Genomic DNA, 72,089 nt, shown 5'->3' on the forward strand with positions numbered 1-72,089 from the left:
AGACACTTTGCATAACGACGTTTCATACCTCTATTACCACAATCCCTTTTATTCTCTTAATTTTTTCTATTGTCTTATAATTTCCAAAGGTAATTTTAAAATAAAAGAAAATTTCACTTCAATGTTGCCCTAAAACTGCCGTTTTCAAATGTTTTTTCTCTCTCGCAATATTCATTGTTTATTTGTCGATTGCAACATCGACTGCAACTCAAACATCTGTGACAGAAAATCAAAAAGCTTTAATTCTTCTCTGCGACATTCAGTATTCAGGATTGCACTGCTAGACTTGCGAAAAATGAAAAGTGAAGCGTTTTCATGAGAATTCAAATTGGATTTTTATTCTGTAACAAAAATATGAAATGGCATTGCGAGGTGAGAAAAAAATAACTGCCGCTTTTTAGGCAAATAATATAACATAATAATATAATATAATATAAGTAATATGTAGAATTTTGTTTCACGGATTTATAAGCACTGAGAAGCCGTATTGGTTATCGAGATATAAGGCTTCAAAAAGGAGGGATTTTTCAGTTTTCCGCGCGTTTTTGCCGAATATCTTCCTCCTTTAATAATGATAACAGTGAACACACATGATTGCACTGATTACAGTGTACGCACATGGATACAGCGAATACACATGATTACAGTGAACACACATGATTAAAGTGAATACATATGATTACAGTGAATACACATGATAACAGTGAACACAGTGATTACATATGATTACGGTGAATACAGTGAACACACATGATTACAGTGAACACATGATTACAGTGAACACACATGATAACAGTGAACACACATGATAACAGGGAACACACATGATAACAGAGAACACACATGATAACAGTGAACACACATGATTACAGTAAACACACATGATTACAGTAAACACACATGATTGCAGTGAACACACATGATCACAGTGAATACACATGATTACAGTGAATACACATGATTACAGTGAATACAGTGATTGTAATGAACACACATGATTACATTGAATACAGTGAGTGCAGTGATTACAGTGAACACACATGAATACAGTGAACACACATGATGACATTGAAACACACATGATAAAAGGGAATACACATGATCACAATGAACACACATGATAACAGTAAACACACATGATGGCATGGAACACACCTGATTACAGTGAACACACATGATAACAGTGAATACACTGATTACAGTGAACACACATGATTACAGTGAACACACATGATTACATTGATTACAGTGAATACACATGATAAGAGTGAATACACATGATTGCAGTGAACACACATGATTACATTGAACACATTGATTACAATGATTACAGTGAATACAGTGAACACACATGAATACAGTAAACACATGATTACCGTGAACACACATGATTACAGTGAACACACATGATAACAGTGAACACACATGAAAACAGTGAACCCCATGATGACATTGAACACACATGATCACAGCAAACACACATGATAACAGTGAACACACATGAACACAGTGAATACACATGATAACGGTGATTACAATGTTTACAGTGAATACACATGATAACAGTGAACACACATACTTGCATTGATTACAGTGAACATAATAACAATAATGTATGCGATAGGGAATGACAGACATGTAAACAATAGTTCATTATTGTACGTGCCATGATAGGTCTTTAATCACAAAACTGGAACGGTGTATGGTGCTGCGTTCGCCATTCTAACTCCAGAAACTGTGCGGCATATAAAAGGCTACCGTAAGGTAGGTAAGGTGCGTTTTGAACCTGCAGCAGCGTTGGCAGCGGCCAACCTCAAGCTTTTCTTTGCCTACAGGCCAATGATGCAGAACTCAAAGTCTTTCGACCTCCTCTTCTTAAATGCTGGTGAGGATCCTTTATCAATAGGCAGGGTGGTGGACGCTACAGCAAAGGGAAGGAGAATAACTTGTAATTATGAAGAAAGAATTACATTGAAACTCATCATTGCACACAATTATCTTTTTTTCTCCTTCCAGTGGCATGGATGTGGAGCACAAAGGTGTCAAATAGGTCAGGTTATGAAGAGGCCTTGCAGAATTGCCAATTGGTGTCAGAGATTCTTTTCAATAAAGAAGTGCAAAGCTTATATGGGACTTTCAGTGTTGATGGGTATGGTGTAATAGAACTTTCTCCAAAAAGAGGGAAAACATTCATTGGCCAGAAATTAAGGAGGCTCTGGGTAGTTTTTGTCTGGCACACCTAGCCGCACTGAAACGGCTACAACTTCGTCTTGAATAACTCGATATGCAAGCACTTTTCACACAATGTCAGGATGTATAGGTACGGATATAGACTCTGTCCTTATTGAAGGGTTTTAAGGCAGTCAAATAAAAATAAGTACAATCACAACTATTTTACGGCTGCTTGTTGATTATTGACGCTTGACGTCCGTGTTATTCCTTGTCGTGTGCTGTTAGTTGTGAAAGTACTTATTGTTATTTGACTACCTTAAAACACTTTAATGCCTATGAAATTAAAGGAGAATATTTGTAAAATATACATCTTCAGCAAACTTTATTTTTTAAAGAATTGTTCGACGACTTTTTGAATGCCGCTTTCATTGACATTTTCTATCGCTTTTGACAACAAATGGGGTCATTTAGCTTCATATCAAAAAATCCATAACGTTAGAAAGAAAATCACAATTAGATTTATACTCAATAAGGACAGTGAACCAAACTAAATTGGTCTACTGTGGGATGTATTTATATACTTTGTGGGTAAGGGTTTCTTAACTAGTTTGATTAGTCCCAAATGAATTATTTTTGGCTATTATTTTGTCTCTACCCTATGTTGGGTACCCTTTAATACTTATACAACATTCCCAGGTCTTTACCATCTTAGGGAAATTTGTACAATGCAATCAGATCATTCAAAAAATATAAACTCACATTTATAAATATTCCCAAATATTTCATTTACATTAATCTGAAATGAAGCACATTCTCAGCATTATCATTTTTTACATTCATTTTGTTTAAGCTTCAACCTCTTAGCATCAAAAGACAATAGACGTACACTTTTCACGAAAGCTGACTCTGTCTTGATTACTGAAATTAGTTTACCATTAACTCTTTTTTCTGAATACCAAACATTGAAGTTATATGTTAGGCCTTCCTTTTGCATTTCTATTACTTCAGGCTTTTCCTTCACTACCATATGCCCTCAGCTGACCAAAATGAAGCAACAGCATGCCAACAAGTTTGGCAACATTCTTATGGGTCTTTAGCCATGACTTCAACCCAGAGGAGGGTGATCAAATGGTACGTGACCTAATTGACCAATCACAATCATGATCACAGGCAACAAAAAATATCACAAGAATTTCATATTCGTCGTAAAGAATCATTACTTTCCCCTCATATTACTTATCATAACCTCTTTTTTTTTAACTGTCGCATGGATTTAATGGCAGTGGTTCCTGTACACCAAGTCTCGTTTCCAGATAAGACATATTTCAATGTAAATTCATAACATTACGATGGCCATCGCTTTCACTTGTCATCTGGTTTTACGATGGATAACATATCTATATTTATAGATATTCTGAAGCTTTATTTCCTAATGATTAAAAATATCGTGGTGAATCCCGGTGAAACTCTTACCCTTTCCGAGTTATTCTGAATGTTGTGCATGGTACTATGTCACCTATCAAGCATATCTTGTCAAGATGGCGGGAATTACCCGCGTCACACTAGTATCATTTCACATGAAAACACGGCACCACTAAATCTTTTAAGATAAGACATGAAATCGTAATTAATTTTGTTATCATTTTATTTTATTGATTTTTTAATGATTTAATTGGGAAATTTATTGGCATAATACTGAGAATTGTCAAAATCTGAGACTTGTCATCGACCATCACAAGTCAGCCGTCGTTCAAATGCGTTACTTTGTTTTTTTGTTTTTTACAAAACTTTCCAGCTTGAGTCAGTGGAAATATAAGGGGAAAAAACTGCCCATGTTCGCGGAATATAACTAAAAAAGAAACTAAACTATTACATTTACAATGCAAAGTTTATCAGTTTATCATAACCTTTAAAAGAGGTGCGAAATCCAAAAACATTCGCCTTTACACTTCGAATTGACCCCAAACAACAAGAATGCTTTATGATTATACCAAACAAAAAAGTTGCAATGATAATAACCTCAGTTTGACAAGAAAAATAATAAAAATGAATGTTGGTAATGAAATGAATGGTTTTAAGAGATATTTTTGAAGACAATAATCGGTTCAAGGTTTGTCATCTTAGTCGCCGGGTATGTGATTTCATCGGTTGTACTCGATGTTCTAATACTCAATCAACCGTGTTTGAATAATATTATCAAATCAAATATCCACTACATGTACTTATCACTATTATGCAGCAAGTAACGGCCCTTATGGTCAAAAGCCACCTTTCCTCATTTGGTTCTCGGATTTTTTGGCAGTCAGGAAACAAAACAATCCTTTGTTCGCGAGGGTTGCCAGTGAAGCTAACATGGCACCCGACTAGTTTTATAGACATAAATGGCAAAGACGTCACCGTACAAGTATGTAGAAATTGAAAGTTTACACAGAGTAGATATAGGAAATCACCAACAGCAAGAAAGTCCATACCAAACCGGTCAGACAGATAAAGCATTCATAATACTTTCTTGCCAGGAGATGTTCACACAACGACGGTCAAACGCAAATGAAGCATAATGAACCTTTTAACCCACAATGCACCACACGACTTGATCACCCTCCTCTGACTTCAACCGCACGACAGGCTTCATATACTGTATTGATAGTAAATTTATCATAATTGTTTTCCTTAACATAAAATAAAATATTTAATATTCAACATTGATGAATTCATTGCCTTTATTTACTTGTTCATTATTGTTCTGGAAAATAAATGTAGTTGGGTTTTCATGCACCTACAGTATTGATGTTAATCTATATTACTGTACTTTTAGAATCTTTGACTTTGACTTTCTAAATGGTTTCGTGACTGTGGTCTTATCCTGAATTTGGACAAATGCGAACTCTTGGTCTTGCCTTAAGGAAATGTTGACAAAGTCGAACTGAACATTGACGGTATTCATGTTAAAGCAACTGATGAAATTGAACTCTTAGGGGCTATAATTGATAATAAGTTGCAATTTAAGAGTCATATCTCTAGAATTATTAAGAAAGTTGGAAAACAGCCTGACGTGCTTAGCAGAGTTAAGAATATTCTCTCATTTACATCTAAAATGCAGATATATAGATCCTTCATTATGTTCTTAAGGATTTTGTTCGTTGATTTTCACTTCTTTACAATCTGACCTTCTGAACTGTCGATTACTTTAACTTTACTATACAACTGCTCTAAACACACACAACACACCCTGTGAACTGAAGTTCCAACTTGTATACTTTTTGTGCTAGAATGTTTTTTGTTGCTATTTTTAGTAAGATACATCATACCTATGTTTTTACAATTTTCTAGAACTTTCAGGAATATGAATTTATGCATGACGTTAGTCATGAAAGTTATCTATGTCTAGAACTTTCTAGAATTTTCTCTTGGTATAACATTATTCTAGAATCTTCTAATGAACAATTATGTCACACTTTCTGTTTGGAATAATTGTATATATGTATTCAATGATTTTTCCAGTAATTACAATACCTTAATTGATGGGATACTCATTATCATGTAGACGCATACAATATACGATTATTATTTTCAAGGCCCTCACTAATAGTTTACCTTCATATATCAAGTCATTGTTAAATTTGTGGGAAAATAAGAAAAATCTTAGGGGTGTAAATAAGGTTGTTCTAGCTAGAGTCAAAACAACTTGGAATGCTTTAAGATCAACACCTTATGTTGCTGCTAAGGCATGGAATTCTTTGCCAGACAATATTAGATCGCTGACCAAATTTGGACTATTTAAAAAGGCAGTCAGGAGCTTATCTTCTTTTGATATATAATCTCTACTTTCAGTTTCTATTGTTACAATTACGTGATAAATTAGTTATATTTACCATATTGTAGAATCTATATCTCTATTATATAATATATATATATATATATATATAATATTTTAATGAGGTTGCTGACTAGGGTTCTATAATTTTAAAACATTTAAAAAAACAACCTCAGACTGGCGTTCAAGGGAAATTCGCTGTAAATCTATCTCATATTTATATAGAGGGCGGGTTCGGGCTGGTTTTTTTGTTATTTGAAGAAATGCAAGAAAAGTATCTATTCGCAAATTTTCATGTTTTAAAGGAGTGAACGCTTGCTTTACGCGTGCTTACTGTTATTGTCAGCACATGCTAAGTTACTAACTTGCTTGCAAGGTCTACTTGGATATAAGTCAGGCATTTCACAAAGATTGGCATGCTGGTTCACTTTGTAAGCTAGAGGCACTTGGTGTTAAAGGTATGTTGTTACAGTGGATTGAGAGCTACCTGTATAGAAGGGAACAACGTGTTGTAATAGAGGGCCAATGTTATGCTTGGAGAGTTATTGGGGCAGGTGTTCCACAAGGATCTGTTTTAGGCCCACTTCTTTCTTTAGTTTATTAAATGATATTGTATCTGGTCTTAACTCTCTTCCTTATATATATGCAGATAATACTACTCTCTTTGAAATTGTAGATAAGCCCTACTAATCAGCTGACAGACTTAACCGTGATCTTTACAGCATAAGTGATTGGTCTCATAAATGAAAAGTTACATTAAATTCTTCTAAATCACGGTGTATCACTTTGTCTTTGAAACGTGAAAATGACCCTCATCCCGACTTTTGGATGGAAAAAGGGTTGACGATGTCAAATCCCATGAGCATTTTGGGGTAACTTTGACTAGTAACTTTGACTTGGAAAGAGCACGTTGTAAAGAAAAGTGACAAAGCATGCAAATGACTTAATTTACTGAAATCTTTAAAGTATAAACTAAATAGATCAACTCTCACTTGTTTATATAAAAGTTTAATTAGACCTCTTTTGGAACATGCTGACATTATTTGGGGTAATTGCTCTAAAGCTGAAGTGGAATTGTTAGAACATATTGAGTATGAATCTGCCAAAGTGGACACTGGTGCAATTAAAGGAACTAGTTCTAAACTTTTAAGTGAGGAATTAGCGTGGGATGAGTTAAGCTTAGACGTAAAGTTCATAAACTTGTACATTTTTATAAAATTGTCTCAAATGCGACCCCTCTCTATATTTCCGAGCTACTTCCTTCCACAGTTTATCAGCAATCAAAACGTGCTCTTAGATCAAATTCTTTTTACTTTTGAAACAGTATTTGAACAGTATTTTTTTCCGTCGGGTGTTAAATTATGGAATTCTTTGGATCTTTAAACTAGGCATATAGGATCTTTGCAAACTTTTAAAAACGAGGTTTGTGACAAATTCGTTTTCCCAAAATATAACAAAGTATTCGATTATTCCTTTTCCAGAACAGCGTCTATTCTACACACCTCCTTTAAAAGTAGTATAGGGAATGGGGGTTCCAGCGCAATCTCAACACGGGGTAAGACCCGCGTCAAAAATCCACCTACGGAAACAACCCACTCCAAGTGTGGTTGGGGGCAACAGCGCAAATATGTTAGTCTATATATGGAGTGCGAAGATTGTAAGAGAACTTTTAAGAAAGAAGCGGATTTGAAAAAGCATTTGAAAATGAAGACGAAGTGTATGAGCAGTTATGATTGTGGATGTGGTAAGAAGTTTGAGACTAAGGTTAAATTGTTTTGGCATTGTCAGGACTGTGAGTACGACTACGACGACTTAAAAAGTGCTTGGTATTAGGTATAAAATATTTCCTATTATATAGATGGAATCCCAAAGCAACTTCAGCACGGTGTCAATACCCGGTAACGGTGAGATTGACGTTAGACAGTTTTGGCGTCAGTCAGAAAGGAAGGTTAAAAGGACTCTCCGAAAAGGTATAGAAGAATTAGGAGCCCTGAAAGCGAGCATAATGGTAGAAGTAAGTTTGTCAAAAGACGAGGTAATGACGACAGCAATGTTGCGATCAAAGTCGTTAGTGATATTAGAATCCACGAATCTGGATAGGTCACTCAGTGAAGCCTTAGAAGCAATAATGGAGTCGCTGTCTAACTACACGAAAGAAGGATCGGGTTGGACAGTAGAGGAGGTTGAAGGAATAGAGATAAGTATAGCCAGGTACGTACCCATACGAGGGGGGAGTTACGTACCGCTACCAACGTGGGTAGAAAGGAAGAAGGCTATTGTAAACGTGAAGAATGAAGACAATCGATGCTTTATGTGGGCAATCAGGTCTGCACTGTATCCAGCAGAGAAGGATCCCTGTAGGACAAGTAAGTATCCCACAGATGATTTAGAGTGGGATGGTGTGGAATTTCCCATGCAGTTGATAGACATCCCCATATTTGAGGAAATAAACGATCTAGCAATTAACGTTTACGGAGTCAGAGAGCAGACGATAGTACCGTTAGTTCTGTCAAAAAGTAAAGGAGAGCGCCTACATTTATTCTACCACGGCGGACACTACTCATGGGTTAAACACATTAGCAGACTATTCTACAGACATACTAAGCACAAAGGCAAAAAGTACTTCTGTGACTGCTGCTTGCTGTCATTTACATCCTTAAATACCCTAAAGAAACACGATGAGATCTGCCGCGGAGTCGAAGAAGTGGCGCAACGGATCCAGATGCCCACCAACAAAGAGCTTTCATACGCAGACCATCAAAAGCAGATGCAAGTGCCTTACGTGATATATGCAGACTTCGAAGCGTTGATAACTAAGGAAGAGCAGAAACGTGGCGCCACGAATAAGGTAGGATTACACGAGATCTGCTCCTTTGGTTACATAGTAGTCAGATCAGACGGTAAAGCAAACCCTCCTGTGATTTACCGAGGTAAGAACGCAGCTAATGAGTTTCTAGAAGCATTGCGAGAAGAGGAGGGAGAGATTAGAGAACAATTAAGACGTCCAAAGAAGATGGAATTTACCAAAGAGAACCAGGAGGCTTTTAACAAGGCAAAAAAATGCCACATTTGCCAACATACGCTTCTTCAGTTTGGAAGACGAGCCAAGAAAGCGTGGGATGAAGATGGAAAGTATCTAGGAGAAGCTCATTTTAAATGCGGGAAGTATGCTAAGAAAGGTGAGAAGCCGGGAAAGCCCTCCACGCACTGCATTCACTGCCACAAAGCATTTGTTGAGGATTTCTATGTGGATAAGGTTAGGGATCACTGCCACATCACGGGTAAATACAGAGGAGCGGCTCATTGGAAATGCAATATAAACTTCAAAGTAAATCCAGACATGGAGATTCCGGTGTTCTTTCACAACCTCCGCGGTTACGACTCCCATTTGCTACTACAAGGAACAGACGGCTCCGACGTCAAATGCATACCCAACAACAAAGAGCGCTACATGTCCGTAACTGTGGGTAAGCTAAAGTTCTTAGATTCGCAGCAGTTTATGGCGGACTCCTTAGCAAACCTCGTAAAGTATAACACCAACTTTCCCATTTCCAGTCAATACGGCGCGGAAAGGAAAGGAGTCTACCCATACGAATACATGGACTCCTGGGATCGATTCAAAGAACCCCTACCACCCAAAGATCGCTTCTACAGCACCCTAAACGAGTCTGGTATAAAGGATGAGGAGTACCAGCATGCGTTAGACGTGTGGGAAAAGTACTCCTGTGAGAACATGGGTGACTACCACGACATCTACCTAAGGTCTGACGTAGTGCTGCTCGCAGATGTTTTCCAAAGCTTCAGAAAGATGGCTATGGAATATTACGGATTGGATCCCGCTAATTTCTACACGGCTCCTGGGCTCAGCTGGAGTGCTTTGTTAAAGAAGACAAATGCGCAGTTGGATCTCCTAATGGAGTACGACATGTATCGGTTTATGGAAGACGGTATTCGTGGCGGCGTATGCGGACCCAGCCGACGTTACGCCCGCGCAAACAACCCCTTAGTAGAGCACGACCCAGAGAAACCAACCACATACATTTACTACCTGGATGCGAATAACCTTTATGGTTGGGCAATGTCACAGTACCTACCTGTGAGAGACTTCGAATGGGATCCAGTGAAGCCGATAGACTTCTACATGCAGGTAGGAAAGGAGGAAGACAAGGGTTACGTCTTAGAAGTGGATCTGGAGTACCCAGAGCACCTGCACGACGAACACAATGAGTTCCCCTTAGCACCAGAAGCGATAGAGATACCATTTAAGCAGCTAAGTCCGCTGCAAAAGCAAATGTGCCCTGGTTACAAACCGTACAGGAAACTAACTATGAACCTGATGGATAAGAAGAAGTATGTGGTACATTACCGCAACCTGCAGTTCTACGTGCGACACGGAATGCGCGTAGAGAAGATCCACAGAGTCCTAAAATTCACGCAGGAACCCTGGATGCGCCCCTACATTGACTTTAACACGCAAAAGCGTACCGCAGCGAAAAATGACTTCGAGAAAAACCTCTTCAAACTGATGAACAACAGCGTGTTCGGAAAGACAATGGAGAACATCCGCAAGCGCGTAAGCGTAAAAATAGTCAGCACCAAAGAGGAAGCAGAAGCATACGTGTCACAGCCAGGCTTCGTTAGATACGTAGAAATGCTGAACTTCTACGTGATTCACATGAAAAGGGCAAACCTCTTACTAAACAAGCCCGTTTACACAGGCTTTACGGTGCTGGATCTATCGAAGCTGCTTATGTACGAGTTCTACTACGATAAGCTTAAGCCAAAGTACGGAGACCGCTGTCGCCTCCTGTACACAGACACCGACTCCCTAATTCTAGAAGTGCAAACGGAAGACGTTTACAAAGACTGCCTCCCCGACATAGACGAGTACGACACCAGCGGTTACCCGAAGGAGCACTTCCTTTACTCTGCGAAGAATAAGAAGGTAATTGGGAAGATGAAAGACGAAATGTTAGGAAAACCCATCGTGGAATACGTGGGTCTGAAACCAAAGATGTACAGCGTGCTAAAGTTAGACGGCGTAGAAAAGAAAGCTAAAGGCGTAAAAAAGTATGTGGTTAAGAAGGACATTACGCACGAGTCCTACCTCAACGTATTACGAACACGCAAGGAACAGCGGCATAAGATGAACAGCCTGCGCAGCTATGGTCATCAGATACATAACGTCACGCAGGAGAAGGTGTCACTGTCTGCATTTGACGGTAAGAGGTGGATGTGTGATGACGGAGTGCATACGATAGCATTCGGACATCACACGATAAGCAGTTCTTCTTTGACGAACCCACGCGTGGGACCATCATGAAGATAATACAAGATGGGCTGGCCCTTCTTAGCTATCGCACTTCGGATCTGATAAGTTTCCAAAGACCAATTAGGATCCGTAGCTCTTTTGGATCCTCCTTCTAATTCACCCGACTCATAGAGATATCGAACCGTGACATCGCCTAATCTTTTTTCCTGGGGGGAAGACTGCCCTCGAACTTCTGATGAAGGACTTGTGTTCCACGTGTTTCTTTTTTATGGCATCCCTGGGTTTCATTCCCGTAGCCCTGGCCGCCTCGTTGTTCGAAGCTGCGACGACCTGGGGGAGCCTCTGAGTCCATTCCCTGTTGCGTTTGGAGGGATCTTCCAGCTCTTTCCAATACTGGTACCCAAAGAGACGCTCGGCCAAGGTCTTATTGAATCTTTCGACGATGCTCTGACCCCTGTGGTACTCTGCTTTAGCTCTTCTAATCTTAGTGTCGTGGTCTTTCAGGGTCTTGGTAACCACGCCCATAAACTCCGTCCCCGCATCCACTTGCAGCAGCTTAGGCCATTTCAAGACGCGCTTATAAACCCTACCTAGGGCTTCTGCGACTTCCCCAGAATCCTTGCTGGTTATAGGTTCGGCGTCCTTATATCTGCTTGCGATATTAACTACGGTCAAAGCGTACCTATAGGTCTTCTTTCTCACCTTATCGTGCGGCAAGAAAAGCAAATCCGCCTGATGAACTTCATTGGGGGTATTTACGGTGAAGCTGGGCCTGGGAATGTACTTAGGCACGGGAAGATAAACCTGCCAGAGGGTTTGTTTTTTCAACCAGTTCTTAGCCGTTTCGTCTGATACCCTGGCCGCGGTCGCGAGTTTCTTGATAGCTGACGCTCCTCTCCAATAGCCTTCCGGCCCATAGTAAATCCTTTTAAGTTTGTCCTCTACGCGGCCCATTATATGAATTCCAAAACAAGATTGATCTTACGTCCGTTAAAATCCACCGTCTTTCCGTCCACTTTAATGGTGATGTTTATGCTTTCTACCAAATTAGACAAGTCATAGCTCAAAGAAATGGGAGTGTATTCTACTGGGTCAAATGGATTACCTTGGGGCAGAAACTTGGACATAAGAGAAGACTTTTCTCCATTGTTGTAACTATGAACCAAGTCGCAATAGACTTCGTAAGAGGATGCGACTTTCCATTTCACATCATATGTATTGCCGCTATTTATTGTGGTACTAGTAAGGCCCAGGAGTTCTACCAATGAACTGTCCTTTAAATTAGCGCTCCCATTATTTTTCTTAAATGTCATTTCATGGGGTAATCCTGTGGTAAGAGTATATCCATGCTTTGCTAGCTCCTTAGCCAGTGTTATGGGGGTGTAATGGGAATCTGGTATTTTTGGTTTGGTGCCGGAAGTTCCGATGACAAAGCCATTAATTAAATTATACCAAGAATTGTACAAAGAGCAACTAACCAACCGAACCTTACAGGCTTTGATGGGAGGATTCAAATACGTGGTAAAGTCATTCTTGTCGCTTTCCAAAAAGACGATCATTATATTAGATACGCCAAAGCCACGCCTCCGGCCAGCCCTGCGACTCCTACAAAGACCAATTCATTGTCTTTTTGTTTCTTAGAAGGCTGGTAGTAATTCTTGAACTGAGGCTTTTTCATTCTAAAGTCGGGGTGTGCTTGCGCATAAAGTTTGAAGGCGTAGTCTGTGTTTTCGAAGTTCTTGTCTGCCTGCATTTTGTCTTGGTAGTTCTTATCCAACCAATCCCTGTAAGCTTGTCTTTTTTCATTCCAAGCTGCAACATCCCTTTGATATTTCTCCAGCGCTAAGTCGTGTCTCTTTCTTTCGGCGGCACCGCTTTTGTCGCCTCTAACTAATCTATCCAAATATTGACCACCATAATTAGCCCCTGTAAATGCTAAAGCTGCAATGACTCCACCTGCGACTAAGCTAACCATTATACATTAGGTAGGTACTTTTCCTTCCGTAGGTAATCCTTTACCATGATAGCCCCGCCTACGGCAGCGGTCATCTTAGCAAAGTTAGCGAAGCTCTTGCTTGGGTCTTCAGTAAAGTCTTCTTTGAGCACTTTCTTACCTACCCAACCAATACCCGCAACGATGGAAGTAATGATAGCTGCCTCTTCAACAGTTTTCAACAACGCGGTCGACATTATATTACAAAGCGAGAAGGAAAATCTAGGTCGCCACGGTACGTGGTGATAAATCTACTCCATTTCAGGGATCTTACTTTTTCTAACCTCCACAGGTGCGTGATACGTTGGTGGTTCTACCTTTTTCGTTGCCCGCCATTGTAAGTAAAGGCTGCCTGCTGCTATAGCGACTCCTAACGCGCCAATGACGTATCCCGGATTAATAAAGGATTCCTCTTCTTTTTCCTCCACCTTTTCTTCTTTTTTGGCTTTGTTCTTCCTGTTCATCTCCGCGAGCTTCTTTCCGGCAGCGACTCTGCCCGGAGATTTAGCCTTGGTAATCTTGGTAACTTCTACGGGAGCCTTTTCTGGTTGTTCTTCGGTGCCACTCATCTTATATTAAGGGACTTGAAGGACTTGACAAGTAACTTGATGACGACTTGACAATGACTTGGCAATGACTTGACAACGACTTGACTAAGTACTTGAGGTGACTTGACAACGACTTGACTAAGTACTTGAGGTGACCTGACAACGACTTGACTAAGTACTTGAGGTGACTTGATCAGGTACCTCAGCAAGTGCTGCCTGGAAGACCTTTTCGACTTCTCTGTCCTTCTTGAAGTCCTTCCAAGATGTTCCAAAGGAACCTAGTACCTCCTTCAAGTCGACGTGCTGAGCTACGTGAAGTGCCGCAGAGGCGACTGCCATTAACTTACCGCACTTCAAAGACAACCACCCACAGGTTATCTTAAGTTCTTGGGCGATAACATAGTCCTCGCTTATGTCCTTCCGCAGTTGCTCCACGTCGTCTATGGGCAGCGCAAGTCCAAGCAATTTAGTGGCAAGTCGGATAGCGGAGTCTGCTACGGCGTCCGTGGTCTTACTTGCAAGGGCAGCCTCGTACCTCTTATGGAACTTCTTAACCTCCTCTTCTGACAGCTTATTAACCTGCTCATGGGTAAGTTCCTTACCTATCATTTCTTTACACTTCCCCGAAGACACAAGGATGTTGAGTTGTTCCTTAAGGTTACTTTCATCTAACTGTGTGGGGACTTCATCTAAGAGCTGCTCAATGTCCATATATATTAAAGATCGCAGATCTTTATGGAATACGGAAACCTCAAAGAGAAGATCATCTTGGAATGTTGGTGCGTTTTTAAATGCCGCATGTATTCATGCAACTGTTCCTTGCTTATCTCACCACCGTAGTCGCTTAAGATGGTTTCCAGATCAGACTTACTGGGTGTATAAAATACTACGAGAGAGCCTATGTTTTCCCTAAAGGGTTTAGAGACACTGGTAAGCTGCTGGGAAAGCAACCAAACGCTGATATTGTCGTGTCTGCCGCTGAAAGCGAGCTTCACTAATTCGGAGGTGCGCTTTTTTACGTCGTCCCCACAGGCAATGTCATCCAGTATGAGTAAAGTCTGCGTATCTTTAGGGAATTGCTTGTGCCAGAACTTCAAATGGCTGGATAACTCGTTAGGGTCTAAAATATCTACGAAGAAGTCGTCGTCTTTCACTCCTATGCCCGTCCAGGTGCGGTTATTCACGTAGGTGGGGGATAATAACACGATATAGTCGAAGCGGTATCTAAAGGGCCCTAATAGCTGCTCCACGATGAACTGGGTCTTTCCGCAGCCGGTGGGTCCTACTATCAGAGCGTTATAAGGCATGTGATCTGGGTTCATTATATCCCTCCTCTCGAAGGGAACTTGTTCCCTGATATATATGGAACCAGTGGAAGCAGTAAGAAGAATTGTCGTCGACGCAAAAGATAAAAAAGACACCATAGAAATGCAAAGGGAGGAGATCGATCGGTTAAAAGAGCGCGTGCAGGAATTGTACGATGAAATGTGCGGTCTGAAGCGTGCAGAACGGTTTGGCGCCTTGTTGACGATTGCGACGTGGGCTAAGGAGTCCGTTAAGGACTTCATTCAATATCCCCCCTAGAATGTTAACAATTAGGTTAATCTTTGTTAAGGAATAGGATACCTCGAATTAAAGATGTCTTAGAATGTTAACAATTAGGTTAGATCTTTGTTAAGGAATAACATACCTCGAAATAAAGATGTCTTAGAATGTTAACAATTAGGTTAGATCTTTGTTAAGATGTTATATAGTGGTTATCGTACTGTTATGTATAGATGGACTGCGCGGCGTGTAAAAAGAAGTTTAGCTCCAAGCAAAGACTACAATACCATGTCCGTAATGGTGTTTGCACAAAGAAATTGAGTAAAGTTTGTAAGGATTGTGGTAAGGAATTCAGTACTGTTCAAAAGATGCGACAACATCAGGACAAGCGTATTTGCATACTTTGCAAGGGCTGCAATAAGGAATTCCCTTTGGGAATGCAGCAACACTTAAAGAGAGGAGTTTGTGATCAGACCAGGCAGTGTGGTTTCTGCAATAAGATACTTAGTAGTCGACAACGTCTTCAAACGCACCGGAAAACGCATGAACTAAGTTATAAGTTCCACTTTAGGAGCTACGACTTAGAAGGCGTGGATTGCTACCAATGTGCGGATTTGATGAGTCGCTGCCCGCATAAAGAGGATTACTTAAGGAATCGCATAGATTACCATAAGAAAATAGTCCGTACTTTCCCCTCCTTTGAACGCGCCGAAGGCGTTCCGTGGACTAAAAGGGAGTATTGGAGGCAGGAGTGTGATCGCTGTGGTTGTGTCAGAGAAGAAGAACATATCTTCAACTGCTTAACAATTACTTAACCTAATTGTTAACATTCTAAGACACTCTTTGAAATAGCTTCCGGGTGTCTTAACAAAGATCTAACCTAGATGTCAACGTTATCAGACATCTTTTTTTTGAGGTATGTTATTCCTTAACAAAGATTTAACCTAATTGTTAACATTATTGGGTGTCTTTATTTCGAGGTATGTTATTCCTTAACAAAGATTTAACCTAATTGTTAACATTATCAGACATCTTTTTTGAGGTATGTCATATGCTAGCCTACGCAGCTGCCTTTCTGGGAGGCATTCTAATTACCCTTTCAATATATGGACTGTATTACTTGCGAACTACCTGCCGACTGCATTATGCCCCCGATACCCAAACCGCGTAAAAAATACACCTGCCTTCATTGTGACAGGGTATTCTCCGAAGGATCCTTTGTGGGGCATTGGTGCTCCGCGGATCCTAAAGCGCAGCGGACTTTAGCAGACGCGCTTAACTACAAAGAGGAGATGGAGTGACTGTTCTTTCAATGTCAAACTTCCATCGGCCATTTACCTTACCATAGCTGCGTAAGTGGGTGAATTCCTCACCCTGAATTACGTACCGCACGCAATCCGGCGCCCAAAGGGAATATTCCTTGCCTTCTAAGTCTTTGAGGACTAACCGTAAACGGTCGATGTCTTCGAAGACGACGTAATTTTTTATTTCGTATGCTTTACCGTGGACAAGATCACGCCAGTGAGTCAAGCTGAGCTTCATTATACCTATGGAATATCTTTAGGTGCGTTTTCAAAGTGGCGTAGGACTTAAACCGCTTTACACAGCCCTTACAGGGAATACGAATGCCATCCGCGTAATCCATCAGGGCACGGCAGATGATGTCGTAATCGTTGCTAACCATCGTTAGGTAACCATTTACGTCAAGCTGTGAGATTTTCTTAGATTGCTTCGCGGATAAGACGCCGTTTCCTTTTGGGGTTTTCAACTCAATACACAACCCGCGGTATTTCTTATGCGCATTTAGGATCAAAAGGTCGGGTTGACCGGCTTGGTAGCCTTTTCGCCAGCAGGTTATTCGCTTGCTGTCTGAATCTTGAAGTTCGCCAAGACCCGGCGCTATGATGAAATCGGGGTAAAACCTACGTATGTAGTCGACTACCTTCGCGTGTAGGTCGGCTTCATTTTCGATCTTGAATACTAACTTGTTTGGGCCGCCAAACCGCCTTTCTATTGCATATTTACCCGTTTTCCTTAGCGCGGGTAGGACTTCCTCAAAGACCCAATCACGAAACTCCACAGCTTTGGGTAGTTTGGAGCTAAATATCAGTTCGTACAAACCAGGTTCGGATATAAACACGGAATGTGGTTGCGTAGTAGGGGAGCGGTGATTCGCAGCCCCTTGTAGATCAACCCATTTTTTCTGGTATTTCTCAGATACGTGTGCTCTAATTGCATCTCTAGGGCGCTCATAGCCCAACGCCAAAGCCACCTCCTTTGCTTTGAAGTACAAAGTTTCGCCTTGCACTATGCATTGCAGTTTGGTTTCGTTGTTTTGAAATACGCGAAGCATATTATACGTAAGGAATATTTTTTTATCCTTTCGCTTGGCTCAAGGAACGCGAGCCTAGTAGGCAACGCTCTTTAGCTGATTCATTTCCACGCTTAGCTGCGCGTCTGAGACTACGAAAATGTACGCGTTTATCTTAGTAGCGTCGCTGGCGTCTTTGGTGCGCTTGATCTCCAACGTAATGCCGTCCTGGGTATTTACCAGGCGTAAACCCTGTCCATGTAGGTCTTCGTCGTTCGTCGTGCGCATGTCGATCCACAGCGCATACTTATCCTTAAAGAATTCCTTTGGGCCAATTTGGTCGCCAAACTTACGCGCGACTTCCCGGTACATGTCCTCGGGCTTTATCCCTTGTGAGTAAACCTTATTAGGCACTCCGTTGATGCTAACACCTACGTTGGTAATGTTAGGATTAAAGAACGCCTCGGAGTCACGCAATCCTGCCGTGTATGTCTTTGCGAACAGCAACATTATCCCTGTAAGGCTGCGCCTGGGAAGGTTAATGCTTTGGTTGATGACCTCTTCGACGTTATTTGTAAAGCTGAACGTCTTGTACATCACGACGTGATCGTAAAGGAAAGCCTTCCCGGAGCTGTATTCCATACCGGCGCTACGTGCTAAGTCTTCGCTGTATACCGTTTCATACTGCAGCTCTAAGTTAGTAACGGAGTATGGGTGGACGGCTGAGGAACTTACGTCCTTTCCCTGTAGGATGTTCGTAGTGTCTGCTAGGGTTACTTCGAACTGCAGCTCGCTTAGCTGCCTTGGGTAGTATGCACCGTGGTTCGTGATAACTTCGAAATCTAATGGAACGACATATTTAGTGCCATAAGCTGTCTTTATTTCGTCTTCTCCTGAGGCGCCAGAGGTTGCGCTTCTTACCTTGCGTATGGCATCACTGGCGATTCCCTGCTCTATCCTTTGCGCGCGGTCAAATGCAGTCAACCATAAGTCTTTGTACGTGGTATACAAATCATACCTGTTTAAGTCCAGCAAGGATTCCCCGGCGAACTTCACCCGCATCTTTGAGACAATGTTGCGACCAAGGTCGTTGACGACGTGACGCGCGTCCGCAGTGCTTGGTTGTATTGCTAGGTCGAACCTTAGCGCCAGGGTGCCAGGAACCAACACTAGGTTATCCGTTAGGCGGGGCACGCCTACATACAGGGTTTCCCCTGGCTTAGCGCTAGAAGGCGTGAATGTAACCCGGTGAAAGGTGCGTTCTGCTTTCAGTCCGCCAACCTGCTTAGGTAATACGTTGGGGTTTAACTTTGAGCTTATCATATATAATGGAAGTAGAAGGAACGGATTTTGACCCCACCACCGAAGAAGGTCAAGTCGACATTAACGACGAAGAATACGACGCATGGACTAAAGGCGCGGAAACCGACCCCCTAATCTACGACATGGCTCTAGAAAACACGTACGGTAGTAGGTGGAAAAGCTTCAAGGCAGCCTTGAATCGCATGTGGCACGAAAAGAACCCCGGTGAGTCCCCTCCTGAGTACATAGAACTTCGAAACATGGGTGAGCAGGGAGCAACCGCGCGGGAAACCGTAGAGTGGGCAACGCAAGAGCTACGAATGCGCTATTCCCACTTCGAGGCCGACGACGTAAGGCTCACAGAACGCGGAAACAAAGTCCTCATAAGCGTCAGAGACATGAGATATCCCGACAAAAACCGCTGGACCAAACCACAAATCCTCTTCGACGAAAATGGCTCGGTCAAGGTTAACGTGGCAAGATTAAGAGGCTTTCAACTAGCTACCAGAAGTGCGTTAGAAAGGTTGGGAGCCCTGAATGAAAGGGTCGCACTAGAAAAACACGCCGAGGAACTACAAGAAACGTTGAAAGAAAAGGAAGCAAAGTACGAAAGACAAATACGGCAGCTAACCGATGCTCAAAAGAAAGAAATCAAGGGCAAGAACGAAGTCATACTGCAATTCAAGCGAGAAGCTGAAACGGCTTTAGACGAAAGAGACCGAGCCAGACACGCCTTCAATCTTACTCTAAAAGACCTGGATATGAGCAAGGAAGAAGCTAAAAACTTGCATATCACCATATCCGGCTCTTTGGAGGAACGGCGGCAGTTGGTTGCCGAAATCAACACTAAAGAGGAGCAAATCCGGCAAAGAGATCAGGCTATCGAAGACCTGGAGGGGCAAATAGAGCGGCAGCAAGAAGTAATCGAGGACCAAACTCGTACCGAGGAAGAAAGGGAAGCAGCTCAAAAGGAAGTGGAGGCCCTTGAAATACGCCTTGCGGAATTGCGGGCTCAAAAGGAAAACCTGGAAAAAGAGCTGGGGCTTACCACCAAGGAAAAGGTAAAAAGAGCCCTTTTGAAGTATGGCGTTCCGCTGGCGTTTGCGGTCGCTATTAGCACCGTAGTAGGAGTTATCCTATCCGCGCTTAAGGCTACAGGCGCGGGCGTAAAGAAATTAGGTAATGGACTAACGGACTTAGGAAAAAAGATGGCAGCCGGTCTTCCTGGGCTGCTGGGTTCGGTTGTTTCCTTGGCACTTAGGGCCGGCGGCGAACTGTTGAAGTTCGTGGGCAACAACATTTGGATCTTGGTTGTCGCTATTGGAGTGGTACTCCTGAAGAAGATGAGGGGTTGATCTTATCCTTGTGTATTACTGGTGGCTTATCGTCGTCGGGCGCCCGAGGCGTCCTCGACTGGGGATAAGTAAAGATAGTATTCGCACCGCCTTGATAATGCGGAACTAGCGGCAACACACTCATGGTGCTAATGGGCTTATGACTCCAAGCTGCATCGTCAATGCCAGTAGAAATCGACGTTGTGCCATTTATGGTGGCCCTACCATTTTTTGTTCCATCGCTACTGCCGCCATCGGGGTAAATTTGTAACTTAGCATGCTTACAATTGACCACCATATGAAACGTAGTCGGATAAAGTACCTCACCGCTAAACATAAATGGCTGCGCCGAGAAATGAGCAACCCTCCGATTATTAGTCGAAGTTCTATAAGGAAATAAAGGCTCATCATTCTCATCAACCAACCTAAACCCTACGTTTGCGGCCACCCCCGTAGCAATCTCAATAGTAAGAACAATTAACGCAATGCCCCCAACTTCGACCCATATCCCAGTATCAAACCAACCGGGATCTGCATATATTTTTTCCTCTAAGTAGTGAGCATAATGGGTTTCCTTTCGATGCGGATTCATATATTTCAGGGAATAAATTCCCTTCTAGAGACTTATTACCGTCAAAGTGCTTATGGTCATGTGGTTATAATCCTTATTCCTTTGATCCTCCGTGCTATTCATGCAAACGCTTCCGGTGTCGTCTACGCGTATTTGCAGCTTTACCTTCCCATGGCAATCGGCCACCATGTGGAAAGTCCAAACCGATAGATTCTCAGCGCTATTCGTTGGCGGCTCTGTGGAAAAATGCACAGGCTCCCTGTTGTTTGTCTTCGCGCGCATAGGCTGCAGTACGCCATTCTCATCCAGGAACCTAAAGCCGACGTTGGCGTGACTGCTTGTACCAATGCAAATACTACAAAGGATCAATTTCTTTCCTGAGTAATTCAAATTTACGGACATCCCCGCGACATCAACCCAAGAGCTCTGAGTGTATTTTTTCTCGCCTGTGTAAGTCGTATAAACACAATCTACTCCAGCTACGTAGGGGTTGTTCATCGCCATATATAATAACTCAGACCAACGCCTGCAGCTGCTAGCCCGGCTTTTAGTAAGTTATGGTCATATTCCTCGGGTATCGTAGGCAGGACCTTCTTCTTTACGTTCTTTGGTGCGGGCTTTTCTACATGCTCCTTCTTAGGCTTCTCCACGAAATGGGGGATGCTTCTAAGAGTGTCAGAGTTCACGTCGTTCACCCCAAACTTCATGTCCTTGGTAGCTCGTTGAAGTTTGTTGTTGTATCCTACTACAGAACCAGTATTTATAGATAAATTACTAGGCATTAACCAACAACCCGGGGCTACTGCGTAGTCCAGTCGGGCCTTAGAATTTTGTATAGCTAGTTGGTAACGCTGTACGCCCTTGCTAATGTCGCCCTCCAAAATCGAACTTTCGAATAGAATCAAAGCTTCGGCTCGTGTCTCTTCTGCGGCGCCGGTATTCCCCACTATACTCGATCGGGTGTTTACCTGAGCTCCAAGGATGGAATACACGTAAGCTTCTATGCTGCGGTTCAAACGGGCAAGGCCGGCTTTGGTTAGTCCTTTACCTTCTGGGGGTATGAAATTAAGATATTGCTTTGTTTGCTCGTCGTTGGTAATTTTGATAATCAGTGGATTAGCCCCTGCATACTTACCGCCCTCGTCTTTGAACAAAGGTCCGTCTCTAACTTCCTTAGTGGTCTTAGCGTTTGGTTCAAAGAAGGTGCTACTGTCGTGAGTTTCTTTGTGATACCCAGTGTTCCATCGTAGATTCAACGCATGAACTTCCTTATCACTTAGCTCGTGTCCACCAATCCCCCAATAAGCCCAAATATGCCCCAGACCATTGTTAGCGCCGACAGTGCATCGGAAATCCTTCCCTACAACGTCAAACTCCTTACAAAGTCTGTCATAAGCCGGCACGCTGTATTTATTATCTCTTGGATAAAACGTGGCATCTCCCGGCAGCGCAATAACACCCATTTCATGCAGTATTCTTCTAACCGTGAAGTGAAAATGAAACATAAATATTGAATTCTTCATCAAGCTTGCGCTTACACCACAGCCGCTAGTGGCACACCAAACTGCAAAGTTTAGTTGCTGCGGCCAATAACGCATGTTAGGACCGCTTAACCATTCATGAGATTCCTTAGCGGTGGTATGAACAATGGGCACGTTTTTGAAGATATCTCGCACCTTTAACAGAAAGGAATGATCGTTAGAGACCCGCATGTTCAACATTAGGTCCAAACTTGGGTGTTCATCAAATGACATCGCGGGTATTGGATAAGTACTGGTACCAAGCAATAATTCCTTTGACCAACTGGGTTCAACATGCGTTGACGCTGGCGTTGGCTTATGCATTGGCGAATGCTTCAGTTGATCGTCTATTTGATTAACCAGCGTAGGCTTCAAATCCTCGTTGCTGTACATCCTAGAGCCGTTATAGTAAATACCATCGGGTCTTCTTTCGAACTTACTGGGGTCTGCATGTGGAAACATCTTCCTAAATGCTCTCCAATTCCAGTAATCCCGGTTGTCGTGATGTGGCTGCTCCTCAATATCATTCCCAAAAGCGTCGTACATTAGTATATATAATGGATGTTATACCATCAGCACCTCCACTTTATCCTGAACTTCCTAAGGAACCTAACGAATTAAACGCTGAAAACTTTAGGCTCAACAAAGCAAATTTAATCCTGGCTTACTTGGAAGGGCAGGCAAAACACTACGAAAAAGTTAGGAAGAAATACGTCAGAGCCCGTAGCACGCTACATGAGATTGCGATAACTTCAGGATCCATATCTGTTGTGTTAACGGGCTCCGGCGTTGCTACTTCGCTTACTGGGCCGGGAATAATCGTTGGAGTTCCTTTGGCCAGCGTTGGGGCAGCCTGTGGTATTATTTCGGCTGTTGCTACGGGCATTATGAAACAGTTGTCAAGCAAAATATCAAAACACGACACGACAATAGCTCTGTCAAGGGCTAAAGTAAATACGATCACTGACCTTGTCTCAAAGGCTTTGCGTGACAGAAAGATAGACGACGTAGAATTCTCGCTTATCTTAGCCGAAGAGGAAAAGTACGAGAAATTAAAGACTGACATAAGGAATAAAAAAACAGTCGTAAGAGATCTTTCCGAGGAATCTCGCAAAAAGATCTATCAAGAAGCGAAAGAAGAGCTTCAAAGAAAGCTGGTGAAGGTAGAGCTGCTAGAGAGCTAATAGGAACCTAACAATAAGAGTACGTGTCAGTAAAATTCATATATAAACTTTTTATCTCAAGATATATTTCTATTCACAAAAAAGCCATACTACAACATTAGTTTCCAAGTCCAAGAAGACACAAGGAAAAATTAACCAATTCACCAGGTGAATGTATCACAGAGTAACAGCTATTATCATTAGTTTATTACTATTATTATTACTATTATTATCATTATCATTATAATTATCATTTCGTCTTAATCAAACGCTTATACCTTGTGCATTAGATTTCCCCATACTCACAGAAGTTTATTCAACTTCTGATAAATGTCCTTTCTCTTTATCTTTTTGAAAAAGCTGTTTTGGCTTACTTGTTCCTTATAAAAATAGATTTCACTCGTCATGCCAGGGTTCTCGACAAATTAAATGACGGAAAGCAATCTGTGAATGACTTTCTTTAGTCTGTTAGTTCTCTTGGACATTCACATATTCGAAAGCGAACGTTGCTGCTGTTTAATGTCAGGCTTTCTACTGGTCGTTTTCGCATGAATGGCAAACGATCGGAAACGGTGCGGTCAGCATACCGCTACTACAAATCTTTATTAGCCATTTTTCAAGCAATTTTTGCTGAAGATTTATTCAAACAACAAAGATAACTAGCTGCAAATTCACTTGAAAACCACCGAATGTTGCTTTTTTTGGAATCCTTTTGCACTTATATAAATGAAAGGTCTCATTTCCACATCTGGCTTGGATAGCTTTTCAAATAAAGCCAGTTATTTGTAAAACGTTTCACACCGGGGTCATACCGACCATAATATGTTTCATTTCCGGATGACGATTTTTCTTCAAGATGGCGGAATTTCCGGCCGCAAGTGCAAATGGGAAAGGAAAGCTTTCAAACACGCGATGGATCCCTGTTTTCCAATGGGCTTTTTGAAGCCGGGGACCGAGATTATGCAAATGAGATGAAATTTTCAAAATGGCGGGAATTCAAGCTTCATTTTCATAGGTGTTTTGGCTGTTTTTGTGGTTAGTTCGTTGATTGACAGCTAACTATATTGCTATCGCGCAGCGTGAACCACTTCCCCGCATTTTATGCAGTAAGTTTTTAATTTATCGAATTTATTAGTTCATTTAACTGTTAGAGCTTTCATTATACATCTCTAAACAGTGGAATAACAGTTTTCATGGCCGATCTTGACAGCGAAATTGCAAAAAAACGGCTGACCAATTTGTGCCGTGCTGCTGTGGGTCACTAGATCCTCCCCACTGGGGTTAATTCTTGGAAGATTCTGGCCATGTAGCGGACGTGCTATAAATCATGTTTCCTGTTATCTGTCCAGGTCATGTTCAATACGATAAACTTCCGATAAACTTCGTTACCAATGGTATATCATTTTCACTGGATTACATCATCCTATACCATGATTTCTATTCCTCGTGGCTCGAGTTGCGAATTGCTGAAGCAAGTTTTTTGCGGAGGTTAGTGCAATTAGTTTGTACTGACTCCAGTCACTCCAGTGGGAGGCGAATCTTCTAATAACCCAAGGTTTGTTTTACAAAATATATCTTCGGCCTGATACCTTCGGCCTTCTTTAGTTTTAAGACTCGAACTTTTGAAGCATCTAGCTTAACAAACTTCAATTTATTTAGGCCGAGTTGATGGATACATCTTAACTATAAATTATCCAAATAAGACTCAAAATGCTAGCGCTATTCCAGACCAGTTTTGAATTGAGGCCTTGAGTCAGTTTGAACAGTGCTGTAAAGCTGTTGTGTAAGGTAGTTTAAGCTACCTTTTACCAACAATTCACTCAAGTGAGCTATCTATCTATGATTACTTGTCAGTGATATCTGTTCAACATGACCCAAGGCAAGTATAAGTTCATGTCAATGCAATATTGTTGCTGTGCAAGGTACTACCCCAGTACCTTTTACCAGCATCTCTTTGGAGTGCTTTCTGTGCTCATAAGAGTATTTACTTGAATTTATATCCAAATGCAAATTTCAGATCAAAGAAAAAAAGTCATTCATTGGCTAGCAAAAGAAGGCAGCGCCTTGCTCGAAACAAGAGGAAAAGAGAAGAAAGGAGAATGTTCAAAAGGGGATTGTTGTCAGTGATTGATGACTTAAAGAATGCAAATCAAAGTCTCCACAAAACTATAGATGTTGAAAAGAAAACAAAAGAAAAATACTTTGAAATGTGGCGTGCATCTGAAAAAGAAAAATAAAAAGTGAAAACAGGAAAACTAGTTTTCTATGGATATGAGCCTAAACACCAAAACCTCTCAGATACTAAGGGTCAAACTGAAATACTACATATAGACCATAGTTTACTTAGTAACATAAAATGTATGGAGGGAGAGCTTGGGAAAGGTGCATTTGGATCAGTGACGATCCTCAGTAGTAGCTGTTAAATATTTTGGCCCAAATACTGGTTCCAGGGAGGTACAGAAAGAAGCACAATTTTTGAAGAGGTGGTGCCACATAAATTTGCCAATCATATTTGGTATGAACAATACTCAAACACCATATTTTATAGCCACCGAATTTTATGGCAGTGAAAACTTTCAGGGTTTAACCCTCAGAAGCTTGCTAAAAGAATCTGATGTTTCTAAATGTACATTAGGACCTGAACACTGGCTTCATGTATACACACAACTTGCAGATAGTGTTAGCTATTTACATGACAAACAAATACTGCATAATGACATAAAAAATGACAATGTAATAGTCACGTGCAATTCCAACCAAGTTTTTCCTGTTCTTATTGACTTCGGGAAAGCTTGTTTCGTGAGTGAGGGAAAAGCGAAAAAACTTACTCAGGAAGAAAAAGAAAAGTATTACAAACAGCATTTCCACATTGCCCCAGAGGTCAAAGAAGGAACACATCCACAATCAGATAAAAGTGATGTATACTCTTTGGGGGTAATGATAGGTAGCATTTACAGACATTCAAAATACAAACCACTCAAAGAACTCGCAAGACAGAGCTTGAAGCCATTCCCAAATAGGTGTACATCAGCAGAGTTATTAATTATTACTAAAAATATAGTATTAATTTAATTGAAATGTTCTTTGACAATTCGAGCATGAATAAAATAAGACAAAATTTTATAGCAATTTTCTGTCTGTAGTTCTTGATGAATTAAAATTGAATGGTAAGAAAATCAAGAAAGTTGTGTGGTATTTACCAATTTGAACAACCAACCATAGACAATGAACATCTCAAAAAGTGATTTTACCATAACTCAATCACTTGAATTTCAACTATGAATTGAGCTTTAAGTGTACTAACTTATCAAGTTGTAAACTTGAGCAATAAAAATTATTGTTTATGGTAAGATCAATTTCTGAGTGCTTGGTCTTTTGATATTCTATTATAAAATAATTGGGATACTACGCGCGCTATGATTGGTCGAAAGCCATGTTTCATGAGAGTATCAAAACACGCTATCGTCATTTTTAATCTATCGCGCGCGCTCATTGGTCAGTTTGAATAAGACGGCACGTAGGGAGAATTTACTTAGACTTTGCTTTTTTTCGATCTTTTCGCGCGTTTGTTATTTTATAAAACAAATCAAAAACAGTTTTCTGTGTTTGATACTCTGATCAAAACACTTGGGATGTTAAGAGAACACTCGAGAAGCTGGAAACCACTCCGCTACGCGTCGTGGTTTCCTACACTCCTCTCGTGTTCTCCCAACATCCCGCGTGTTTTGATCAGAGTATCAAACACGGAAAACTGTTTTTGATCTGTTAATTTAATGTCAAGCAATGTGAGGTAACTTGAATGATTGATGTCCACCCAATGCATTCCTGGAAATCAAAGGGTTAAAATTTTTATTTGGAAAGTTTGTCAGAATATGCCTTTTGCAATATATTGACACATGGCTATTACTGGATGGCAAAAAATATAGACTAACTTCCTTTACTTAAACATTTCTTCTGCTGGATTAGTGATGTCTTATCCAAAACCTTTTCAACAATACTTTTTTCTCTTTTAATATACATTTGATTTCAAGATATGAATTATTTTAAAGTTTGTTTGCCCTCCAGCAGAGCGTTCGCCAAGGGACCTTGAGTTGAATTGATTTGTTATCAAAAAATGGTTTATCAGAATATGAAGGTTTGATGCAAAAGGCTTTTCATGGTAGTAACATTAAACTTGGTTCTATTATAATAGAAAACGTCTGGGTTACAGTCCTGTCACAAGCACAAGTGTAATGAATGCTAAACTTCCTTGGCCAGCTACAATAGCCCTCCCCACTGACTTCAGGCAAGAAGTCACGAAAATACTAAAAGAGAAAGATGGGAATGAAGTGAACAAGAAGTTTAGAAGAGCATTTATTTCAAGACTTTTCGACTACTTCTCAAGATACACACTGTAAGTATGTTTTTCTAATATCAGAGTTGAGTGTTTCTTTTTTTTAATCGGCAATCTCACTCTTTTCTGAGGCACATGCGCCAAAAATCTAATACGATATTTGTTTTGAAATGAAAGTGCTGTATAGTTACATTATGCTTTAGTAACAAGTCACCTTACTACAAGTTCCATCCCTTCCTTCAATGGAGAAAAAAAATAGTTCCTACTACAAAATGATGTTACATGTAACTGATAACTTGCCAAATAAGTTTCGTAACTTACACAATAATTGACATTTTACTATATTGCTCTCTCTCCCTTAGTTACCCTACAAAGTATCAACTGACGGAGGTTTCTCAGTTGATAGTTAAGACATACCCATTTTTAAAGGACAGATCGATTGGAACAGGATACGTAAGTAGTTATCAGAGTTATTTTATACTATCACATTTTTACATGTTAATGAGGTTTGCTTAATTTCCAACCAGCTTTTGCAGTGGACCTAAGGAAATTGCTCTACTAATAGAGACCTTTAGCATCGCGTTTTTTCCTGAAACCGCAAACGGCAAACTTCAAAAATGTCACGTGACCAAGGTCTTGGAGTCAGGTTTCACGTTCGCGGTCTGCGTTTGTACCTGAAAACCATCATCTAGAGGTTCGTCGTTTACGGCAGATGCTTTAAGCGTTTCAAATGAATTTTCTCACGTTTGGAACCCAAACTTGTGTATTTAATTCATTCTTCTATCGACACATTTGATTTAAAGCGGTAAATTTATTTGAAAAGGGGCTTATTTTTGCTAAAAAGCTGAAGTGACATAAGCTGAATGAAAACAAACATGGCGGCTCCACGTGCACCTGCTGACTAAAACTTTTACTGGTTCGATATTTCAGGTATTAAAGACTAAACTAGCAAGAAAAAGGTAGCAGATCTTTTAACATCATCTTCTTTTGAGATATGGCTCCGTTTCGTTGGCCATTACAGATGCACGACTTGATGCTTGCCCAAGAGGTAGCTGCACACAAACCTTCAGGAAAGGCTGAATGGGAAGAAATTGCTCAACGTTGAGTAAAGTGTTTTCTAAAGAAGACAAAAATGTCATTCTAAAAGGGAGAGGCTGCAGAGAACACATGTAAAGACTGTTAGAAAAGTATAGAGACGAGGTCAAGAAGGCTTTGAAAAGGTACACTGGTAGTGTAGCTTTGGAAAATGCTGAATATTAGACAGTGGAATACCTGTATTGTCTTTATAGCTTTTAGCTGTTTACTGTATCATCTTCTAGGAAAATAGACTGATTCCTTTTCACCTTATTGTTTTGTTTTTCTTTATTGAAAACTATTTTATTTTATGTGCGATTCAGATCTGGAACTGAGGAAGATTACAATGAACTATGCCAACTTCTTGAAGACATATCAACCTTCAGAAGAGATCTGGAAGAGCAGAAAATCAAAGAAAAAGAAAATAAAAAGATCAAGGAGAAATCAGATAAGCAAAAGGGATTAGAAATGAGAGCTGCAGCCTTGTCTATGATGAAAAGTAAGACTGCAGACTTTCTAATCGATTAATTCATGTTAGATTAACTATCAATTTGCTGAGTTGATGAAATGAAAATAGATAAATTACGTGCTAGTCGTGTTTATTGCTGTTTTTCACAAATTAATTAAACAATAAAGTGGTTTTCATAAACCCTGAAACGAAGTGTACAATTTAAAGTGTAAGAGTGTTTAATAGGTGAAAAGGCATAATAGAAAAAAAAAGTGTGATAAAGTGTAATATGCCAAAGTGTATTACATGGGTTGATGAAAACCACTCTAGAAATCAAAATAATTAGCATAATTTAGCAGTATTTAGAACTATTTCACTTTTAGTGTTTGTACTCTATTAAAAAGCACTTGAATGCTTTTTAACAGAGCTTGTGATTATCATGAACAGTTTATTACAGATTTACAAATGAAACTTATTTCTTAGAAAGGAAACTTGATGACCAAGAAAGCAGCGGTAGTGATATTGATGAAAGTGACGAGGATGACATTAATGATGGTGATGATGATGATGATAGCTAAAGTAGCGCAAAAAAAGGTGAGACAAGTAAGGGGAAAATCCCATTTTGAGGTGTTGTTGGGGCTTTTGAGGGGCTTTCTCTATATAATTTAGGTATTAATGTCCTTTGTTTGTTTTTAAGCTTCCAAAGTCAAGACTGGGCCAAGGAAAAGGGCTTCAAGGCTATCTGCAATAGAAATGTTGGGGAACAAATATAGCAAAAAAGCAGATTACAGAGAAAAAGAGTTAGATTTGAGGAGACAAGAATTTGATCTACAAAAGAAGAAGTATGAAGATGAAAGGGCAGAAAGGGAAGAAAAATTTAAACTAGAACTGGAGGAAAGAAGGGTGTTTCTTTCTTTTTAAAAGATAAACTCTAAAGCACTTTTCATTGATATAGAGTTGTGTTCATTCATTGACATGCATCTAGCAAAACCAGTTTGATGCATTTTCAAGATTGTTAGAATTTTTCTAAATTGAACCAGCATTTCTTGGCTAAAATCTTTACTGATATGATTTCATGGGCTTACACCATTTCGTTTTGGCATTTTGTTGCCTTTAACCGCCTTTATGTCAATTTTCTCTGACAAAGTTCAATATATGTTTATTAAGGATTCACTCATTGGTTTTACAGATACTTCCCATATTTGTAAAATGAAGCTATATGCAGTTTGAAATTTGTTTAAAAAGGTTAGACAATATGTGCAGTAGTGTCTTTGTTTAGTTAACAATGCCTAGATATATCTTATTGATTGAAAAGATATCTCTCTAATGTAGGAGGATCTAATCCAAAGAACTTACTGGTTTGAGACCCATACAGGCAGGTATGACAATTAACCAGAACACATGCTACCAAGTAATATTTTGCTGTAGGCTGAAGAAGAACCTTTAAATTTCTCTTAAAATCTAAAAAAGCAAACAGTTGAGTGATTTTTCCAAATCCCCACTCAACAGTTACTCTGACTTTACTCATTAGGCTATTGAACTGCTGTTGATCAGGAGGTAGTCGAGCTCCACGGAATGGCGATATGATATTCTGTGTAATGCCATAAGCTGGGTCCCCGTATATAACATACGGCTCTCTGCTGGGTTTCTGAAATCGCTGCAGCTTATTTAGTAGGCCACTCTCGCCAAGCATGAAGGCATCGTGCCTCCTCCCCTCTATAGGACCATACATGTGGGCAATAAGCCCATTAGGAGCCTGAACGGACTGTAAAAAAAGGAACTTGTCAATGTTCTTTTTTTTTTAATGTTGTGTTAATACAAGTTAAAAGTTTGTTACCTGGAATTTTAAGCAATGCGTTCGCTTATGCCCACTGTACATAATCCGTTGATTAGCTGTAGGTCGTGCGATGGGCCTTGGCGTTCCATCAATAAAGCCCCAGCATTGTTCAAGTGGTGCTCCTTTATCGTATATAACTTGTGAAAAGAGTTGTGGGTCAAGCCAAATGAGGTCAAGGGATTCAAGCAGATGCTTGAAGCGATCATAAATGTCGTCCAATACCTATAGAAAAAGGAAAGAAAAATAATATACAAAATTGCAGATTAACAAATTAAGGATGCTGACCAGTAGGTATGTGTTTAGAAACTTGCTTTGTTAAATATGAGACTAAGTTCAGACTCGGGTCTTCCAAATATTGGGACAAGATCACGCCATCTATTCGGGTATGCTAGCCTTCGTAGCAAGATCATGAGTGCTTCCATCCCAGTTGCTTTAGTTCTTTGGCTGCAGACGAAATGTTCGGGAATCTGTAAGCAGTCCAAAAGGTGTTCCATGTCGTTCTTCTGAAACCTACGGCATATTTTGCGACATTTTATAAGAGAATGATTGGATGAACGAGAAAGACAAAATAAAACTTAATTAAAATCCTACCTAAACATCGTTTCACAGTCGGCATCGGTGATGTCTTGAAAATTCAATCTGGGAACGTCTTTATTCGTTTGGGGTGGAAACAGAGATTCAACTAAAAGTAAGTCAAGATCGTCTTCATCGCTACTGGAGTTATCACTGCTATCGTCGAATAGCAAAACCGTAATGATATCGTCAAAATTTCGCCTAAATAAACCCATATAAAATACACGTTTTGAATATATGAACATAATTAATAGAGGGAAATGGTTAGGAAACCCTTTTGTTATAAGTCTTTGTTCACTTTTTTCAAGCGTGACCGTGCACAATCCTTTGTTTTACAATTGTTTTACCATTGTTGGCAATGGCTGAGTGAACAGACCAAAATCTTTCTCTTGGCTGCTAGTTCAAAATACCTTAAAGATTTATAAGAGATATTTGAATATTCCTTACAATAATCCCATAGACGAAGTTTATGTTTACTTATTTTGCAATTTCGGATGAGCATAAATCAAACATTGTGCACGGTCAAGACCGGTTCAACATCAAAAGCGAACAAAGACCTGATAACAATAGGTTTCCTAACCATTCCCCTCTATTAACTATGATATGAACGATGAAAAATCTAGATTTATGTGATACCAACCTTGCAGCAGCGGCCATTTTGAGTGAAATATCCCATAATTCTCTTGTTTTCTATGCAACCTCTGGGACCGTCAAGCTAAATCGATAAACAGGATCATACCTCTAACGACAAACGGCTAACGTCAAACCGCGGTTTGCCGTTTGCGGTTTCAGGAAAAAACGTGATGCTAAAGGTCTCTAATATTATTTATATACCAGCTCTACAAGTTAAAAATAACTGCTAACAAAATGACTGTTTTGTAAGAATCCTACAACCCTGCTTGATGAACACCTTTTTGTATTACTCATGTTTTAGGACTCATGGCATGCAAGTTTGTATGAAAAATTCAGAAACGAGTGGAAGCCTATTGAGGATGACCCAGAAGTCATACAACATAAAAGGAGAAAGACCGACGAAAAGACAACTTCAACAATGAGTGTCAATCTAAAAAGAAGGGCTATCAACTGGGAACCCCAATACCCAGAGGGAGAAGATGAAGTGTCTTTAAAGAGGCACAAAATCTTTTTGCAGAGTGAAAGTGCAAAAAGAAAGCCTGATTAGGAGAAAATTTCCAACAGAATGGAAATAACATTTCCTGACAGGAGACGTTTCATGGATGTCAGTCCAGCAATGTCGGCCATCAGAAGAGAATATCCAACATTATTCAATTTTGATCAGGTATGTATTTGTATTTGGGATAACATTAAGAGTAAATAACAGAACTGGATGACCTGCAACATAAACATTTTCACAACAAGGCCAGTCAGTATTTGTTGCATTTACTAGTCTTGCTATCAAGGCCACTGTAGACTTTCAAATACACAATCAAGACAAAATAAAACTGTGTTCTTGGCTGGCTTGAGTACAAACAACATCAAATAAGCTATTTGTCAAAAAATAACTGTTTGCACTGTAGCTACACTATAATGTAATGTTCTCAGAACAGACTACTAAAAAAATACATCTTTTTTAAAAGATGGTCGCAGAATTTGAAAGAATCCTTGGGCTGAAACAGAGTGTTGTGGCTACTTTCACTGCCAATTTCCACCAAGTGGCAGAAGTCATACTGACTGTGGCAAAAGAAAGTAAAACCGCAAAGAGAGTTGAAGCAGTCCCGAAAATGTTAGCCCTTTTGGACAGAGAGAATGATGATGATGATGCAGAGGCCACACTTGGGAAGGGGCTATGCATTTACGATAAATTACACATCCCACCAAAAATAACTTTGTAATTGAACTTAATAAATGAATAGAAAGGAAGGGCAGAAACTGAAGTGATTATTTAACAATTATTCACTGAAGGCGAAGTGAATATCGGGGAATATTTACCGAGACGCAAGTCTTCAAGTGACGAGGTAAATATTCTCCGATATTCACTGAGGCTGAGGCAAATAATTGTTTTGGTATAAATACATAGGTGATTCTTTCAAAAAAAAGAAAATAAAAGACAATTTTTCCTGGTAACAGCAACAAAGCGCCATTTTGGATTATCGCTGGAGGTGATTATCGTGTGATAGTGTGAGTTTCTTGACCAATCAGCGCGCGAGATTTTTAATAATCACCTTTGTATTTTGACTAAAAGGAAATGATCATCAATTAGCAGATAGGAGGGAGTGGAGAAACGGACAGGGTCATCATTTTCTGAAATTAAAATATAAACTAAAGAGTTTAAGTATTAAATGTAAAGTTAAATTATTTCAACTGGTTCATTTAATTTTTACATATAGAGTGAATGTCACATGTGATATCTACATGAATATACTGCAATTATCAGAACCCCCTTTACTCTCCTATACAAAATGATAAAATAATGACAAAATACATTAAGTATCACCTGTCAGTCATTTCACACAAATACCTATGTCATGTATATTTAGGTAATTATCTTTTTACTTTCTCAGATGAAAAACAGAAGTTTCAATGGCTGTTTTGCCATATTTGGTCCAACCAAAACCTGGGTCTGTGTGCCAAAGTGATTTCATCCAGTTCATTCCGGTTAGTATTACTGAAGTATTAGTATAATTTATAAAGGACTGTGCAATTGAAAACAATGGCATAATTACTCGGGCTACCTGTGGTAGGCCGAATCTAGGTTTTCTATCTATCGTTGTTGAGAATCTGCCATGAAAACGAGGTAATTATGAAAACGAGGCAGAGAGAGTCGAAATCACATGACTGCAGTTGGACATCTTGATGGTAGCCCAAGTAAATGCACCAGAGTGCATCTAGTTTCTAACAGGTTTACACTTGAGTCACTATTCACTGATGCAATCCAAGTTTGGATTTAAATTTTATTTCATTCACAGAAGATTGGAACAAGCAAATATCTTTTTATGAATTGAATAATGCAGTCTAGCTCGGCACGCTTCATGTCCTTTGACTGTAATGCCAGACAAAATGACTTGTCTCCTTTGATCCTTTTACCTCAATCACACAATGCTATTTCGTTCGGATTCAACCTTCTTATGCATGTCAAGAAAGGGGAAAAACTTATGATGCATTCTTTCCCTAACAGGAAGGCAGTTGGCTGGTTCAAATGCTTAGCATCTATCTTATTATTCTTATTGTTTCACTCTTCGATTTTATCAATATTTAACTGCATGTTCAATGATAGTTGATAGTATTTTTAATGACAAATGTACTAAAAAGATCCGGCAATTGGCTGGTTCAAATGCTTAGCATCTATTTTATTATTATTCTTATTGTTTCACTCTTCCATTTTATCAAAATATTTAAATGTATTTTTAATGACAGTATTTTTTTAGGGTTTTAATATCTGTTATATATATTTGAATATTCATGATCAATAAATTTTAGTATTAATATTATAATGAGTGCTTTTATGAGCATTTATTTATGTACTCAATTTTATGTGTTAAGAATCATTTTACTCCAAATAAAGAGTTATTGTGGATGCGTTTCTTCTGTGTTTTCATGACTCTTTTTCTTGAGTAACATTTATCGAGACTTTGAGTAAACTTTACTCTTTGCGAGTACTTTTAACTCTAATGAAGGAGTAGCTTGGACTCATTCCTGAGTACTAAATACTCTTGACTCTGAGTATGTATTACTCTTTATAAAACGTCATTTTTACTCACTACTGTGGATGCATGTGTAAACTCGATATTTTGAGTTGTAATCACTCAGCTGTTTTTGCAGTGTATGCAGGCAAAGGTCGGGGTGAATTTCTAATAAATTTGCCATTGCTTTGCCATACATCTGAACACATGGGTAAATACAATACCCCAAACTGAGTATATCCGATGTGAGGTTTCCGTTTCAATTCATTGCGATCAAAACATTTCAAAACAAATCAATAATTTTTCAACTGAATTATGATGGATGTTGGCTTGTTTTTACGACTTTCGAGGGGGGAGTGCATGCAGGTCCATCTCAGTCATATATGTCAATTTTTTCTCCTAACGCATGACATCAATGTTGCGACCACATTCATTCAATCATTGTTTTGCTTTGATGTCATGAAAGTGAGGTTATATGCGTTGATACACACAGGAAAAAACGCGGACGATGTATTTATAACATGCGTAAGTCGTACATGCGTTTTTTCCAGTGACAATAAGAAAACTTACCCATTAACCTCAGCTGTATTTCAAACCGCTAACATCTGTAATATTATTTGAAGCATCAATTTTGTTTAGTCTGAACATATGAATTCATCTTTTTTATTGGCAATATATGCAATTTCATTCATAATTGTTTTAATTCATCTAATTTTAAACTCATCAAACAAGTCATTCAATTTTCATTTTGACTCTCTAGTTACTGATGCACAGTTCAAACAGTTTATTTTTGATAGCTTTGAATATTTTTCCTGGATGATACTTTACTGTCATCTCCATCATCCATACAATTTACGTTGTAAAGGACAAACAATTAATACTCTTTCTTTGTCAATAACATCGTACGCAGCAATAAACTGGCTGTGTATCCTTTGTATGGGAATGAATGTAGAGGGTCCTTCCATTTCAAACAAGCTTCTGCACCAAATTTCATGTGGTCTGCCAATCCTGTGTCTTTCTGGATGACGCTGAAACCATCGAACCTTTGCCATACACAATGATTCCTGCTTGCCATCAATTATAATGGTTTGTTTAAGAAAGAAATCGACAACACCGGGGAGCAAGTCAAATGAATCGGCCTCAATACTGCCACTATATTGGCCACACCAACTTGCAAGAATGAAGGAAGAACGTTCCAGTCTAGAGTCAGAGGACCCTAGCTTTGTCCCCAAATATCCAATGGTACTAATTCTCTCAAACGTATCGGTAACACATTCAGTGACCGAGTGTTGAGGTAAAATTGTTTCATAAGCTTTAAAGAGATATTCTGTATAGTCATTATCAAGAACATCAATGGATTGAGGTGAAAAACATGAGTATGCATTCATATTGCTCCACTCTAAGCAACTTAGTACTTGACCAACTGAAAGATTAAGTGTTGATGGTATTGATGGGATGCTTTCGCCAAGTGTTCCTACGTGTTGTGCCTCCTGAAGAAGTTGAAATACTGGTTGGAAAGTTTCTCGAAATCTCTCTGGTAAAGGGATATCTCTTAGTTCATGCTTTTGGAGACTTTTTCTCATGATTTGTATTTCAACAGATCTATTGTTAGTTCGAAACGCTCCTAAAATCCTATTGAAACGTTCGAAGCTGAAAAGCCAAAATGAATATACAGGCCCGTAATCTAAAATACATTGTTTGAGGTGCAGGTGTAGATGCATGTTTGGCGTAACACGTTCCTTTCCATATCTTTTTTCAAACGATTTACAAAATTCCACTAGGTAATCATGTCCTTCTTGTAGCTCTTCAGTTGTAATAAGTGGAGAGCAAAAGTGAAAGCAGGACAATACGAATAACCTCCACAGCTCCAAATCATGTATTGGAACGATATTCCAAATGCAGAATACAGAATACAACAGAGTCCATGTTTTCCACTGATCAGCAGTAAATCCTCCAAACGATATTGATATCTTTTTCGGGAGACGCCCAATAAATGATGGTGCTTTGAAGTCATCTAACTTTTCCTGGATTTTATTCAAATTTTCTTTGGAAATAATTGGCGTTTCAGCATTTAGCCATACATTTTTCATTAAATGTTTTGCTGTCCCTAAAAACAAATTGTGCATAGGATCAACAACATGGTAACGAGTACAATCGAAGGAAGGCAACTGTAAGAGTTCAGAATATCTTGTTCCAGCGGAAGTTTCAATTTGGTTTCCTTCATCAGCGGTTGTTGCATTAAGTATTTTCTGAGCCTCTCTTCCTTGCTCTTCATTTGTCCTTGGTGTATCGTCATCTTCGAAACCTGAAACATCCATGCTACTAAAATCTCCGGGGGAAAATCTTGTGCACTTTGAGCACCCTCGGTGAGCAGTACATCCTAAGAAACCGCAAACTTTTCTTAGTGCAGGAATGTACAAGCAATACAAAGGAGGGCAGCTCGAAAACATCTTGCTGTTCTACTCCAATGAGGTCGAACTTGGATGCCTTCGTGCCACAATAAGTTCAATTCGGCTACAAGTGGTTGTAAGTACGTATTGATATTCAATTTGGGCTCGTGTGGACCAGGTATTACCCCAACTATTATTACGTTTTCCTCTTTCTACCTTTCTTTTCTCGGAAGATTTAGGAGGACCATATATATGACTCCAACGCTATAGACACTGTGCTTAAAAGGCTGAAATCAGTAAACATTCAGCATAAAAGCATAATCATTAGGCTGGGCAAGAAAAGGAGTGCCGTTAAAATATTGCCAATCTTTCCACACTTGGCCATCGTAAATATCAACTAAAATATCGTCCGGTACATTCCGATTTCTCCACATCTCACATCTTTGTACAAAGTCTGGTCGCTTAATAAAGTGAGTTAGAGTCTCTCTGATGCTTTCATAACAATAAACTTTATGTGGGTACAATTTCATCTGTCCATTTTTCAAACGAATTTCCTTAAACAATTCCGCTCCACAAGGTGTGCGGCGAAACAATTGACGGTGATTCGGAAAAGCAATGTGAGAACATGGTTTAGCAATGACACGCCCGAATCTTGTTGTAATGCAGTCTTGAAAACGGTATAGGGTGTCGCATTTCGGACAAACAACATACTTTGAATGCTTATCTTTAAAAGAAAGATAATTTTTCAAGGAAAACCAATATTGCGGTTGGGAAAATGATTGGCGTAAGCTCACACAAAACCTGAAAAATCGCTTTAAAAAAGGCGAGTAGAATGTCAATGCCTCAGTCTGGTACAGAAAAGTATGCAGACCAAAAGCACACAAACAAGGCAATCCAGTTAATAAGGGTCACTCAGAAACTTGCTTCAACGGCAACGCTTATTTCTGCACTAGATTGTTCAAAATCTCTTTCTAGGTCTTCGATATCAATATCCAAAGTTTCAACCAATCTCCTTCTTTCATTTCCTCTTATCTCTTCATGGTCAGATTCACTGTCCGACTTGTCATCCCAAAACACTTGATCTTCTTCCTCAAAGTTATTTCTTCCGTCTCCTTTAAACATGTATTTTATTTATTGTATAACTGCAACATAGTATAAGATAAAGTTTGAAACCATTATAATACTAGAAAATAAATGTCAGTAAAAAAAAACCTCATGGGCTAAGGGACCGGTCATTATTTAAGTTGGAGGGGGGTGGGGTGGAGGAGAAATTAGGGGGGGCCTGAAATTTTTGCTAGTGAAAAATGGGGGGTCTTGAAATTTGAAAATGACTTTTAGGGAAAATTTTTAAATTTTTTACTGCAATCCATGGGGGGTATTCGATAAACTTGGATGCGTTCAAAGGGGGGGCCTTGAAAATTTTTTGCGTCACTGACAATTTCTCCTCCAAATGAACCCCCACATGAACTGAAAATTGCTTTGTGTATATTGACTGGAAGTGTTAAACATGCTGTTTGTAGCTGTGTTGCAGGAAAAACAGGGTTTTGCAATCATGTCTTAGGACTTATGATAAAACTATGTAAATTTAGCATTTATGACTGTAAAGACATCAAGCAACTGAGTCAGGAAGAAGACATGCATCCTAAAGTAACGTGCACATCAACCCTACAAATGTGGCACAGGACTGGGAGGAGTGACAAAATAAAAGCACAGCCTGTAATGGAGGTAATTGTTAAGAAAACTATGCTGGGCCTCACAGATTCATCAGAAGGAGTCAAGTGTCAGTAATATGAATCAAGAAAAACTTACAAGTCTCAAGTGGCTGCTGAATGCAGATTAAAAGAAGAACTAGTCAAAATAAACCCAAAGTTTGGATTTTGTCAAGTTGCTAGTTCTGCTGGTTTAGAATGTGTAAATACACGATTTGGAAAATCCCCCAAGGGATCATATGGTGCCTATCACCTTGGTTTCACAGAATCAAATTTCCAAGTTTTTTGTAGTATAGATACTGTGCCTCGAGGGAACTATAACAACAATCTCACAACTTACCCCCCATTTCCCCTCCAAGATACTGATGATTTTGCAATAGATAACATGGCATCATTGGATGATGATCAGAAATCTTTGATGAATCACGTAATTGTTGATGAACAAAAAATCAGAAACATAGAACATAAAACAAGAGAGCAATCAGAATGCAAAGAATGGAAAGAAGAAAGAAAATTCAGACTGACTTCATCTAATTTCAAAACCATTGCTATCGGACAAAGGAATCACGAGACTTTAGTTGGAAATCTTATTAATCCTAAGCAATTCACTTCAAGGTACACAGAACATGGCAAAAAGTATGAGCCAGTTGCATTGCAGCAATATGAGAGTTACATGTTCTCAACAAGAAGACCAGTTTCAGTGCACAAATGTGGTTTGGTTGTTTTGAAGGACTCCCCATTTTTGGCTGCATCACCTGATGGCAAAGTCATTGATAGTGGATGTGAAAGGCCATTTGGTTTAGTAGAGGTAAAATGTCCGCTAACAAAATTCAATGTCACTCCACTTGATGCCTGCACTGATCTAGGGTTCTTTGCAGAAAAAGTCCAAGATATGCCAAAGCTCAAGAAGAATCATGCATACTTTTACCAAGTCCAAGGACAGCTTGCAGCCACAAGGGCTCACTGGTGTGATTTCATCATTTATACCAGTATGGGTATGAGCATCGAAAGAATTGTCTTTGACCGAGAGTTTTGGAATACCTTATCTGAGAAGTTAAAGTTATACTATTTTAAGCACTTTTTAGTCCATGGTTCTTCCCATTTTTCTGCAAACAGGCAATATTAAAGTATGAAATTATATGAATGTTCATGTCAATATCATGTAAACCAATTTTATGTATTAATACTGTCTATTTGAGAAATTTATATTATATCTTTGAAATGGGAGTAGGAAAAAAAAAATTATTCATTATCAGACTGTTTAATAGTCACTAAACATTCACTGTGTATCACCAATAAAATACCAGTAAATATTATAAAATGTTGAGTAAATATTTTGTTTTGACATACATCCAGAAAATGTTTGCATTTATGGTGTTATATATAACAAATAAATAGGCATTTATAAAAGATGAGCCCATATTTGCCTTATTTGCTGACTGGTAATTTGCTTTTTATTCTGTGTGCTGGATTGTTGGCAGGTTCTTGACTTGACCAATAATGAAGTTATAACAAGATAGTTTATATAAGATATTTTTGGATTGCTCTCAATTGACTTCCATTGAATATTGATTATATTATTGATTACATTATGATTATTGCTTTTGCAATCATACAAGTAAATTACTTTAATAAATAAATTGAAATAACTTTAATTTTGTTAACTGTAATAAATTTTTTTTTTTTTTTTTTTTTTTTTAATTTAGTTTATTGAGTTTGCCATCAATCTGTGGCAGGGATACCCATACATAGTTTTTTACCTTAATTGAATGAGGTCCCTAGTCTGAAGAAGTAGTCAGTATTCGAGCTAGACACTGAGGGTGGTCACGGCAAAGAATATTGTTTATGGCCTCAGTGGTTCTTTTACGTCCACCTTGCAACAAAGTCAGAGTGATGGGACCTCTGCTTTTTGTCATATATGCTAGAGAGTCAAAATGTTTGAAAATTGCCTGAAGGCTCGTATCAAATATTACTCTGTCAGGAAATAATGTATACAACATCTGGTTCCCAATATCCTAATTCAAAGTTTCATTCAGAAATTATGGGATCTTGCATATTACATAAAAATGCAGAAATAGTCCACATTTGATTCACAACACCGAAATAAACTCAGTGGCACTACAGAATCCCAGACATGAAAGTTTTTGATTTTGTTGATAGCACGCTCTATATGTATGCGAACACTTGCAATTTGCTGTGTGTTTATGACATCATCCCCAGACATCTGTGCATTGTCTACGAGGAAGGGAGGGATATTTGTTGTCACTCCCAGAGGCAACAGATCATCAATAGTAAATCCCTTGTCGGCCATTATTGAATCTTTATTATTAAACTCTAGATCTAGTAGACCACTTCGTGCCACAATTACCTTGTCTGAGATGTTCCCAGTGTAGAGTTGGCTAATAAGTGTGATAGCTCCACTAGGGGCAATGCCTACCAGGGCTTTCAAAGTAACATGGTTTTTATATGAGCTAAAAAGCTCACTGTTAAGAAGGAGACTACTGGGCATTTGGCACCTGATCTCAGTACAGTCTATGATCACACGAGTTGATGGATATTTTTCTTTGAAGATTTCAGGCATAGTATCATCCACTTTTTCCCTCGAAGGCCAGATGCACACTTGGGCAAACTTGAGGTACATGAAATTAAACCATGGTGTAAGAATTCTGCTCAGAGTGGACTGTGAAATACCATATAAATGGCCCAGATGTTTTTCACAAAATCCTCTCCTTTGTCTGCAGAGACTGAGAAAAAACTCTTCAATCGGCTTTAGTGCCCTTGATCTTCCACGTTTTCGAGGCTTTTTCAAGTCATAGAGATCCTCATCACTGTCTTCATCCTCTCCTGCTTTATCATAGAAATCATCCGGTACGGTTTTGTTGATTGTGCCGTAATTAATGTTTTCGCATCTCTCGGCTGGATCAAGGAAATTATAAACGGCAAGAAATGTCTGATAGTTAGGGAATCCAGTGTAGTAAGAAATGTCTTCATCTGAAGTGTTCAACAGTAAAGACTCTTGATTGTGATGTTTGGTACCGACTTTCTAATGTTGACACTTTAGATCGCAGGTCTCGTAGGTTTGCATTCTCACGTTCAAGAGTATCAATCCGCGCTTGAGCTTCCTCGAGTTTGTTTTTAAGTTCAGATATAGTTTCTTTTAAGGTTTCTTCGTTTTCTTCTGGACTATAAACTACAGCATTGATTGTAGATGACTCGTCAACCTCATTGTCACTTTGCTCGTATTTCGTGACTTTAGTATTTGTCGGTGCAGATCTCAAAGTGGGTGCTTTTCTTTTAGTAGTAGGCACAGAAAACGCAAACTTGGAGGGAACTACGTATGGAACTATGCCTGTGAGTGATATCTTCATTTCTGTGGCTTCAAAGTGGCGAGAGCACACTTTGGTTGTATCAATGATCTTGAAATCCTTGTTCTCGTCACGACGAATCGCGTGAATCCACCGGCGCCTCATATTTTTATCTTTTGGAAAGCAAAAAAACGATATTTTCTTCCCTGTCTGTTTATCCTTGTAACCCTTTTGGGTACAGAGAGGAACACAGCAATGTGTTGGCATTGTAAACTGTAGTTAAGATGATAAATTTCAGTAAAAAACTCTAGTAAAAAACACACTTCGATATACATATACACTCTTCTTGAAATGAGGCCTTTAGGACCTCGCTTTCATGTTTGACTCGTCTCCAGTCCTCTTCTTTTTGCATAGGGTGTATAATTTTGACCGAAATTATTCTCTGAAAATAAATGATTTCCATTGAAAATAAAATATAAATTTCTAAGTCAGCAAAGCAACAATTTATAATTCGTGAAAGAAAAATGATAAATCGAAAATAAAAAACCAAGAGACATACTAAATAAATTACTTATAATTGTACTTCTGTAACTTGACAAACATGTTTTGCCGGATACCATGCTACGTCAGGATGACCACAGTCATGAACTGATTTGGAGCCAAAAATGTACAGCAGAATCCATTTGAACATAGTTAATTCTTTTTTTAAATTCTTCTCTAGCTCTGATTTTATAAACTCTTTGATTGAACCTTTCTGAATGAACACTGAGGTTTTAATGGCAACCATAAGCTGATTACTTAATAATGCAACCTTCTTAAAAGTAACGGTGAAAACGAGGCTAAGATAGAAATAAAAAAGAATCATTTGTACCTCTAACTTAATCTCGCTTCAATAACCCTAATGCTTGGTTGTAACTCCAATATGGGAGCTAGATAATGTGCAAACCAGCCGCTTGTTAAAGATTCAGTCTTTTATCTATGCAGTTTGACTTTTACATTTAAAGATTATATAATCTTAATCATCAAATAAACGTATAACATCAATACCTTTTTGTGAACTAGCTGGTAAGAATTCGTCACTTGATGGTTGGTTTGTATTTGGCACATCAGAGGAGTCTTGATCAGTTTGGTCCAAAACGTTTATCTTGCTGTAGTCATTAGAAGAATTGTCGTTCTGGCCGTCAATCTCGTGAGTGAAAATACTATCATTTGAGTCTTCGTCGTCATTGAGCTGTAATTGCTATTGATTTGTTAAAGGATCATAAAATTCTTCTTTGTGACGGCAAAATACTCTGTAATGTAGATCTTCGTTACAATGAAAGCTTTATAATTAAAAAGACAGTGTGTATCATTGGGATAAATACTCAAAATCCAAGCATTTTGAATGGCTAACAGTCATATTCCAGCGTAATAAAGTTCCACGTCCATCAACCACATGCCATTGGACAAAAGCACGCCGGATCTTTATTACCGCGCCCTTTTCCTTAGAGCTGTCACTGTTGGCGGCAGATAACGGTATGATGGTTTTAGAGCTAGAAGCTAATCAAGTTTATTGCAATGATATTTCGTGAATCTAGGCTTTAGGAAAATTTTCATAACTTTATAAAATGGAGCAAATAGCTATAAGATAATAGATATATTACTTAACATGAATCCTGGATACAACTTCAGCATTTTTATAAGACAGTTATTCCTTTTTTTATTATTAGACTTCATTATATGAACGTATATGTAATCACAAGTCACGTGATACGCCGTGATAGATAGGGGGTATTTTTGTTCAGTGGATGTACTTATTCGTTCATTCGCCTTTTGGTCACAAACAGGTAACAAACTCTGTCGGTCATCTAGTTTCCCGCACATTCTATATCTTTGCTTATAAATTGCGTTCATTCTACACCTTTACCAGGACGCCCAATGCCAATCCATTCTGTTACTGCAACTACCAGTACAAGCAGTACGAGTAGACATACTGAAAATGGCTCCAATTCTCAAAGGCTAAATATACTTATTCCCTCTGTCCCTGGTGGTAACGAGGATGTGCTAAGAGAGCACAGAAATCGCCTATTGCAAGCAACAATCGAGAATGAGAACGTCAACCCCGACAGTGAAAGAAGAAATTTCTTCAAATTTCGAAACGATTGTGAAATAGTCTAAACTGCAAGAACAAAACCGCCAAATACTAGCGGCCTTAAAAGAAAGCCAGCAGAACAAGGACAACAGCAAGACCAAGATTACTGTCTCAAAGGCTGTTGCAGTAAGTAAAGTGGCAATATTTAAAAAAACAGGCTTTTTTTATTGATAATTTTACTGGGAATTCTTGGCGCGAAGAGTAGTTGGTATAATTATGCAGAGGTATAATTGATTTCCAATAATAAGACACTGAATAATAATGATAATTTCCTTTTTTGTAAAGGAATTGATTTGATTTCGATTTTTTTTCCAATATTATACAATCACAGCCATAAAAATAATGAAAACATTATTGCTATGTCTAAGAATAACTTAAGGTACATCTTATGATTTTAATGAATTATATTATGTTATTACAAAGAAGATGGTAGAAAGATGGTAGCAAAGAAATTACGGGACAGGGAAGAAAACCCTCTTATATGGGATTTTACTAAAGCCTAAGTATGAAAATTTAATAAAAATGATCTTGTCTGAATCATCCATAGTTTCTCCACTTACCACTCAAATATGGCATTTCCTAATTAGTTTCAGATATGACGTCAACGAACAGATTAATAACGCAATAAGGGATAGAGTTCTGTATGTTCATAAGGATGTTTCTGCCATCGAGTTAGAAGCTATTTATGTATTTTATATTACGAAGTGCAAAAGCACTTATTTCTTAAGTCAACTGTAAATAAAAATTGATGACCTCTGATTCCTAGTCCTGTGTTTGTTATAATGCCACATGCTACCAGAGCGTTTTGGATCATGTTAAGTTTAGAATAGGGTCGTAAACGTTAGAGTCGTAAACCTCTAACTTTTTTACAAGTATAAAGATGTTACATGTGCATTTATCCTTCAGGTCTCAAATTGTTAATTCTCCGCCTTGCTGGGAAGGCAGGGACTAATGCAGAAAGTTTTCTGCTAGCTGCCACTGTTGTCTTACGTTTTGGAACACAATGGCAATGTATTTCATCTCCCATCGTACGTTTAGTTGCAACGGTGCGACCATTTTTAATCAGCATTATGAGTATGCACAATATCGTTGTCAGACAAACCTGGAGCTGTGTAACGACTCGTTCTACCCCTGCCCCGGTAGATAAAATTTTGGTGGAATTCAATATTCAAAAAATCGAAATCTGATTTCAATTTTCAAATTTTGAATGACTGAATTACAATCTCCCGTTCTATTTCTTTATTTCTCAACATAACGACAGAAAATGAATTTGGTGAACGGTATTCAACACTAAGAAAGTTCTTTTCAGTCTTCAATCTAGGGAAAAATCGAATGCGGAGTCGTACACGTATTATATTGGCATGGCTCTCTTCGCAAAATATAGTTAGGATTCGTAGGTCAAAGCGAATCCTCATTCAGTTTTACTTGGAGATTAATCAAAGAAGCGGCCCTTGATGCAATGAAGCATCTGAGGATCAAATATTACGCAACTCATAAAGTGACACGAAATCAAAATGCAAAACTATTAGAAAATAGGCATTTCAACTTGTGCAGTCACCTAGCCAAAGCAAAGAAAGATTAAGACTGCTCGGTTACTTATTGAACAATCGAATTAAACTAGAAAAAAGTTTCCATCATCGAAATATTCAGTTTTTGAGAAAAAAAGCGAAAATATAGACTCGGTATACCAATTTTTGGATTTCAACTTATAACTTCAACTTGTAATCAAATGGACGAAAGGTACCCGCGCCGTTAAGTGAGCCTAAATTACTTATCACTGGTAATTAACTAATTACGTTATTTTAGCATCTATTGTTTTCTTTTACCCTTCGATTGCGAAAATTATCTTAAAGTAGTCGTCTTAGGCCTGGTTTAGACGTCGAATTTCACATGGGCCTAAGAAATGTATTCGTAATGGCTAAATTCTCATATTATAGTTATAATTTACTTTCATTTTAAATGAAATGAAAATAAAAGTTAACCTTTCAAAACCTTCTAAGGCTAAACAAAAAATGTAGTATACTTATTTTGTTTTTTAAGTCAGTCTGCTACATTGGTTAACCGCTCTATTCTTGCTTCGGTCATTAAGTAAGCTGTGCATGAAACAATGAGAACAATGACAAAGGTGTAGCGGGAAATAATGATGCGTGGGGACCTTAGATTTTAAAAGGGTGATCCCACAAAGCACCTGTGCTCAGTATATAAAGAGAAGTTCCATCAAAATTACTACCATTTTCAGTCTAAACGAAATTCTATATTAAAATTATCAAAACAGTTTATTTTTAAACTATACGACACTCATGGGTCATTATGAATTTATTGACGAGTCTGACGGTCGCTCTGCCCCCAGTTTTAACGATTCCTTCCCCGCTATGTTCAACCAAGATAGCGGGTCAGAAATGGTTACATAACGATATTAAGCACAACAATATCCTCTGTCGTCATTCAAAGGAGAAGTGGCAGCTTGTTCTGATCGACTTTGGCAAAAGTACGCCTATCAACTCTACAGAAATCATTCACAGTCGCTGAGACCCAGAAACGTTCCCGTGGCTAGCCCCAGAGGTAGCGACTGAAAAGAGCAGTCCAAGCACGGCAAGTTGGGTTACACGATGAAGTATGTGCTTAAGCAACTATCCTGAGCAAAGTCCAGATACACCACTGACAGCTGTGCCCTTGATTTCAAGAAGCTCATTGTGACTTCATGAAGGAATTGCCCAACGAAAGATCGACCACACAGTCTCTGACAAACACTTTGGGACAGATTGCAAAGAGCATTGTTCAATAAGGACAACACAAATAGAAGAACTAAGAAAACTAATTTTATATAAGATACCATAAGTAAACTGACTCCTTAATTTCGATGGAACAGAACTTTAAACCCAGTTCTTGTTATGTTCACGGTTGGTTGAAGTCTAAAAATGCTTTATCGTGGCGTGCATATGTACTTTCGTGGCGTGCATATGTACTTGCAGTATTATAGCCTTGGAGCTCATCAGTGCGCATAGTGGCACTTAACATGATTCACTCCCATGCCACCAATCGGTTATGTGCCGGCCGCATTAACGAAAAGTAAAAAAATTAAGATTTATAGTTATAGTTATTCGATTTCGCTCGACCCCCAGGATAAAGTTAGAGTAGTGGTGAAAGTACTTGACAATATGTAGGACTCAAGATGAATATAATTTGCATCCAAAGCAAAAATTTTGAAACAACGAAGAAATTGTCAGCTCTAGCCTTACCCACCCTTAGGAAGATGGAGTATTCTGATGACCAGGTTCCAGATTTCTGCGTTATCATACCTAGACAAAGTAGGAAATACAAACCAAAGACCACTACAGATTCCCGCAAGGAAAACAGCGATACCGATGATGACACGCTGTTCACCTGTTCCGAAGAAGGATGCGTAAAAACTTTCCAAAGATTTTCATGTTCTGCATCTACTCCAATAAAATCGTAGGTGCCTCTGTCACATACATTTGTTCGGTACTAATTATGAACCTTAGAGGCCGATGATCATTTATGATGACATGCCGAGCAGAAAAATTGCATGTAGTGTATACGGTTCAACTTCTTTAAAATCAATTTAGAACTGTTACCATTAGTAAGGTTCTAATGCAGGTTTTCCCCCTCTTTATTAGTCATTCATATTATAGATTATCATGTAATTCAGCAAGTTTTACTGGAATAGTTGTGAAATTTTTTATTGTGTGTGTTTGCATCATCATTAAAACAAATTAAAACGATTTTTTAATCAATCTGGGTTTCCTGTGTTTTGCACCACAACAAGAAAGGTTGGGCTCCCTGTGGCACTCGGCCGTTGACAAGTTCGAGTCGGTAATGAAAGAAACCAGATCGATGTTGTGTCTAAAAACATTCATAAAAATCCAGGTTTCAGAGTTTGCCAGGTAAGAATTCTTAAACAGCTACATTATTTAAGGCTATAAAAGTGTTTTAGGCTTGTTTTTGAGTTTATATTTTACTTATAAACACTAGTATCTCGTCTGTTATAGAAAGCGGCCAGAGGTCAGAAATGAGTAATTTGACCAAAGTTTGAAGACATACTGCGTGACACACAATCATTTGCCCAAAGATTTCTTTACATCACTAGAAAGACCAACATCTGAATAATCAACCAGCGAAGTTTCACGCGACGGAGAGGTTAAGCACATTCAGAATGAATATTTTTGTAAGACCTACTTTTTGATACTCTAAACACACGTCTAGCGAATAAAATTATTTTGTTATCTTAAAATTGTACAATTGATCCCAAAGTCACGCATATCGTACTCAATAGATTGTTCTTCAAGAATATGGGTTGTTTTAATTCCCAGTGTTGCTTATTTTGTGTCCAGCAGCCGCGAAAGTTGAGTCAAAATTTACTGTCGCGAACGGTGTTTTCGGGAGTGTTTGAAAAATTCCATTTTTCTCCATAATAAAGCGTTATTTGTTCAAACCAACTATACAGCGATTCTTAGGATACATTACCCTAACTAACTTGAAAGTATGAGCGAAATCGATTTTTCGAAGTTTGCCACGTTTTGCTCGATGGTTACAGACAGTCACTCTTAAGATCTTGCCATGCAATCTTACTAGCGAGACCATGTAACAGGATCAGACTTGAACTTATCAAGATCTTAACTAAGATAATGCCAGATCTTGTCAAGATCTTATCCAAGATAATGCCAGATCTTGTCAAGATCTTATCCAAGATAATGCCAGATCTTGTCAAGACCTTATCTAAGATCTTGCATGATCTTGCTGGATCTTTGTATGACCTTGCACAAGATCCTGCAAGATCCTTGAATGCTGAGATAGCTACCCTAAAGGAAACCTCAAAATGTATATGCATTTTTAGAGTACTTAATGTTGAGTACCAAGGAGCCTTTTCCAATGGACGTCGAAAAATTTTTAAGTTCTTTGTAAAATTTATTGTTTTACAGCAGTATTATATTATTCTTTGGAATTGGATCAAAGAACTTTGGGTCAAAAGACCTTTGTTACCTTTGTGACCTTTTTACAGCAGTATTATGTTATTGTTAGAAATTGGGTCAAAAGACCTTTGTTAAAGTTCAATAACATATATATTTTATGGTAAGAGATCAGGTGTATGATGAATTGAGGTGATGAAGAGGTGATGAATTTTTATTATAGTGAAATAAATATATTGAAATGATTTTTTTTTTTTTTTTTTTTTTTTGCATGTTGTTGGTGCTTTCAAACCAAAATTAAAATGGTAGATATTACCAATTCCAATCTAACCATAATAAAATTGGTTGAATCAACAGGAAGTAACCAAAAGAAAACTGGTTATCTGAGTTGCATTCACTCGACACTAAATAACTGGTTATATCAAATGTTTTGTTCATAAAAATCAATTTCAATTGGTTGTTATAACCTAAAGTGGATTGCTGAAAACAACCAACATTAAAATGGTTATATTAACCAATTTTATGTAACCAATTATTATGGTTATTTTAACCATTAAAAGCTAGTTATCTGAATTATCGGAATTTTAGTAAATACTTCGTTACATACTATGGAATGTGGAAAAGAATATATAATCTGAACCAGAGGACACAGGACATTCACTCAATATTTGAGAAACCGAAAGAAAGGCTGATAAAAAATATAAAAAAAAGAAAAAAGAAAAAAGAGATTGAGAACAGACGAATCATGTCTTACAACGACAACTCTTCTGCACGTCAATGTTTCTGTGGTTCTCTTTGCTCAGTCTACCAATCCAAAGACAAGACCGAATTTGTAAAATGTGGAACCAAGCTGGACTACAAATACTTGGCTGAAATATGTAAAGGGTACAAGACAAAAGAAGCCAACGAAAGGTTCTTGGACAACGAGATCTTGGGATGCAAACTGAACATCAAGATGTCAGACTACGACATCTTGGATAACCGTCTATGGGATTACCCACCAGGAGTTCATCCACGATGTGACAAACATAACCTCTACGCTAAGATAGGTTCTACGCTAAGATAGGTGTTAGTCATACCGAGAAGAACAAAGACCGCACAATTACAGAACCAAAGGAGTTAATAAACTTTTTGAAAAAGAAAAAGAAAATTGCCTCGTATTGTTTGGTTGTTTCTTTAGAAATCTTCGATGAGGATGTAAGGGAGAGTGCATGGTCTAAATTCCTGAATACCCCTTGAAAAATGCGTGGGGAGGCGTGATCCCATAACCTTTGCATTTTTGGATGGTCTTGAAAAATGTAAGCAAATAATTGGATACATATAATGGAATGTATGTGAGAATTTTAAATCCGAGAGAGAGGAACAGTTTCCACTTGACGATCGGCTCAGACACCAAGCAAGGAGGAAAAAAAAAATCAAGTGCATTAAAAAAAAATGTCATCGAAGAACCCTGTAGTTTTAGGAAACCGAGGATTTCAAGTGTTTGTAAACGAATTTCGAGGAAAGCCGAAGATTCACATTCGGAAGCAGTATATAGACCCACTTAGCGGAGAGAGTTTTCCAACAAAATCTGAAATTACACTTTCCTTAGATGAGTGGGATGCTCTACAGTCCAGTACTGATATTATAAATATGCAGTTGGAGATTCAGAGTAAGAGAGCTGAGGCTATGAGAAGAAGAAATGCTAGTAGTATTTACCATCAGAATGGACCCGCTTCATACCACAAGGAAAATAACCGTTATCAGCCTTACAGAGAACCAGAAACAAGCACTCAGAGTATAAACGCCGCTTATCCACAAGTTAAGACGGAAGCTTCTGATTATGAACACAGTCATGAAAACTATGATGTTAGAGATAAAGCTACCTTTCCCCTAGCACTAGCTACTCCTGTACTTCAGGACCTAACCTCAGATGAAAGCTTGAACAAACTTTTTAAAGGACAATATTAAGATAAGAACTATAAATGTATCTGTGTTTGATATTTCCTGTTAATCATGTTAATTACCTCTAGACATTCTGAACGATTTTGAATAACCAAAAAAAAAAAAAAGTTTAAAATGATCTGACTGAAATTTGATTCTATATAGATTAGTAAACCATTAATAATTACTGAGACTTCTTCTGTAGAGAAATCCATTATCCAAAGATGTTAATCAAAAGAGTTCTGTTCCTTTTGGGGTTCTTAGTTTTCATACCCCCTGTCTATGGAGGTTGTTGCCGCCTCTTACAAAGTGGATGTAAATGCTTCTTTAACGATAAATTGATTGATTGTGCTGGACAGGGATTAACGTCTATCCCTATTATACCGGATAATACATGTGCTTGGATTATGTTTATGTCGCTTAAGCATAATAATATTCACTGCCCAATCATCAACGACTTTAAGAATCTTCCAAACCTGAGGCACATTGACTTCACAGGAAATCCTCTGCTGTGTACCTGTTTAGATTCTTTTCTAAACTTCACAGTTAAGAGCCATTGTTTCGTAAAGACATGTACCACGAGAATGTCTCCAGCTGTGTCTTGGACATCTTCTATTATATCTTACGAGAGTACCTTCTACGAGTACAAAGTATACTAAGTACGTTAGTCTCTCAGAGAAGACAAAGAGCTTATACATTTCATCATTTCCTTCAGCACCCACCTCTTCTATTTCATCTACTTCAGTGTACGCAACTAAAAGTACGAGCTGTTTTATTCCTCCGGATCAGAAGACGATTTCAACTACGCCTAATTTAACACCATCAACTGTGAGATCAAACTACACAGCTTCTATAAAGAGTCTGAACTTGTCAACTCATTCTCCCACTGCATTGATCAGTGTGTTTTCAACACCCGAGTTTAGCTCAAGACGAACATTCCAGTGGATATTAGAGACTTCAATAGCAGTCCCTGTTGCATTTTTGCTGTTAGGCTTTGGGATAGTGCTCTACAAAAATGAAAAAAATTCCTTCTCTCCATCTTCCTTTTCTTCTATCTTTTGCCACTTACTGGTTTTTGGTTGGCTTTCCACTTCATCTCCGCTCTTTCTCTTCAAAGTAGTTTGAAGTGAATCTTGTTGAAGGGAAGCTAAGAGATGCTTCATTAGAGCACCGTGAGGGTTGCATTCAAGGAGCAATCCTTTGTCGTAATCACCAAAGAACAGTGACTTACTTCCATCATCTTTTACTTCTACTGCAGTGTAGAAATCCTCATCAATGTAAATCCACATTTTTATTTTTTATCAGCCTTTCTTTCGGTTTCTCTAATATTGAGTGAATGTCCTGTGTCCTCTCGTTCAGATTATACATTCTTTTCCACATTCCATAGTATGTAACGAAGTATTTACTAAAATTCCTCAAGACACCTCAGGAATTTAGACCACCCCTCCCCCTACATTCTTAAGGGGTAGTCAGGCATTTAGACCACCCCTCCCCCTACATTCTTAAGGGGGTAGTCAGGAATTTAGACCACCCCTCCCCTTACATTCTTAAGGGGTAGTCAGGAATTTAGACCACCCCTCCCCTAGCTTAGATTATCGTTAGAATTTTGAAAATGCAAAAACTCTAATACACATTCAGGATGCACATAGGGGTTACAACAGTTTAGTAAACTACAGCAATAGAATCTGAATATCAAAGTTTTTTTTGTCGCAATAGCAACAAATTTTAGATAAAGGTGGAGGTTCAGGTATTTTTCTCACCAATTGTTCAAGAACGGCAAAGTCTTCTTCCAGAAGTGAAGCATTTTTCAACAGCAAAAACTGTGACAGCGAAAACTGTGACAGCGAATTACCCCAGCAAACTTGAAGCATTTAGTACTAGAAGCAAAAACAAATTGAGCAGTATAAGATAACAAGGTGTCACAGTCTTAATTATTTTATCCGTTTACTGCAGGGTTTTTTAAAGATGCTGCTAACACACGATGCAAGGTAAGCATTGTTTGTCTTTGTGACATTTACTAGATATATTTGCTGGGATACCTGTGGTAAACCAGCAATAAAATGACTTTGTTTTTTTTCTCCGCAACAAAATGGCAAAGTTGCACAATAGTTACCCAGGGGTCTTCAAGAACTTACCCAAGAGGCCTTTGCAGGTTTCACACAGTATCTCCTATAGGGTTCCCATCTATAGACCAATCAATTATTATGTACCAGATGTCAATCAAAGTCACTATGCTGTCAAGTGATTAAGAGAGGGCGGAGCTAGCAGATCATGTGGTAAAGTTTATGTCTCCACATGCTCTATTTCGTTGACCACCGTAATTGAAGACAGCCAAACTGGAAATCAATTTCATAAACAAGGATTTTAAGCCAAGAACATAGACAATGATTTTGAAGCGAATATTTCTAAGAATTTTCAATGAACTTCATGGGCAAAAGCTTGTTTTGGTTTATCTATTTGTGATTCATCTACTTGAACAGTATTTTGCACAAACAGTGAAGATTGATTAGGAGAACAGGGTTTCAAGTGATATAAGTGATCGTAAATTCATTCATCATCACTCATTATTCTCTTAAACTTCACAATATAATGTTATAGCCTATATTTATGTATTTATATGAACTGTTTTGGCTTCAAAGTCTACTCACAAAGGAACATGAGCTACATAGCAGTATTTATTTTAAGATTTGATTTGAGAAGCAAAATAAATAATTTGCTACACACATTCCAGGGCTTGATCTTTGCCGCTTGAAGAAATAGCAATTCATTAAAAATGTCTATAAATTATAAAATGTAAAGCAATTATGAGAGTAGTCTCCTACGCAGCCGCTATTAGTTTCATGACGCAACGCTCACTCCCCTAAGTAGTGGCTGCTTACCCGAGCACAACATTCCATTCCCTCAAATTAACCAATCACAGCTCTAGAACTAAAAAAAAATCGAGAACTAACTCGCACTATCATCACTACAAAATGGCGCACTTCGAGAGAGTGTTGGAGAAAGGGAGCACAAAATTTCAAATAACAACTTTTAACAATTATCAGAGGGTAGCTATATGTTTCATAGCATAAGGGAAAAGAGATGTGTTTATAAATCTGCCGACAGGCTTCGGAGAATCTCTCCTATTTCAAGCTTTAACCGTCTGTGTTAATGACCTTACAAATGAGCAAGAACATGATACTTGTTGTTGTGTCACTCCTGATCAATCTCATAACAAGCTACTATTATTAATATTTATCTTAGCTGTAGAACTGTAGAACATTTCTTTTAACTGAAGAGATTTTGCTGCCCCTCTAGAGCTGATCACGAGTACAATTCTCAAACTTTAAGAGGACTTCGTAGCAAGCGTTATGCAAACGAACAAACTTTGCAATTAATTATTCAAATCCACGTCAATCGCAGATATGATAAGACTTTTAATATCTCAGAACTTTTGTTAAAAACGAAAAAAAATCTTGTTATTCTTCAGACAAGATTGAGAACAGAGATAACATTTATCCTCACTTTAAGTTAGTTTTCAGAGAATGTTGATTATTCTCCTGCTTGGAATGTAGCAGTAAATCAATGTCACACTGTTCCCTGATTTGTTAACCACAGACAAAGGGAATGGAATGTTGTGCTCGGGTAAGCAGCAGCTACTTAGGGGAGTGAGCGTGGCGTGACGACACTAATAGCAGCTGCGTAGGAGACTATTATGAGAGAAGCTTTGAGCAAATATTGGCCTGTATTTACATTTTAAATGAAGCATTTTGATTTTAAAGTGGGCCGTGCAAATGTGCATGCTTTTGAGACGAGTGAGATTTAGGATTCGTTCAAAAAAAGGTAAATCTATGATTTCTTCAATCATTCGGACAAATATGGCAGCCCAGATGATACGCTAATTGATGATAGTCGATATTATCTTCGTGTAACTATGGATTAATCATCTATTACCGATAACTAATCAATATCAATCAACTAATTTTAACGATTAATATTGATTAGGAAATGAAACCAGCCAACCCTTATATGCACTTAAAATACTGGGTGTTTTCACTTATCAAATATGAAGTCTTTTGGCGTCCAAATAAAATTGATGTATTTCACCAAAACATATTTTTTAGCTTCAAGGAAATTTTAATCTCATGGAAAATGAAGTAAGAGAAATTAAATGTAACATCAAATTTAAGATTACAAGATTAGTAAGAGAAACATTGCAAATGAGTCAAAAGCTTTAGAAGCAAAGAAAACTGTTGTGTGACAACAAGATCGTTATATCTCCTCGAAACGATCTCCTCAATGAAACCAAAATACCAGGATTTTGAGATGATTCATTGCTTGCTTGCCCAAATCCTTGCAAAAAAAATCGGTTTTTATCTCAAAAAATGATTTATTTAACCCTTCAATCCCAAGACTCTGAAGGTGAAGCTGAAGAGTCAAGGGCAGCAGTTCTTTCTAAATTTGATCGACAAAAGTTTATCTGTTCTTCCAAAACGAACTTTAAGCGAGTTCTCACCTTACGATCTCAAGGGACTTGCAGTAATCTTTGAATATGGAGAAATCTGATATCTCTTCTTCCTATAATGACTTGTATTTATTTCGTATTTTAGTCTGACTCGAAGTTCATTCAAGATTCCAAGCGCAAACAAAAATCAAACGCCGAACGAAAACTGACTTCAATAGTCTGCTTGATGAGGCCGTAAAATCCAACCAAATCGCACAAAATAAAGATAATTTACCACAAAACATTGCTAAATTCCTAAATAAGCATTAAAGCATAATTTATTTCGGATATTAAGTTTTTTTCAAGCAATAAATCGTTCAACTTGAAGCTAAATTGTTGAGAATGAATCCCGCCAAAACATGGCGACGAGCAACCGAACTCTTTACGATCAATTCATTTCTAAAATATTGCTCTAAATAAATAAATTAAACAATAAATGGCTAATATGATAGGTCCTTTTACCTTTAGGATGCAGTATGAGCCCGTAAAGATCCATATTTGAGAAATAAAAGAAGGATTTTTAGTCAGAAAATATTCGCACAAGAACTTTTCTCGTCGACTGCTCCTGTTATACCACGTGACTGCCTCGTTTACATGTCAACACAAACCAACACCACAGGGGAGGGGAGGGGATTGATTCATGGTTCAGAGTGACTTTGTATAAACATTTTTGGAGTGAAAATAAAATATTTCCGACAAACAACTCCAAAATATCTTTTTCCAAACGCACTACAACGATTATAAGACACTTTTTATTTTATTTTCATAGGAAAGTAAACCATTTGTATGCTGCCTGGCTGCGGTGATCAGATTATATATTCTAATAATATATTATAATTTTTTTTAAATATACATTTCTACCACTATATTGATATCTTTGTTTTATCCATTTCTCATTTTCCCGTCCATTTTTTTATCATTTTTTATTATTTTTGTAATCTTTTGCACTTTTTGCCCGAATGGTTGGGGTCAGACCAGAAAATATTTATCATATCACAAAATTTTTGGTTTAAACTTAAAATAATTCAGCTAAAGTTAATAAATAATAGGCGCGTAATGGAGGAGGGCTGGACGAGTTTCTTCAGCCCTCCCACGTCTACCCGTCCAGCCCCCATCACGTGACGTCTTCTATGATAATTTGTGTCATTTATTGTTTTCCCACTTATGTTCTATTACTTATCCCTTTCCCATCTATGTTCTATCATTCATCCCTTTCCCATCTATGTTCTATCATTTATCCCTTTCCCATCTATGTTTTATCATTTATCCCTTTCCCATCTATGTTTTATCATTTATCCCTTTCCCATCTATGTTCTATCATTTATCCCTTTCCCATCTATGTTCTATCATTTATCCCTTTCCCATCTATGTTCTATCATTTATCCCTTTCCCATCTATGTTTTATCATTAATCCCTTCCCCATCTATGTGTAGGACTCAAGAAAAATCGGAGAATTTTATTCCCTTTTTCATTGTTGTCTTATTTTCTAATTATAAAACTACAAATCGTTTGCTCACCAGTATATTTCACCCAGGGTAACAAAACGTTCATTCATTTGCTCTCAGTGAATTAATCAGCAAGTGATTACTGAGCTGCAAAGGGCCTATTAGTGTGCCTTATAAAAATAATGCATTTGTTGTTTGAGGTTCAAAGCTGTACTTTTTAACAACCGACCTCATGTCTTTTTTACCTAAAGATGGTTGTATCTATATATTTGACCTTCCTCTCGAGTTATATCGATTAAGCATTTATACAATATCCAACCCTGAGAGCAATGTGATGATACAGTAACTAACGTGATTAACTTGAAAGAACAAGGGGGATTAGCTCAAATGGTAGAGCGCTCGCTTTGCTTGAGAGAGGTACCGGGATCGATAACCGGATTCTCCAAGTTAAGTTTTTTGCTGAAGCTTGTTTCTATTTAAATGCATGATTACTTTCTGATCTGATCTAGGCTAAAGCGAAGCGCAACAGTTACGTCATAAAAATGAAGACAAAGGCGAATTTCAGACAAACAAACTTACAAGTTTACTTTCAGCAGATAATTTTCATAGCCGATCGCAAGTGATCTTACTTTAAATGGGTTATTATTCTAACTTTAAGTAAAAATAACAAAATCAGTTATGCAATTTTTGTCTGTCTGAATCTTAAAGTTATTTTTACCTCGAGCGTCGAGCGTGGATCATTCGAAACTCTACCTTGCTCAACAAGGAAATTGACACCTCCCATGAGCCCCCATGAGATCCTGCATCATGCAAATGTGGTGGAATACCATCATCCTTTGACTGGTTTAACGAGCTCTTACTGGCACGTAAAAGCTTACATTTGTCAGTTATCTTCCCTCAGTAAAATCGATGTAGAATTAACGTCACGCTATGTTCATAAGACTGCTCACACATGATTGCGCTTGATGTGGTTATAGAGGCTGACTAGTTTGTAGTAAACTAGGAATGAACACCCATTTTGATCAAAGTGAAACAACTTCGGTTGCACACTGTTCTATGAAACGCCCGTGAAGCAAACCTCACCCAGCTTATCCACGTCTTAAATATTTTACATCTCTATTGCATTGTTTTTGTAAATGTTTTTCACATTTCGAAAGGGTATTAGTAAGAAGTTCCCCTTCTAATAACGATTCTTATGAAGCGATCTTCAAAGTAATGCCTTTGTAGCTCAAAGAAATCATCGAAGCGATTGACTGCATAGTTTTATCTGATTAATTATGCTTATGGTTTACAGGAGGAGCTCGAGCGGAAAGAGTTGAAACTTTTTTTTATTAATGCCTTCCCATTTTCGAAATTGTGAACTGAATTATTACTACTTTGTTTCTCACCATTATTATCTTTACTAATAGCGGAAACAATTAATTCAGAACGACTATTCAACAGCTTCAGTGATTTTTACCCATATTTCTTTCGGTCCAGTCGCGTAGGCTTGAGCCGGTCGACGACAACGTCTATTGAATCGACTGTATGATAATCGATTACATTACTCACTTGGTACGAATCTGCTGAGCCGCTCGGACGTTCCGTCCCCTCTCTCCCGGACAGATCTGCCAAAGGATGAACGGAAGGCTTCTTAACCTTCTATGGCGAAGGAGTATCGGCAAATGGATTAGGTGTGTCGATAAAACCCTATCATTTATCCCTTTCCTATCTATGTTAATCATTTATCCCTTTCCCATCTATGTTCTATCATTTATCCCTTTCCCATCTATGTTCTATCATTTATCCCTTTCCCATCTATGTTCTATCATTTATCCCTTTCCCATCTATGTTTTATCATTAATCCCTTCCCCATCTATGTGTAGGACTCAAGAAAAATCGGAGAATTATATTTCCTTTCTCATTTTTGTCTTATTTTCTAATTATAAAACGGCAAATGGCGTATTTCATCGGATAAAATCAACGAAACATACCCTATACGTAAAATTCCAGATATCTTATTACCATATGGTCCGGGTTCGATTCCCGGTGTGGGAAATGTTTTGGCATATTTTTTTAATATATTTTCACCAAACAATTCAAGTGAAAGCGGTCATAATTCGAGCGATACATGGGAATTAGCGTGCCGTATAATAAACACAAATAATGCATTTGGTTTTTCAGGTTCAAAGTTCTTTTTAGTATTGAGTTTAAGGGCTTTTTTAACAACCGATCTCATGTCCTTTTTAAATAAGGATGGTTGCATCTATACATTTGACCATCCTCTGGAGTGATATCGATAAAACATTTGTACAATATGCAACCCTTTAAGTAGGGTAATGTGATAATAGCGTAACTAACATGATTATCTTGAAAGAACAAGGGGGATTAGCTCAAATGGTAGAGCGCTCGCATAGCATGTGAGAGGTACCGGGATCGATACCCGGATTCTCCAAGTTACGTTTTTTAGCTATAGCGTTTTTCTATTTAAATGCACGATTACTTTCTGATCTGATCTAGGTTACAAATTTGTATGTTTTGAACAGATGAACAGATAAACAGATGGACAGATGGACAGATGGACAGATGGACAGATGGACAGATGGACAGATGACGCAATAGTCACTGAGCCTAAGGCGAATAATTGCTTTAGTATTTTTGTGTCTACTGCATATCAATAAGCAGTAGACACTATAGAGTGCAAACAATTAATCCGTAAAACACTAATTACTAAATAGTACAAAATAGTGCTAGTTAAACAATAGAAAACAATGGAATTTGCACGAAATTGTGCTATTTAGTAGTACTAAAGTTTCGCGGTTGTATTGTTTGCATTCTACCATCGAGTTTACTTATATATACTTCATATCCTATTTGATTAGCGAAAAATATAGCTAAATGACATAAGAAATAAATGACATAAAGTTCATCCCGGTGTAAAGGTTGTAAAACTTCGGATTACTTTCGGATCCCACGTGCACAGTTAGCGGCGCATGGCGAGGATAGCCGATGGTATCCGAAGTCCCGCGTACAGGCTGGTCAACTTGTTTGCTCGGTTTGCGACTGCTTACGACTTATTATCGACTGGAAAAGGTTTGACCATCGTTTCAAACATGATTTGGTAGGATTCATTGGTCTCTACGAGGTAATGGCAGCCATTTTTGTAGTGAATTTTACTTGTTTTTTGTTGTTGTTGTTTTGTTTTGTTTTGTTTTGTTTTTTTGGAACAAGCTAGGCACACAGGTTTCATCGAATGTGTCAAGTGTTGTTTAATTAAAGTGCTTTCAGGTATTTGCAATATCTTGAAAGAATTTTAATCGTAAAAAACGAACACTGAATTGGCGTGTTTGTGTTACACGATCATGTCAACAATGTCACTTTTATTTTGGATAACGTTCATTTCTCCTCATTGACCTCATTGTGCGATCGCGCATGCGTGCTAACTCACTGTTCAAAATTGCATTGTTATGCAAATTACGATCCTATATAAACAAGGGAGCATGTGATATCGTCCTCTTCTTCTTTTGTGCGTCAAGCGTTTCAGGTCAGTAAGTGCTCACTTTTACTTATTGTCGTCGTTTCTTACGACGAGTTGCACACAGTCTACATCTGTTTAACTGCCTATGTTTTGTATGTTTTTCTTTCGTTTTTCGTGTAGAAAAACTGAAGTGCTCCAAGGGAGATTGTTGGAAAGAATGTCCTCAAGTCCCGATCACGAGAATGAAAACGATTTGCTGAATGAAGATCCAGCAGAACCTTCGACAGTTCAGCCGCTTAATGCTCAGCAGGTTTTACAGCTTCAACAAGATCTGGAGATGAACAAACTCTCCACTGCTGTAGCTGATTTAACGGACTTTATTAAAGTCCATCTAAAAGAGTCATCCAAGCGGTCCGCTTCGGAGACTCCTGAATTACCAAGGTCACCTAAGCGTAAACGATCGAGTGACTCAACATTTGATCCTTCTCTCCCAATCGTTGCTTCTGGTTCAGAAGGCGAGAATGATCAGACCGATGACAATGGTCTGGAGGAGCTTGGAATGACGCCCTCCTTGGTTGACCTCTACGAATCTTTCGGACCGAAAGTTACAGAGGCTTTAGCTACAAGACTCAATGAGTCGTTTACCAAGAAACCCATGGAAGATAAAATGAAGGCTGTAGCTGAAAAATTTCGGACTCCTGAAAACTGCGCTCAGGTATGCGTTCCGAAAGTCAACCAAGCTCTTTGGAGCGAACTCCCTAGAGCCGCCAAGCTCAGGGACCTTGGAATGCAAGAAATTCAAAAGATTATTGTCAAGGTGTCTCAAATAGTTACCGCTATTACAGAATCTGTAATTAAGGCACAAAAGAAGAAAGAGTCACTAGATAACAAAGCCCTACTGAGCTCTTTGTCTGACGCTTTATCCGTTCTAGGAAATGCATCTTTCCAAACTTCCATGAAACGAAGGGATTTTTTGAAGACTGGCGTCAAATCACCTCAGATCCCTGGATTCTCCAGGCAGTTCGAGGTTATAGGTTAGAGTTTAACTCTCAACCAACTCAATTCCGATTACCAATTCGGCCAAGCTTCTCAGCAGAGGAAATATCTGCTGTTGATAAGGAAATAGCCAAATTATTAGAAAAAGGTACCATTGTTGCAACCACGCACTGTTTGGAGGAATTTATCTCCAACATTTTTCTCGTGCCTAAAATTACAGGTGACTTGAGGCCAGTCATTAATCTCAAACCCCTTAACAAGTTTGTTAGCCAGCTCCATTTTAAAATGGAAACTATTGACTTTGCCGAAGGGCTCATTCATTCTGGGGATTATATGTGTACCATTGATCTTAAGGAAGCTTATTTCAGCGTTCCCATTCACGAGCTAGACCGAAAATTCTTACGTTTTGTCTGGCGAGGACGGCTTTATGAGTTTGTTTGTTTACTGTTCGGTTATAGTTTGGCGCCACGCACTTTCACTAAAGTCTTAAAACCAGTTTACGCTCATCTTCGAGCTAAAGGAATCCGAACCACACATTATATTGATGACACTTTGATTGACGGTTCGTCTATTGACGAGTGCCAAGAACATACTCGGGTAGCCCTAGAACTTCTATCTAGTTTGGGCTACCAGGTCAATTTCCAGAAATCTAGTCTTACCCCTTCGACCAAGGTTCAATTTTTAGGATTTCTGATTGAGTCTAATTCTTGTACTATTTCCTTAACTGAAAAGAAGGTTGAGAAGCACGTTCGCGTCTGTTCGAGTCTTCGCGCGTTTCGCCAGCCCACTATTCGGCAGGTAGCCCAGGCTTCTGGATGCCTAGTCTCAGCTTTTCCTGCAGTTCAGTATCTACAGCTATTCTATAGATCCATTGAAGCGTGTAAGTCTAGCGACGTTTCCTTGGGAGCCTCTTATGACGATGTTGTTGAATTATCTTTGTTAGCCCGACACGATTTATCGTGGGTGATTGAAAACGTAAGACGTTACGATGGGAGACATCTCTGCCCCCCTTCGTTTACTCATGTTATCAGTTGCAATGCTAGTACTGAGGGCTGGGGAGCCCACTACAATGGGCGAACTTCAGGCGGTCACCGGACTCCTGAAGAGAGTTCGCAGCATATTAATTATCTAGAATTTTTGGCCATGTCTTTTGCACTCAAATGTTTTGCGCCTGACAACGCCATTGTGTCTCCAATCCGACAATACCACTGCTGTCGGTTATCTCAATAAAATGGGAGGGATGCACCCCACCTTGCTCAATGATTTAACGAGGGAGATTTGGTCATGGGGCATGAAGCGCCATATTTGCTTCACTGTGCAACACATACCCGGCTGTGAAAATATTGAGGCCGACCTCGGGTCCCGAGTCTTTAATTACAGAACGGAGTTTACACCTCATTGTGTTTACATGGCTTGCATCTCGCACCAACACTAAACTCGCTCAGTATGTGTCATGGCAGCAGAGGCCTATGCCACCAATGCGTTCACCCTTTGTTGGACTGATCTCAAATGTTATGCTTTTCCTCCATTCAGTCTCATTGCAAGGGTACTATCGAAAGTTCAAGAGGACCAGGCTCAGTATGTTCTGCTCATAGCTACAATTTGGAAAACTCAAGTATGGTATCCAGCTCTGCTGTGCCTATTGGTCGAGCGTCCTGTGTTGCTGCCAAGATGGAATACTCTGCTGAAACTAATTCACAGCGGTCCTTTTCATCCTCTCCGCCATCAGTTCCAGTTGGGCGCTTGGCCTATCTCAGGGAATATCTGCAAAATCAGGGAGTTTCAGAGAGGGCTTCCTCCATCTTCTCCATGTCCTGGACTGCCGGAACGCAGAGACAATACAGAAAACCGTGGACTCAGTGGGTTAGCTGGTGTAATCGACTCCAAGTCGATATTCTATACTCTCCTGTAACGACGCTTTTGGATTTTATTGTGAATGTCTATGACGAAGGTAAATGCTACAGTACTGTAAACACTTACAGATCAGCGGTTTGTGTGACCATCAACTCTATTTGCTGACGAGATCTTGGTTCCCACCATCTGGTATTCAGACTGATGAAGGAACTGTTTGTCATGAAACCCCCAACTCCTCGATACAGTTCTATTTGGGATGTGGCTGTCGTCACTAATTATCTCCGCACCCTTGGTCCCGTCCACCAACTCTCATTAAAGACTCTGTCACACAAGCTGGCTGTCTTGATTGCCTTGGTGTCAGCTCAAAGAACTCAAACTCTGCAGGCCCTGGATATTACTAGTATGACTGTCAAACCGAACTGTATTGTGTTTGTTGTGGCTAGCCGACTTAAAACTACCAGAACAGGCAGTAGACCACTTCAAGTTCTTCTTCCAGGGTTGTCCCCCGAGAACCGTCTAATCTGCCAACGTGTTCACCTCCTGGAATACATAAGGAAAACTGAGTCTCTCCGTCAAGACAATACTCAGTTATTTATTTAATATTGTAAACCGTTCCAAAGTGTGTCATTCAGTACCATTGGCCGCTGGATCAAGAATATTCTTGAACAATCAGGCACTGATATAAACTCGTTCAAAGCTCATAGCACTCGCAGTGCTGCCATGTCTAAAGCTTTTTTCAGTGGTGCGTCCATTTCTAAAATACTTAGCCTTGCTAATTGGTCTAATGAGTCTACATTTTCCAGGTTTTACAAAAAGAATGTAGTTCCTGGTCCTGACGAGGATATTGGTTGTGTTATTCTCACGTGATTCCATTTACACTAATGATATGAAAAATGAGTGAAAAATAAATGTCTTGATCAATAAACTACGTTTACTATGCTAAGTGTCATGTAAATCCTTTGATCTGCTGGCTTTGAATAGCGCACAATGAGGTCATAATGCGGAGTATATATGAGGAGAATGAAAACTTAGGTAATGAGGTAGCTTACCTTGCAGGATAATTCCAATTCTCCGAATCATATGCGGAGCAGTTCTGACCTCATATCTACCCACCCAAATGTCTTTGCTCATTCCCCCCTGGAATAAATTCGCAGTCGACAAAGGGTTTTTTTATTCAACTTTATGTTTTTTAACATTATGTATCATTCAACAGAGGATCATTCCTTCGTTTGAGACACAACACAAACAAAGAATCTTATTCTGAAGGGAATGACACGTAGTCTGTAATCGGAAAACAATACGCCCGAGCCGAGGAGGTCTTCTATTACTGGTAGTCAATAAACACAAGTCAATGGTCTCTGCAGCCTCGTACTTTCATCAGTTTATCCGTTTTATCCGTATTAGAGTGCACGCACTAAACCCGTGAATGATATTTAGTAGCTGAATATTAATTAGTAGTAATTCATACCGAATTCTTTGTTTCCTGTTGTTCGATTATCACTATTTACAGTAGCACTAATAATTAATATTTGTTTCACGGGTTTAGTGCGAGCACTCTAATTCTTTGAACTTTCTCTAAACAAAACTACTTTCTTTTGATCTTTGATCCTTTTTTCACTGGCTTTCGGAAAGCAGCCTCTTTGCAAGATGCCCTTCACTCCTTCCTTGCGCCGTTATATCTGTGTAGAAATGGATTGGGGAAAATTACGATACTATAGCAGTATATTGAATGGGCAAATGAAGTTTTTATCAACTTCATCTTGGGGCTTGGAGGGTTGAGGTGCTAGGGTCATTATGCTGCAGACTGACAGCTCGTAATACCCATCTTGGTATCACGGCCGTCAGTGTAGTATAAGGTCATGCAGCATAAGGTTTGCAATGAGGGAGGCTCTAAAAATAACAAAGGAACTATTAGTTGGCTGAAAATGAAAACATGAGCAATGACTTTAAATTTGATACTTTGTGGCAAATGCCACTACCAACACCGAGATCAAGTAGTCAGACACTTCCTTTGCTTCCTCCATGGAGTTGGGCTCTGCCGCTTTCATCTTTTTCTTGTTATAAAATTTGAGCAGGCGCAGTTTTCATGGCTTGCCATGAATGATGATCTGGATGATCACCTTCACCTTAGCATACGATATCATGGATTAGTTCACATAAATACATAAACGCTCTTTCATTGAGTCACATTTCCTCCTCAAGAGACAGCTGCAGCTTCTTCTTCTAACTTAGGGAACAGTGAATTCAAATAACAATAATTAATAATTTAATCACTTATTGTGCGCGCATTCTATGCAATGATTATGCGCGCATTATAATAATAATATAATATTATATATATAACAATATAACTATTTACAAACAAGATGAATAAATATATATTGATAAATTCTAAAAAACTATCAAAATGCTAATTTAAAAAGGTGGGTTTTAAGATGGCGCTTAAACAAACTAACATCTTTAATGGAAGTGCATTCCAGAGAAAGAGCAAGAAATGGCATCTAGCTTTAATCATTACCATCTACACCAGGGTTAAGTTGTGTTCCTTGTGGCGTATCAACCACTCTAAAAATGTCTCCAGTGACCTGAAGTACACTTTTAGAGTGGTTACGGCTTTGGGTTTTCCTGCCGTCCTGTCCCGGTGGGCCTGGAAAAAGCATAGCCACACTTTTTTTGGATCACCGAAGCACTCCATAGAATAGAATCATTAGAATAGAATAATTGATTTAATGTTAAATAACACAGGGAGTGGTCGCCCAATCTCCCGAGCCAGAGGCTCATGTTAACTGTGCTTGACAAGAACAACAACAAAAAATGTATACGATAAGAATTAAAAATCTAGACACAATAAATAATAAGAACTAAATTAAATTTATGATAATCTATATATATGTATATATTTATATCAATAGAAAAACTAGAGGTCGTCACTTTACGTGCTATGTTCTTGACCTTAAACGAAACGTCAGAAGAGGTAAACATCCATGCCTTCCACGTACCGAACAGTGATAGTGACGTACGCTTGCGGCGTCTTACTTCGCCTGCTCCTCCGATGTCTCCCCGTGCCGCGTCATGCAAAAGCACAGGTACTCGCGTAGCAGCTCCTTCAAGGTCTTGGTTTTGGGGGCTGCTTCCTGTCCCTTGCCCTGAGGTAGAGATATGTCGGAGACATCCTCATTCTCGTAATCAGACACTGACTCGCAGCCTGATTCAATTTCTGAGTCAGTCTCTGATTCCAACCCGGATGATGATGGTGGCTCCTGGTCACTGTCTTCGTCCAGAACCATGATAAGCCTGAAAGGAAGAGAAAGAGTAGACCTCAGTATTAATAACTTACTACGTTTTTCTGCTTTATATGCTTACCTCTTTTTCGGCAGAGGTTTTTGTATTTCCCTAACCCCCTCCTCCTCCTCCTTCCTCTCCACTTTCACATGGACCCTTTCAAGTAAAAGGTAGCAACATGAACATGATGTGCTATTGCAAATTACTGGCCATACATAAAAATACTTACCACTTTTCGGCTCTGAGGAAGGCAGCTATATAATCTTGTACCCTCTCCTGCTTGGTTATGCCATGTTTTTTTTTGCAAGATGCCTGTCTAGTCATATGACCACAACCCTACAATCATCCATAGGGCTAATCTTGGTGGGGTTCTTATCGTGCCTGCAATTTTCTTCCTTTTTGTGAGTAGCTGGACTCTAGAGGTATTCCTGCAGCTTGGGACCCTCCAATCCATGGGTGAGTTTGAGGTGTTGCAGGATGAGAAACACTCATTTATTGCTGATAAAGTATAAATTCTTGTGCTCTTTTTAGTCACCTTCGACAGCGAAGGAACAGAAGAACGGACCGAGGAAGGAGAACGGGAAGGGATAGGGGAAGGGGCAGGGATAGGGGAAGGGGCCCGAAACACCTGATGAAATCACCGTCACTTCTGAAAAAAATCACCTTTTTTCTGAAAAAATCATCTCTTTTCCTGAAAAAGTCACATAATGCTGAAATAGTCACCTTTTTCCCGAAAAAAAACCACAGTGACACGCTGTTATTGTCACCTTATATTTTTCATTGAGTTTTCCATAGCATTTTTATTCTTCTTACGCAGTCAGACTGTCCCTTCTGGTTTGCCAAGTCTATCATTAACAAATTTGAAAACATCATTTAAGTTTAAACTCTATTGATGTCAGTACCCACTATTTTGTATTTACCATTTCCTTCCGTGGAATATTCTCTTCCTATGTGCCTGATGGTAGTAATCCCTCAGGGTTAGAAATTGGTATAGAAAGTCGTGCTTGCCAACCATAATGAACGTTATTATGTACTTATTGACTGAGTGGGAGGGCCGTACGGGAAAATATTTGGCTCGAGGTGATGCCGTACGGACCGAGCGCAGCGAAGTAGTATAGGGGATGGGGGTTCCAAAACAGTGACCACCGGAGGATTACCCGTCTAAAGTGAATTCCTCGATTCGTACCGCGATTACCCGCATCCCGTGTTTATGTAGTTAAATATGTTAGTCTATATATGGAGTGCGAAGATTGTAAAGAGTTTGTTTATGACTTCTGTGTAAAGTGCTTGAAACCTAAGTTTGTTACCCCACCGCCAAGAAACCTTGTTTGTTGTGGTAAAAAAATGCAAATAGAAGATGACACGTCAGCACAGTGTTACGAGTGTGGTAAGAATATTCGTAATGCCGTACCAAATGCTACCAGAGAGCAATATTACGCCAATGGAGGTCGTAAGAAAACACCTTACAAGAGAATAAAATACTTTAGGGACTGGATGAGTCATATTCAGGGTTATCGACCGGTATATTTAGACAACGAAGTAAAGAAGAAAATCATAGACCACTTAGAAGAGCCAACCCCGCAAAGTCTAAGGAAGACATTGAAAAAATTAAAGCTAGGAAAATATTACAAGGCTATTCCCTATCTTTTGTCTGAAATTACCGGTAAGTCTATTCCCGAGGTTTCTGATATGGCAAGAGCCGAGTGGATGTTTTGTCGGCTGGATAAGGATATTCCTTATTACCCTGACGTAATTTACGAAATATTTTACAAAATAGACCCCAGCTAGGATGTTAGGATGGATTCCAAGAAAATAAAAATGCAAAACTGGCGTTTGTTTTGCCAGAAACCCCACTGGGGAATGCATCAAACATCAAGCTATCCCCAGTGGGGTTTTTTTGCACATTTCTTTCTTGCTTTTTTCTGACTTTAGTTTCTCTTTCTTACGACCCACCAGAGGGTGAACTCCGGACAGCGTCCCGAGACACCCCCTGACTTTTCCAACTTTTCCTCGCGAAAACCCCCATCGCGGGGTTGAATCGCACTTTCTATCTTTTCTTTTCCACGGTTGCTGTGAGTGGGGGAGGTTCTTTTTTTCACTCACAACAACTGGTCCAAATGTGTCTGCAGCGAGGCTTGAACTCGGGACTCTAGGTCTCCTCAGATCCAAAGTCCACGATCACAAGCAAACGCCAGACACACAGGTCGCTTACGTATGTGAAAATTATTATATTTATGTCTTGCATTCTAATTTGCATATGAACGGCGTTCAATATGTAAATAGAATCCTGTCACGATATTTACTGAGCGAGTTTTCTTTGAAGCTCTTCTTTTGCCTCCTGGTAGATCTTTTTGCGAGATTCCTCGGAAAGATCTTTTACGACTGTTTTTTTGTTCCTTATGTCCGACTTTAATTTCTCGTACTTTTCCTCTTCGGCCAGAATAAGCGAGAATTCTACGTCGTCTATCTTTCTGTCACGCAAAGCCTTTGAGACAAGGTCAGTAATAGTATTTACTTTAGCCCTTGACAGAGCTATTGTCGTGTCATGCTTGGATATTTTGCTTGACAACTGTTTCATAATGCCCGTAGCAACAGCAGAATAATACCACAGGCTGCCCCAACGCCGGCCAAAGGAACTCCAACGATTATTCCCGGTCCAGTAAGCGAAGTAGCAACGCCGGAGCCCGTTAACACAACAGATATGGACCCTGAAGTTATCGAAATCTTATGTAGCGTACTCCGGGCTCTGATGTATTTCTTCCTAACTCTTTCGTAGTGTTTTGTCTGCCCTTCCAAGTAAGCCAGGATTAAATTTGCTTTGTTGAGTCTGAAATTCTCTGCGTTTAATTCGTTAGGACCCCCCTTAGGAAGTTCAGGATAAAGTGGAGGTGCTGATGGTATAACATCCATTATATATACTAATGTACGACGCTTTTGGGAATGATATTGAGGAGCAGCCACATCATGACAATCGGGATTACTGGAATTGGAGGGCCTTTAGGAAGATGTTTCCACATGCAAACCCCAGTAAGTTTGAGCGCAGACCCGATGGGATTTACTTTAACGGCTCCAGGATGTACAGCAACGAGGATTTGAAACCTACGCTGGTTAATCAGATAGACAATCAACTGAAGCATCCTGAACCAACGCCAACGCATGTTGAACACAAGCCTAAGCCCGTGCGTGTTGAACCCGGTTGGTCAAAGGAATTATCGCTGGGTACCAGTACTTATCCGATACCCGCGGTTCCGTTTGATAAACATCCAAGCTTGGACCTAACGTTGAACATGCGGGTCTCTAACAACCATTCCTTTTTGTTAAAGGTGAGAGATATCTTCAAAAACGTGCCCATTGTTCATACCACCGCTAAGGAATCTCATGAATGGTTGAGGGGTCCTAACATGCGATACTGGCCTCAACAATTGAACTTTGCGGTTTGGTGTGCCACTAGCGGCTGCGGTGTGAGTGCGAACTTGATGAAGAATTCGATATTCATGTTTCATTTTCACTTTACGGTTAGGAGAATACTGCATGAGATGGGAGTTACTGCATTGCCAGGAGATCCTGTGTTTTATCCTAGAGATAACAAATACGATGTTTTAGCCTCTAACAGACTTTGTAAGGAGTTCGGCGCTGTGGGAAAAGACTTTAGATGCACTCTGGGTGGTAACAATGGTCTGGGACATATTTGGGCTTATTGGGGGATTGGTGGACACGAGCTAAGCGATAAGGAAGTTCATTCCTTACAGTTGCGATGGAACACTGGGTATCACAAAGAAACTCACGACAGTAGACCTTCTTTGAACCAAATGCTAAGACCACTAAGGAAGTCAGAGACGGACCTCTGTTCAAAGACGAGGGTGGTAAGTATGCAGGGGCCAATCCACTGATTATTAAGATTACCAACGACGAGCAAACGAAGCAATATCTTAATTTCATACCTCCAGAAGGTAAAGGACTAACTAGAGCCGGCCTTGCCCGTCTAAACCGCAGCATAGAAGCTTATGTGTATTCTATCCTTGGAGCCCATGTAAACACCCGATCTAGCATAATTGGAAATACCGGCGCCGCAGAAGAGACGCGAGCCGAAGCCTTGATCTTATTCGAAAGTTCAATCTTGGAGGGCGACATTAGCAAGGGCGTACAGCGTTACCAACTAGCTATACAAAATTCTAAGGCAAGGCTGGACTATGCAGTAGCCCCGGGTTGTTGGTTAATGCCAAGTAATTTGGTTATCAACACCAATTCCGTTGTGGGTTATAACAACAAACTTCAACGAGCTACTAAGGATATGAAGTTTGGGGCAAATGACGTGAACTCTGACATGACCAAGGGCATTCCTCACTTCGTAGAGGAGCCAAAAAAGTCACACGAAGCGAAGCTACCCGTAGTTAAGAAACCATCAAAGAAGGCCCATGTTATGCCTACGATACCCGAGGAATATGACCATAACTTACTAAAAGCCGGCCTAGCAGCCGCAAGCATTGGTCTGAGTTATTATATATGGCGATGAACAACCCCTACGTAGCTGGAGTAGATTGTGTCTATACGACTTACACAGGCGAGAAAAAATACACCCAAGCATCTTGGGTGGACGTCACGGGAATGTCCGTGGATCTGAACTACTCAGGAAAGAAGCTGATAATATGCAGCATTTGCATTGGCACGAGCAGCCATGCCAACGTCGGCTTTAGGCTCCTAGATGAGAATGGCATTCTGCAGCCTATGCGTGTGAAGA

At 39.1% G+C, this 72,089-nt stretch overlaps 2 protein-coding genes, 1 long non-coding RNA gene and 3 pseudogenes across 3 annotated transcripts; 3 read left to right on the plus strand and 3 right to left on the minus strand.

Annotated features, from left to right (window-relative positions):
- The first annotated feature begins 27,777 nt into the window (after positions 1-27,777).
- On the plus strand, positions 27,778-33,660 carry LOC116302020 (sterile alpha motif domain-containing protein 3-like). Its single transcript, XM_089035837.1, is given in 4 exon segments — positions 27,778-27,938; positions 28,241-28,331; positions 32,745-33,107; positions 33,406-33,660. Coding segments are annotated over 4 exon segments (870 nt in total).
- Positions 28,873-30,321, plus strand: LOC148908358 (uncharacterized; annotated as a pseudogene).
- LOC116291725 (uncharacterized) lies at positions 30,544-33,303 on the minus strand. Its single transcript, XM_089036126.1, has 5 exons — positions 32,451-33,303; positions 31,829-32,011; positions 31,549-31,747; positions 31,238-31,459; positions 30,544-31,165 (listed from the first exon to the last, which is right to left on the minus strand). Exons 1-5 carry the CDS (start codon positions 32,465-32,467, stop codon positions 30,701-30,703), a joined length of 1,086 nt encoding a protein of 361 aa, XP_088892252.1. The 5' UTR covers positions 32,468-33,303; the 3' UTR covers positions 30,544-30,700.
- Positions 33,661-39,278: 5,618 nt separating the features above from the next.
- LOC148908359 (uncharacterized) lies at positions 39,279-40,718 on the plus strand (annotated as a pseudogene).
- A 525-nt stretch (positions 40,719-41,243) lies between these two features.
- LOC116302036 (uncharacterized) lies at positions 41,244-43,017 on the minus strand (annotated as a pseudogene).
- Positions 43,018-50,559: 7,542 nt separating this feature from the next.
- On the minus strand, positions 50,560-56,871 carry LOC116302043 (uncharacterized). Its single transcript, XR_004197812.2, has 3 exons — positions 56,780-56,871; positions 53,970-54,170; positions 50,560-53,711 (listed from the first exon to the last, which is right to left on the minus strand). It is a non-coding gene; the product is annotated as an uncharacterized LOC116302043 (long non-coding RNA).
- Between the last annotated feature and the right edge of the window lie 15,218 nt (positions 56,872-72,089).

The sequence above is a fragment of the Actinia tenebrosa genome, unplaced genomic scaffold, assembly GCF_029948245.1.
Source record: "Actinia tenebrosa isolate PJP-AT-01 unplaced genomic scaffold, QUT_ActTen_1.0 PGA_scaffold3__52_contigs__length_22856419, whole genome shotgun sequence".
NCBI classification, from domain to species: domain Eukaryota; kingdom Metazoa; phylum Cnidaria; class Anthozoa; order Actiniaria; family Actiniidae; genus Actinia; species Actinia tenebrosa.

Bases quoted from the DNA above. Each gene is read 5' to 3' on its own strand.
- LOC116291725 (XM_089036126.1), bottom strand. The intron at 31,748-31,828 runs GTAGGATTTTAA...AATATGCCGTAG, and splicing joins GACTGTGAAACGATGTTTAG to GTTTCAGAAGAACGACATGG. The intron at 31,460-31,548 runs GCAAGTTTCTAA...CTTTTTCTATAG, and splicing joins TTAGTCTCATATTTAACAAA to GTATTGGACGACATTTATGA.